The sequence below is a fragment of the Phyllobates terribilis genome, unplaced genomic scaffold (genome assembly GCF_046119375.1).
Source record: "Phyllobates terribilis strain yellow unplaced genomic scaffold, ASM4611937v1 Scaffold_69__1_contigs__length_7402412, whole genome shotgun sequence".
NCBI classification, from domain to species: domain Eukaryota; kingdom Metazoa; phylum Chordata; class Amphibia; order Anura; family Dendrobatidae; genus Phyllobates; species Phyllobates terribilis.
Window position 1 is genome coordinate 4429508 of NW_027362829.1, and position 72089 is coordinate 4501596.

Genomic DNA, 72089 nt, shown 5'->3' on the forward strand with positions numbered 1-72089 from the left:
GCGGCCTCCCCTCTGGTTCCTCAGGAGGTATGAGAAACTCCTCAACGACTTATTAGGGAGTTAGGTCTGTGGTGGCGTTTCTAGTTGTGCAGCTAGGGCCTTTCTTGTCTGTACAGAGACTAGTTGGGCGTAGTTGCGGCATTTTCCCCTGTGTGGGTTCTCCGATGGTTATCAAAATGCGCTTTCTGGTTAAAACAATTCCCACAATCTGAACATGAAAAAGGCTTCGCCCCTGTTTGGGTTCTCTGGTGCTTATCAATATCAGATTTCTGGTTAAAACATTTTCCATATTCTGAACATGGAAAATTCTTCTCCCCTGTGTGAGTTCTCAGATGTTTGATAAGAGTTGATTTTGTCAGTAAAACATTTCCCACATTCTGAACATGAAAATGGCTTCTCTCCTGTGTGAGTTCTCAGATGTTTGATAAGAGTTGATTTTGTCTGTAAAACATTTCCCACATTCTGAACTATGTGTGAGTTTTGTGATGTTTGATAAGATTTGATTTTGCTGTAAAATATTTCCCACATTCTGAACATGAAAATGGCTTCTCTCCTGTGTGAGTTCTCAGATGTTTGATAAGAGTTGATTTTGTCTGTAAAACATTTCCCACATTCTGAACTATGTGTGAGTTTTGTGATGTTTGATAAGATTTGATTTTGCTGTAAAATATTTCCCACATTCTGAACATGAAAATGGCTTCTCTCCTGTGTGAGTTCTCTGATGGTTGATAAGAGTTGATTTCACTGCAAAACATTTTCCACATTCTGAACATGGAAAAGGCTTCTCCACTGTGTGAGTTGTCTGATGTTTGATAAGAGTAGATTTCTGGTTAAAACATTTTTCACATTCTGAACATGGAAAAGGCATTTCCCCTGTGTGAGTTGTCTGATGTTTGATAAGAGTAGATTTCTCTGTAAAACATTTCCCACATTCTGAACATGGAAAAGGCTTGTCCCCTGTGTGAGTTCTCTGATGTTGGAAAAGATTTGATTTCTTTGCAAAACATTTCCCACATTCTGAACATGAAAATGGCTTCTCTCCTGTGTGAGTTCTCTGATGGTTGATAAGAGTTGATTTCTCTGTAAAACATTTTCCACATTCTGAACATGGAAAAGGCTTGTCCCCTGTGTGAGTTGTCTGATGTTTGATAAGAGTAGATTTCTCTGTAAAACATTTCCCACATTCTGAACATGGAAAAGGCTTGCCCCCTGTGTGAGTTCTCTGATGTTTGATAAGATTTGATTTCACTGTAAAATATTTACCACATTCTGAACATGAAAATGGCTTCTCTCCTGTGTGAGTTCTCTGATGGTTGATAAGAGTTGATTTCTCTGTAAAACATTTTCCACATTCTGAACATGGAAAAGGCTTGTCTCCTGTATGAGTTCTCTGATGTTGGAAAAGATTTGATTTCTTTGCAAAACATTTCCCACATTCTGAACATGAAAATGGCTTCTCTCCTGTGTGAGTTCTCTGATGGTTGATAAGAGTTGATTTCTCTGTAAAACATTTTCCACATTCTGTACATGGAAAAGGCTTGTCCCCTGTATGGGTTCTCTGATGTTTGAAAAGATTTGATTTGTGGTTAAAACATTTCCCACAATCTGAACATGAAAAAGGCTTCTCCATTGTGTGAGTTCGCTGGTGCGCAACAAGACGTGATTTGTAGTTAAAACATTTCCCACAATCTGAACAGGAAAAAGGCTTCTCGCCTGTGTGGGTTCTCCAGTGGCTATCAAGATGCCCTCTCTGGTTAAAACACTTCCCACATTCTGAACATGAATAAGGCTTCTCACCTGTTTGAGTTCTCTGGTGCCTATCAAAATATGATTTATTGTTAAAACATTTCCCACATTCTGAACATGAATAAGGCTTCTCCCCTGTGTGAGTTCTCTGATGTTTGATAAGAGTTGATTTCTCTGAAAAACATTTCCTACATTCTGAACAGGAAAATGGCTTCTCCCCTGTGTGAGTTCTCTGGTGCCTAACAAGACTTGATTTCTGATTAAAACATCTCCCACACTTGGAGCAGGAAAATCTATTCTTCACTGTGTGAATTTTTTGATGTTTAAGAAAAGACTTTTTGAGAGGAAAACTATTTCTATATTCTGAACGTGAAAATGGCTTCTTTGCATTAGAAGCAGTTTGTTTTTTAATGCTTATTTTGTGACTTTGATTTTCCTTAGTAGTCGGTAATGAATCAGAAGACAGGACCTGTTTCAAAGGATCAGATGACAGATCTTTGCTGTGAAGGGATGATGGTATATCTGGAGTAATGGCATTCACTTCAATTATATCCTGTGGGATCTGAAAATTATCTGATTTGAAAATTGAAGATGTCAGCTGTCCCTCTGATCTCCTGGTACAGACATCTGCCAAGAATAAAATCAATTATTATTTTTTAATAAAAAATCCTTGAATTTTACATTTTTGAACATTTCTACTTAAACTGTCTGTAAAAAAGGCAAGTTATATAAAAAAAATTCACTTATTCACCAGGACAATGACTAATAGAAAACCTCATTGCATGAACCAGTGGAGCGTGGTGTTCAACTGTTTATTCATTCTGCCTCCCAAATATGGAGTAAAAGGAGCAGGCTCTGTCAAACCACTAAGATTAGGGTGCCTGGGACCTGTAGTACCATCCAGTCTGGCAGTATGGGTGTGTCTGCTGTCCAGCTGGAGTAATCTGCTCCCTGCTTCAGCAATTTGGAGAGCACCGCACCCTACTAAAGCTGGAAGCATATTGCCGGAAGCGGCCAGATCCAGCCTTGTTCTCCTCTGGTTCAGTCCTCTGTGCTCAGCTCCCGGCTTGTGTATTTGTTTCCTGTTGTGACCTCGACCCGTTTACTCTGCCCTCCTGGTTCTGACTCGGCTACCTGACTATTCTTCTTCCCATGTCACTCCACCGAATAGCAGGTAACACCGTGGCCAAAGCCTAGGGGTCTCTATGTAGGTTCAGATCTATGTAGAGGGTTAAAGGGTGATGAGCAAAGTAATTTGTGAAATCTATAAACAGGGTAGATAGTGACAAGCCTGTTCGTAGTAGCCATCTTTTAAGCTTCCAGATAACCAAGACCAGCTCCCCCAATACATTGTGTCTGCAAACTATTCCAGTAAAATCTGCATTCCTAATAGCTAAATGTCGCTCCTTCCCTTCTTAGCCTGCCATGTGCCCAGACAGTAGGGTACAACCGTATATAGGGGATTGTCAGATTCAAGAGAAGTTGGAAAATAATTTGTAAGGTCCATTTGTTTCCTATTATCATTTGTGAAGAATTCCAAAGTTATCACCACATAAAGTGACACACGTCAGATTTAAAAAATGAGGCCTGATTAGAAACATAATACTGGCTGCAGGAAGGGGTTAAATCAGAGGATTACTGAAGTCAAAAACTGTGACTATAGACAATAAAACATCGACTGAAATGATCAAACTCAACAGTCTTCATCAGAGAAAAATGGGTAACTAGTGGTGAAACCTCTCTGGGGTAATTAGAATATGGGGCTCGGTGGCTCTTGGCAATCTAAACTATCGTAAGGGACAATATTTTCTGTCAGATGAGTTTCAAGAAGAAATATTAGACATTTAAAGTGAACTCTTTTATAATAGTGCAGAGATGAGGCGTCTTAAATTTAGATCTCGGACATTTGGAAGAGGCAATGGAGACCTTTTTGAAAGACTACCAGGGAGTTACAGAGTCACATAAGTGAGGCAGGCCGATCCCACCACAATCACACTATCATACAGAATGAACTTGTAAAAAAAATGAAAGAATATATAAACACTAGATGGTGGCCCGATTCTAATGCATCAGGTATTCTAGAATATGTATGCGGCTGACCGGGCGCGACTAATCAGCGAAGCAGTATTTAAATGGGTTGTGCACTACTTTAAATTAACCTCACAATGTATCCCCCGGGGCCCCTAATGAATTTTGTAATTACGTCATGTTGTCAATACTGCTTGTGACAACATCGCTGACCACGCACAGCCAGGACGTAATTCCTCCGGCTGCAGCCGGCTCTTGCTTCCGCTTACATCACGACTATTTGCGGCTGCAGCCAGGGGTCTCCTGTTCCGTGTACCACAGTGAATGACGGGCTGTGGGCGGGGTTATCCCCCATCGTGTCACACCCAGCATTCACCGCGCGCTTTGTCAATGAATGCGTGTGCGGTGAATGCCGGGTGTGATGGGATGGGGGATAACCCCGCCCACAGCCCATCACTCACCGTGGAACGCGAAACAGGAGACCCCTTGGCTGCAGCCGCAAATAGTCTTGACATAAGCGGAAGCAAGAGCCAGCTGCAGCCGGGGGTCACATGCAGCCTGTGCGCGGTGACCCGAGTATAAGCCGAGACCCCGAATTTTACAACAAAAAACTGGGAAAATGTATTGACTTGAGTATAAGCCTAGGGTGGGAAATGCAGCAGCTACTGATAAATTTCCATATCCTGGTATGCCTGACGGTGGCGTACTTATTTTAAATCCGGAGCCAATTGGCCGGAGAGCGTGTTTAAATTTGCCGCCAAAATCCCTGATTGGTTGCGGCGGCACCAATCAGCAGAGCGTTGCTTAAATTTTGCGCCAATATAGCTGATTTGTCAAGGACGCGACTAATCAGCAGAGCCGTGTTTAAATTTTGCGCCAATATTGCTGATTGGTCGCAGCCGGCGACCACGACCAATCAGCGATCCGTGTTAGTGAGGACCGGGGAGCGGCGCTGCCTGTGCAGGTACTTCCACTGCAAGCCGGTCATCTCCCGGCTGCATCGCCGCTGACCTCCAAGCAGCTACCGTCGGGAGATCAGCGGCTAGGGCCGCGACCAATCACAGAAGTGGGGTTTTAAATTTCGCGCCAATATCACTGATTGGTCGCGGCGGCCAATCAGCAGAGCGGTGTTGAAATTTGGCACCAATATCGCTGATGGGTCGCGGCTGCGAACAATCAGCGAACCATGTTAGTGAGGGCTGGCGAGCAGCGCTGGCTGTGCGGGTACTTCCGCTGCGAGCAGCCAGATGACCGGCTAGCGCTGGTCATCTCCCGGCTTCATCGCTGCTGACCTCTATGCGGCTACCGTCGGGAGATCAGCGGCTAGGGCCGCTGATCTACCGACGGTAAGTGTGAAGGGAGGACCGGGGAGCGAGGCCACCAGCCGGGGTACTTCTACACTGTCATTTGGCTTTGTAGTTTACAGATCTGGGCAAGTAATGGTCAGCGCCTCCTAATCCCAGGGGGGAGGTGGATCCTCCAGGTTGTAAATTCTATAGAAAAGGTCTTTCACAATTACACAAAGTAATTTGAACATTTTCGCATGGAGGAGAATGTTGTGGTCTAGCGGCAAAATGGTGATCACACGATTGTGATATGGCCGGACTACACCACCGATAAAGCAGCCACAGACGGTGACTGAGAAGAATCTGTGACTTCTCTGCATTTAGAGGTCACTACTCACCTGCGTAGTCATATGTAGGAATCTCCTCTTTACACCGCTCATCACCCCTCACATATGCCTCTATAGTATTAATATGGGTCAGATCTTCACCCTAAAACAAATATGATAAAAGTCAAAGACAGATGGAGAAGTCACATCTATGATCAGCTCTAATCCTGCCATCTCCACCGCTCTCATTACACAAGTATAAAACATAATAATGGTGGATAAAACAAGACTGAGCACAAGACCTTTACAGCCGTCTACACATCATAGGGGAGATCTCATGACACCTTCTCTCCATCTACCTGATGATCCTGAGGAACATTGGGATCTTCTTGTTTACAGTTCTGTGGAAGAAGAGGACGGGGACATCTCTCTGGTGTTGTCCTCTTACTGGAGAGATCTGGAGGAAACACATACAGGGACTGAATTCATTCTTTACATACAGATAATTATAGGTCGTGTGTATTTAGTCCTGTCTATTACCTGGTGATGTGAGGGGCTGGTGAACCTCCATCATGATGTCCCTGTACAGATCTTTGCGTCCTTCTAAATACTCCCACTCCTTCATGGAGAAATAGATGGCGACATCCTGACACCTTATAGGAACCTGACACATACAATGATACCGTCATCTCCCCGATCCCTTCATAGCGTTACTGTATAATGTCCCAGAATTCCCAGCAATATCACCTCTCCAGTCAGCAGCTCAATCATCTTGTAGGTGAGTTCTAGGATCTTCTGGTCATTGATGTCCTCATATATCAGGGGGTGAGGTGGAGGCCTCGTGATTAATCTCTGGTTATGGAGAGACACATTAATAAATCTCACTAGAGACATTTCCAGAGTCCTCACCTCTCAAGTTCTGTCCATCTGTTATTCCCATAGATAAGAATGATGTAATGTGATGTCATCAGAATCTCTCACCTCTCCAGTAAGCCGGAAGAGGATCTCTAGGGCGAGGTGTAATATCCTCTCCGCCATCTTGTCCATCATTTTCCTGGATAAATCACGATCTTCACTGAGAGGATCCGGTATTTTAGAGATCTGAATAAGAAAAAGATAAGCTGATGGAACATCATAAAAATCCTATGTAATAATACAATTACTGGAGATAATAAGGGGAAACATATGAGGAGATTTATTATTTTCCAGTATTTAGTTTTTTCTTTACATCTAGTAATAAAACCTATATATTTTAGGCCACAGACAACAAGCAGTTTCTTCCTCGGAGTCTGCAGCTGAACACGTTTCTCATAGACTCATCTTTCATAATGCTAATTCTCGTCTCATTTTCCGACACTGGAATCGGCATTAGTAATACTGCAGGAGATATTCATTACACGTGACATGAGAAATAACTACTTCATGATGAGGCAACATCTTCTACTACGGCTCTAAAACCATATTTGGCCACAGTCCGTCACTGACTACATCTCCACCGGCCGTCTATATGAATGTTTCCCGTCTTCCCCGAACTGTAATCTTCTATCAAGTTACAGCTCATGTCTGATTCACACACAGAAGTTTGAGGATTTTATAAAAGCTGTTTTGTTTGCACAAACACCGCAGACAGAAATGATTTGATACTAAAGTCTACATGTATAGTGTATTATGGGGTTTATTTCTGGCCTTAGGCTTTCCTATATTACAAGAAAACCCCCAGAAAAAGAGCTGATATTAAAATGTTTCAAAAGAAAATTGTCAGCAACAATTCTTGTAAAAAGAAAAAACATGCAAAAAGCACAAGACACATTTTGTCATTTTTTAACAAGTTAAACATTTGTTATTTTTTCTATATGAACTCTTTTGGGCACCAGAACATAGATGTACACCGCAGGGATGGCACAGGTGCGGCTGCAATAAAATCCCTGGCAGTTTAACCACTTGCTCGTGCAAAAAGCAAACTTGGCATCTAAGAAGGTGTGACAGAGTTCAGCTCAATGCCCCTTCTCCCCCCAAGTACTCGATAGTATGGGGCTGACTTGTTCCTACAATAATTAAATGCCTAATAATGGTGGCTGGACATGCAATGTACAAAAGTCTATTAGGCCGGGCCAGAGGCAGCGTTCCAAACGTTACCTTTTAACTCCTCCATAAATATTAGACTAAAGTTGCATGGAAGCACTGATTTTGGTCGACTATATAATGTATTTGGGGGCCTCCCTACAGATGCAGTCAGTCAAACAAATCACAGGAAAGCTGGAATATTTATGTATGGGGGAGTCTGGAGAGATAGCCGTCTGCCAAATGACAGTTCAGCCAACACTTATCTCATGTGTATGGGGCCATTAGTATTACACTGACAGGCAGTGATAATAGACGGCACTACAGTAGTACAGTGCATCACCTGAGCAATCAGAGGCTTCTGTTTACAAAAAAGGTTTAAAAAAAATCTTTAAAGTGAAAATATCACAGTTTTAGCAAAAATAAATATTTGTCACTATAGGGAAAACATGCATATAATGGTAAAATGGAGAGGGAGGTCAGCTCACTGTTTATTCAATGCACCTTGTCTGAAGATCACCGCATGGAGCCGACCTGGTCAGGGATTGTGAAGACCCGGGGTCTTCCGTGGGTGTAACGTTACTCAAACAACACAGGGTGAGGGTAAAACAGCATGGCAATACTTTATTGAACCACAAAGTGGACAATAAAGACACAGAATAGTCCCAGCAAATACCCAAGATGGTACAACACAGTCTCACCCTTCATTCTCCACCCACCTGGGACAGAAAAGCTGCGACTTTGGAGACTTCCAGGGCCGACTACCTCCACCAGTGGCCCCCCACTTCTGGCGGGCCCCCACAGAGAGAAGGTAGCGGCAAGCTTAGGAAGCCAACAGTCCATTGAGGTACAAGACCAGGAGACCCGATGGTCCCCATCCTGGCCTCTCCGAGAGTTTTCATGGGGCCAGGCGACCGGTGGGTCCCTCCTAGCAACCCCAAAACAACATATCCATGAGGCCAAGTGACTTTTTCATCCTCTCCTGGACTCCCCAAAAGTATCCATGGTCTCTCTGATGGTTAAAGGAGCAGATCTGAATCTTTCCAGTCAGGGCCAATACCCTTAGACTAGAATCATGTAGAATACAAATCTGTGTCTCTTTAGATGCCATGCAATCCATCTACTTTCCTGATGGATGTCTCCCATTCTCCTTCCAAAGTCCTTCTGATGTTCCTTGATTCTCTGTCCCAAGTCTCATTCTGTCTACAGCACTACAGACATCTTTGTTTATATTAACATCTGTGTGAGGTCATCGGGCCCAGGTAAAAGAGGTACAGGTGCAGGGATCACCTATCATTGTTTGACCTAATCTATTTACATAGTTGGTATCACAGGGGCTGTTGTAACTAAACTTTCAGCTGACTTAGTACAATTTGTCATTAGCATAGTAAACATAATTGTTTCCAAACGAATAGAATTCAGCATTCAGGGTTATACAAATACTATGACCTTTTTGATCAGCAAGAGAAATACAAATACATTTGTAAGTCAACACAACACAATAGTGTATTTCTCTTGACTTAAAAAATCTAATCATCTGGCTTATTAAGATTTTACTCTGTATCGTCACAGGGAAATTTCAAGTATAGAAAGGAGGAGAGATGGATTCTCCAGCATTTTCTATATTGTTAAAACCTCACATTTATTGTAAATTCATAAAAACTGTTGTGATGGCATACCACCAAGTGCCCACATACCCAACCAATGCTTATTCATGATTTGCAACATGTGAGTCTCTGTGATACTTTTATACAGGGTCGGTCTGGGCTGGCGGGATACCGGGAATTTTCCCGGTGGGCCAAGCCCCCAGCTGCAGAGGAGAGGGGGAGAAGAGAACAAAAAAAAAATCCTGCGGTTTTAAGGGGCACGGGCCCTTTAAAAGCGCAGGCACAGTGTATGCAGGGACGCGCGCACGCAGCGTTCATTACCCGAACCACCGCGGAGCACGTCCCAGTGAAGCAGCTGAAGCTGCGTGTCTCCCTTCGCTGGCCAGCGTATGACGTCATCGTCATGCGCCTGCTGTGAAGGAGCCGCGCAACTCAGGAGAAGGAGGACACCGCACGGGAGCGCAGGAAGGTAAGAGGTGTGTGTGTGTAATGGTCTGGACCCACTGGCTGGACACACAAGGCGGGGGCCGGCTGGACACACAAGGCGGGGGCCAGCTGGACACACAAGGCGGGGGCCAGCTGGGCACACAAGGCGGGGGCCAGCTGGGCACACAAGGCGGGGGCCAGGTGGACACACAAGGCGGGGGCCAGGTGGACACACAAGGCGGGGGCCAGGTGGACACACAAGGGGGGGCCCAGCTGGACAGACACACAAGGGGGTAGCCTGGCTGGACACAAAAGGGGGATCCTGGCTGGACACACAAGGGGCAACCCTGGCTGGACACACAAGGGGGTAGGCTGGCTGGACACACAAGGGGGGAGCCGACTGGACACAAAAGGGGGGGTCCTGGATGGACACACTAGGGGGGAACCCTGGCTGGACACACAAGGGGGGGCCCAGCTGGACACACAAGGGGGGAGCCGACTGGACACACAAGGGGGGAGCCGACTGGACACACAAGGGGGGGCCCTGGCTGTACACACAAGGGGGAACCCTGGCTGGACACACAAGGGGGGCCTAGCTGGACACACAAGGGGGGACCCAGCTGGACACACAAGGGAGGGCCCAGCTGGACACACAAGAGGGGGCCCAGCTGGACAGACACACAAGGGGGTAGCCTGGCTGGACACACAAGGGGGTAGCCGACTGGACACACAAGGGGGGAACCCTGGCTGGACACACAAGGGGGGAACCCTGGCTGGACACACAAGGGGGGAACCCTGGCTGGACACACAAGGGGGGAACCCTGGCTGGACACACAAGGGGGGGCCCTGGCTGGACACACAAGGGGGGGCCCTGGCTGGACACACAAGGGGGGGCAAGCTGGACACACAAGGGGGGAGCCCTGGCTGGATACGCAAGGGGGTCCCTAGATGGACACGCAAGGGGGGCCGGTTGGACACACAAAGGGGGGGGCCCTGGCTGGACACACAAGGGGGGGGAGCCCTGGCTGGACACACAAGGAGGGAGAGCCCTGGCTGGACACACCACACAAGGGGGAGCCCTGGATGGACACACAAGGGGGGGGCCCTGGCTGGATACACAAGGGGGAACCCTGGCTGGATACACAAGGGGGAACCCTGGCTGGACCCAGGCAAAGGGGGGTAGGCAGGATGGGTATATGGGGGGGCAGGCTGGACACACCACACAAGGGGGAGCCCTGGATGGACACACAAGGGGGGGCCCTGGCTGGATACACAAGGGGGAACCCTGGCTGGACCCAGGCAAAGGGGGGTAGGCAGGATGGGTATATGGGGGGGCAGGCTGGACACATGGAGGCCAGGATGGATATATGGGGGGCAGGATGGATATATGGGGGGCAGGATGGATATATGGGGGGGGTAGGCTGGACATTTGGAGGCCAGGATGGATATATGGGGGGGCAGGCTGGACTCATGGAGGCCAGGATGGATATATGGGGGGGGAAAGGAAGGATGGACTCATGGAGGCCAGGATGGATATATGGGGGGCAGGCTGAACACATGGAGGCCAGGATGGATATATGGGGGGGGGACAGGCTGGACACATGGGGCGCTAGGATGGATATGTGGGGGGGCGGGCTCGATACACATGGGCTAGCATAAATATATGGAGGGGCACGCTGGATATATAGGGGGTGTCAGGATGGATATATGCAGGGGGTAAGGGCAGTATGGATATATGAGGGGGGAGGCTGGACACATGGAGGCCAGGATGGATATGTAGAGGGCAGGCTGAACACATGGAGGATATATGGGGGGGGATATATGGGGGCGCAGGCTGGAAACATGGAGGCAAGGATGGATATGTGGGGGGGGCAGACTGGCCACATGGGGGGGCTAGGATGGGTATATGGGAGGGGGCAGGCTCGATACACGTGTGCTAGGATAAATATATGGAGGGGTCACACTAAACAAATGGGGGCCAGAAGGGACATATGGGGGTGCCTGGCTAGACAAGGGACTTAATTACTGTTTGGGGGCCAGATTGAGGAACATACTTTATTAGTTTATGGTGACCAGTGGGGAACATTATTACTTTAGATTCCAATTATTATTATTACATTATTACTTCTGTAATATAATTTACTTTTTAGGAAATGGTTTTCCATGGGATGGGACAAAAGAGGGGTCCTGTTACTGTGCAGGACGGCACTATGTTGCTTTTTTTCTTCAACTGGTGTAGTGTAGAAGTCGGGGGGGGGGGGGGGGAGTGGGAATATTCTCTAGAAGAGATCAGTTATTGATAACTGTGTGTTATTTTCTGCAGAGACGATTCCTGGCTGGAAGAAGTGATGGCTGTCTGTGCCAGATGAAGAAGAAAAGCGAAGATGAAGGACTTCACCTAGAGACATCACTGGTGAGTCAGTGTATTGCATGTACACTTACACTGCACACGTGGTCAAAATTGTTGGTACCCCTCGTTTAATGAAAGAAAAACCCACAATGGTCACAGAAATAACTTGAATCTGATAAATTACAATTTTTTGAAAATGAACAAATGAAAGTCAGACATTGCTTTTCTGCTTCCACAGAAATTAAAAAAAAATTAAACTCATGAAATCGGCCTGGACAGAAATGATGGTTCTTCTTAACTTAATATTTTGTTGAACAACCTTTTGAGGCAATCACTGCAATCAAACCATTCCTGTAACTGTCAATGAGAATTCTACACCTCTCGACAGCTATTTTGGCCCACTCCTCATGAGCAAACTGCTCCAGTTGTCTTGTGTGTGAAGGTTGCCTTCTCCAGACGGCATGTTTCAGCTCTTTCCAAAGATGCTCAATAGGATTTAGGTCAGGGCTCATAGAAGCCACTTCAGAATAGTCTAATGTTTTCCTCTTAGCCATTCTTGGGTGTTTTTAGCTGTGTGTTTTGGGTCATTATCCTGTTGCAAGACCCATGACCTGCGACTGAGACCAAGCTTTCTGACACTGGGCAGCACATTTCTCTCTAGAATCCCTTAAAAGTCTTGAGATTTCATTGTACCCTGCAGATTCAAGACACCCTGTACAGATGCAGCAAAGCAGCCCCAGAACATAACAGCCTCCCCCATGTTTCACAGTAGGGACAGTGTTCTTTTCTTGATATGCTTCATTTTTCCGTCTGTGAACATAGAGCTGATGTGCCTTGCCAAAAACTTCCATTTTTGTCTCATCTGTCCATAGTACATTCTCCCAGAAGCTTTGTGGCTTGTCAACATGTAGTTTGGCAAATTCCAGTCTGGCTTTTTTATTATTTTTTTTTTCAACAATGGAGTTCTCCTTGGTAGTCTTCCATGAAGTTCACTTTGGATCAAACAACGGTGGATAGTACGATCTGACACTGATGTTCCTTGAGCTTGAAGTTCACCTTTAATCTCTTTAGAAGTTTTCCTGGACTCTTTTGTTACCATTCATATTATCCGTCTCTTTGATTTGTCATCAATTTTCCTCCTGCTTCCACGTCCAGGGAGGTTGGCTACAGTCCCGTGGATCTTAAATTTCTGAATAATATGTGCACCTGTAGTCACAGGAACATCAAGCTGCTTGGAGATGGTCTTATAACCTTTACCTTTTAACATGCTTTTCTATAATTTTCTTTCTAATCTCCTGAAACAACTCTTTCCTTTGCTTCCTCTGGTCCATGTTGAGCGTGGTACACACCATGTCACCAAACAACACAGTGAGTATCTGTAGCCCTATATACAGGCCCACTGACTGATTACAAGATTGTAGACACATGTGATGCTAATTAGTGGACACAACTTGATTTAACAGGTCCCTTTTGTTACATTATTTTCAAGGGTACCATCATTTCTGTCCAGGCCTATTTCATGAGATTAATTTTTTTTTTAAATTCAGTGGAAGCAGAAAAGCAATGTCTGACTTTCATTTGTTCATTTTCATAGATTTTTAATTTATTATTACTTTTGTCAGATTCAAGTTATTTCTGTGACCATTGTGGGTTTTTCTTTCATTAAACGAGGGGTACCAACAATTCTGACCACGTGTGTATATAGTATATACAGAACTCCTGTGTATGTCACTGGTGATCACTGTATTACGTAAACACTATATACAGAGCTTCTGTGTATAATGTCACTGGTGACCACTGTATTACCTGTACACTATATATAGAGCTCCAGTGTATAATGTCACTGGTGATCACTGTATTACCTGTACACTATACACTATATACAGAGCTCCTGTGTATAACATCACTGGTGACCACTGTATTACCTGTACACCATATACAGAGCTCCTGTGTATAATGTCACTGGTGACCACTGTATTACCTGTGCACTATATACAGAGCTCCTGTGTATAATGTCACTGGTGATCACTGTATTACCTGTACACTATACACTATGTACAGAGCTCCTGTGTATAATGTCACTGGTGACCACTGTATTACCTGTACACTATATACAGAGCTCCTGTGTATAATGTCACTGGTGACCACTGTATTACCTGTACACTATATACAGAGCTCCTATGTATAATGTCACTGGTGATCACTGTATTACCTGTACACTATACACTATGTACAAAGCTCCTGTGTATAATGTCACTGGTGACCACTGTGATACCTGTACACTATACACAGAGCTCCAGTGTATAATGTCACTGGTGATCACTGTATTACCTGTACACTGACACTATATACAGAGCTCCTGTGTATAATGTCACTGGTGAACCCTGTATTACCTGTACACTGACACTATATACTGAGCTCCAGTGTATAATGTCACTGGTGATCACTGTATTACCTGTACACTATATACAGAGCTCCTGTGTATAATGTCGCTGGTGGTAATAACAGTGTTGTTAGTATTGTGGTTTGCATTCATGATCAGTATTGTAGTATTTGGTCACTTTGGGGTGGTAATATGTGGTCTGGTCATGGTGTGGCCGTATTTGTTCCTTGCATGTGGTATTATTCGGTCACTATGTGGTGGTAATATGTGATCTAGTCATGGTGTGGCGATATTTGTCCCTTTTGTATGTGGTATTATTGGTGTTGATATAGTGGACTGTGTTGTGTATGGCGGTCATTTTGTTCTTGCTGATATTAACTAGGAAAAGATTTTTTTCCATTAGGCCACAGCCCCACCATTAGTATTTGGTTAGTATTTTTTCTCAGGAGTCGCTGCCAAAACCAGGAGTGGGTGATAAATGCAGAATTGGTGACTTGTTTCTATTCTACCTTTTCTCTGATTGTTCCTCACCTGGTTTTGGCTCCCATTCCTGAGAAAAAATACTGACCGAATACTGACCAAATACTGATAGTGGGGCCGTGACCTTAGAGATTAAATACTTGGACCAGAGCAGCAGATATGCACTTACAGGGGTTCTCTGGTGAAAACAAGTAATCACCTCTCCACAGGATCAGTGATGATATTGATTGGTGGGGGTCTGACTGCTGGCACACAATCGGCAGAATGTGAAGCTTTTCTCCCCATTAGACTGGAGCGGCATGTGAGATGCGACCACTGATCCATTCATTCCCTCAGTGACTGTGAGTGCTGCTCTTTTTTTGGAAGCCCCAAAGAGAATGAATGGAGCTGCGGTCAGACGTCCCACCTGCCGCAGCATTTTAAAATGGGGATAAGTGTCCTGTCAGGGATAAAGCTTCCCCATTCTTCCGATAGGTGCGTTTTCCAATGTTTGGACCCAAACGATCAATAAGTGATCACCGATCCTGTGGATCCCATGGATCAGTGATAACTTGTTTTAACCAAAGAACCCCTTTAATGCAAACTACCGTAATTATACATCCCAGTTAGTGTCGCACAGTAGATGTGCAGGAGCCGCCAGTCAATGCTCCACTATTACAGGGATAGCGGATAACAGATATTTGCATATGGCTGTAGGTGGTCAGTTCTCCCTGTGGGCCCCAGACACCCCAGTCCGACCCTGCTTTTATATCCTTCCATTTGGAACACCTGGGTGAGTGTAGATTGTAGACACAGTGGAGCCGTCACCACAGGGGGTCTTACAAGTAGTCTCAGATGAAGGCTTCTAGAATATTCTTCATTGCTTTAGCAAACAGTAAATGCTTAAGGAAAGGGGGTCATCATTTCTGAGCTGGGAGGGGGCTGACCCCAGAGAAGGAGGAGAGACATGTTTTAGTTTTGGGAGTTGGTGGAAGGATGTCAGAGGGTTAGGATTTGTGGCTGTGGACCTGGAGCTGATGGATGGATGGCTTACGGAGTGTTGAAGATCTGTTATCAACTAAAGTGGATAAACGTGCTTCAGTTGTGGATATGTCATTTGGATTTAACCTCTATTGAAGGACTGCTGCTACTGGATATCTGTGCTTTCATCTGTTGTCTGGAGGATCATGGACTGTGGCTACAGACTATACTGGCTGGAGATACGAAATCTGTGGGCCAACCAAAAGTTGGGAGAAAGTGGGCATCACCTGATACAAAGCCAGGGGAACTACTGATCCCAGGTTGAGAACTTAAGGACTGAGAGAACTGTATTTTGGGCCATTTACCTGGAATAGCTGCATTACCATGGCTGTGATTAATAAAATATTGTTGCATCGTTAACCTGCCTAGGTGATTACTTACAACCCACAACCTCAGGTCTCTACAATACACAAATACAACTCATGCATGAGACATTCAATAAAATCACTGGAAATCAAAGACAAATACAATTAATTGCACTGTAATATTAATCCTGTCTGATGTTCATTCCCTGTGGGGCTCTAGTGTGTAATTTAAATATCCAATATGACTTTCTATTTAAGATTTTTCTTTTCATATCTCCACCTCTTAATGGTTTATAAGACTTTTCTATTCCTAAAACCTAAGGAATATGATGTCCCCTTTATGTTTTTGTGAAAAGCATCTTGAAACCACAGACAGGTTTAATGCTGTGGGATTGATTGCGTCAGATAAATGTCTTCTAATACATGTTTATAGCGGATCTGACGTCCATCCCACATATTGTAGTTAACTCTCTATACATTCTATTAAATAGATGACCCCTATAGTGTTACAAATGATGAAATTGTGTATTGCAAATTGTTGTCCCGTTAGTTTTTTGTTCAAATGTGCCGGTTTTATTAACATAGTTGCATGCTTTACAGGGTGTATGTCCACATTTAAAAAAAACCTTAGGCTGTGTGCCCACTATGCGTTTTTCAAGCGTTTTTGATGAGGATTTTCCGCAGCGTAAACGCTTGCAAAACTCTTGGTAATCCGTGCCCCATGATCCCCACTGAAAATCTGCATGTTCTGTTCCCATGCTGCGGAATTTTGAGGAAAATCCTTGAGGAAAAATCCGCAGCATGTCCATTATTTGTGCGTTTCTGCTTGCGGATTTGAGGTCCCAATGCACTTGAAAAACGCAAGTCAAATCTGCATGTAAAAATGCTGCAAAAACGTGTGTAAAATCCGCAAGCGTTTTTGACTGCCAAGACCATGCAGAAAAGCTGCAGAAATTTTCTGCTTCATTTCTGCATCATGGGCACATACCCTTTGGCTATGTGCCCACGATGCAGAAATGTTCCGGATTTTTCCGGAGCGTTTCTGCATCTCCCTGGCAGAAAAAACGCATGCGGATTGTACATGCGTTTTTCCTGCCAGGGACAAGCGGATGTGAAGCGGTCTAAACATGCATTTCCGCATGCGCGTTGACAAGCACTTTGGAAAGTGCTTGACAACTTGGTCACACTATATAAATCCATGCAACCGGCATGGTTTGATATAGTGTGACCGTAAAAGAATGGTAAAAAATAAATATTATACTTACCTTCTGATGGCCCCCGGTGTCCTTATTCAATCCGTCTTGGCTTGCCGGCAGCTCGCGGTGGACTAAAAGGACCTGCCATAACGTCATTTAGTCATGTGATGGGTCACGCGGCCGCCGACGTCAGCGGTCGCGTGACCCGTCACATGACTAAATGACGTCATGGCAGGTCCTTTTTAGACCATCGCGAGCTGCCGGCAAGCCAGGTCGGATTGCTATGGAGACCGGGGGCCATCAGAAGTTAAGTATAATGTATATTTTTTATTTATTCTTTTTTTTACAGGTACTATGGTAGTCGTGTCCGGAGGAGAGTCTCCTCTTCTCCAAACCCGGGTACCATCCGCACATTGAACCGCATGGTATCCGCATCTGCAGATGCAGTGATGCGGATGTCATGCGGTCCAATGCACAGCACATGCGGATTATCTTTGGGGAACATGGCAGATCTTCTACCAAGCGTTTTTTAAGCGATTCTGCAGCGGAATTGCTTAAAAAACGCATAGTGGGCACACAGCCTTATAGGATAAACAAGTCACATTGCGTTTGATATTTGTTTCTTGAAAAAAAACTCGGTGAAAGTTTTCCGCCAAGTGTAGAAGACTTTTGGGATACTAAACTCAAACAAAATATGCAAAAGAATTTACAAAGTCTGGAGGATGCTATCTCAGACATCAAAAAAACTAAGTTTGAAATAGATATCAAAGACTATGAGTCAAATTCAATTTACACATGGAAATGAAACAGACCAAGAGCTGTTTTGAAATACAGATCACACAATAAATTCAAAGGAAATAGAGGAGAGCGGAGGTCAGCTTCACAAATCCTAATGTGTCCATGGGTTCCTCTAATTATAATTCTCTGAGGACTTATCTGATGCATCAGTGGGATCAACTAAAGACAGATGGAACAAAAATAAATTCTCAAGTACTCCCCACAATCCAGCACAAAACAACGGACGGGCAGAAAGATCAAACGTGCCCGGACATGTGCGTTCCATGCCGGAGTGCATCACGGTCTCCTATATGCGAATGCGCATGTCCGGAAGCATGCATTCCACGCCGGAGCGCATAATGGTTTTCGATGGCATATCACAAACATGGAAAAATCCTATCCTATCTCTGAGATGATCATCATGGGAGACTAAAAACAAGTATTGCACATCCTCCCATCATGCAATAGGCATGTAGATCTACTTTATCACTACAAAAAATATGGGATGATGGCCCACAGTATACTCCTAAATGGTCATATTTGACCTCTATTGCACAATTAGAGATACACAAGGATCACCACACTTGTTAATTATGAAATAGTATAAGTGGAATATAATTGATAAGTAATAAATCTGATATAGAAGCTCAGACAGAATATGTAAACCCCATTCACAGGGAACTGAGTAGCAATGGGTATAGTATACAATCTAAAAATATAATCCAGAATGGGACTGTATTCACACTAAACAGGTATAGGAAATTTGCTCATTGAGTCCCTTAGGGGCTTGTGAATCCAGCCTTAAAATCCACTTACTTTCCTTTTTGAGGATACATCTATTGTGATCACCTCCTCTCACATTGGGTTTAACCATCTCAATGATACAAAAGGAGATGTCTCAGGTTTCACCACAATATACACTGTTCTTGTATCTCACTAATGGGATCTACCGACCATGGCGTATATCGCCCAAATGTTCCCCTACTCTCCTCCTAGACTCCCTCTTGATCTTGTCTACATATTCTAGGGGGCGGGTGCATGTGGCCATATATACACTAGTCCTGAGGTTTTACAGTTGGAATAATCCCACTGGAAACATTTTTTAACCATGGAGCTACTTGAGGAAGATTTACATGGTCTCATCCAATTACATGTACAACATTCTCCAGATCTAAAGAAACCACAGATTCTTCTATCTAGCCAAGTCCTCTTGGTTGCAGGTGCAGTAGAAACTATGCACTAAATGGTCCCCAATTGACCGACCCTTTCTGAAAGTTATTGTGGGAGTAGAACCCACAGCACCCCTCAAGTCCGAGTCGACCACAAGTATATCCTAGTGTTTTCTGAGGATATGAAAGATAGTCACTCTGATTGTCGTAAGTTTTTCTTATTCGTGTTGTCTTATCTTCTTCTTGGTCTCTTGGATTGGTATGGAGGAGTGTCTCTCTCTCTCCCATTTTTCTGCAAACGATGATGCGGAATCCAAAATGTACCACGAGTACCCTTCATCCCTTAATCTGGTGTTCAGGTCTATTGCCTGTATATTAAAATCTGTGACATTTGAGCAGTACCTTCTCAACCGTAAAAATTGGCCTTTGGGTTTTCCTCTTTTTATGGGGATGGGGGTGGTGGTTATCCCACTTCAATAGTTTATTAGTGCTTGAAGGTTTATGGTAGATGAGTGTCCCTAGGGTCCCATTACAATCTTTCTTGATCAGTACATACAGGAAATGCAAGTGGTAATAATTGGTGCTGGTCTGCTCCTTTAAATAAAATGTACTTTTCAGGTTATATCCTCAGTACCCTCACTTATCTTCCCTTCTTTTGAGGCCCACACAGTCAGACTCTACTGGCCCTTCTCCTAGGGAGTGGCGGTTGTGTATCGCCCTCCGGGCCCCTCCCGTCAGTTTGTAGATCACTTTGACACTTGGCTTCCAAACTTTCTATCCTATGACATCCCCATCCTCATCATGGGAGACTTTAACATCCCAATTGGCGATTCCCTCTCCCCATCAGCCGCTCATCTTTTATCGCTAACTTCCTCCTTCGGCCTTTCACAGCTTACTAATTCTCCTGCACATGAAGATGGAAATACTCTTTGACCTGATCTTCACCTGGCTCTGTTCAATACATAACATTACTAACTCTCCTCTTCCCCTCTCTGATCACAACCCTCTTTCATTCTCTGTCAAGAACTGTCACCCTGCTAAAGACACCCCCACTTTCCACACTTATAGAAATATACATGCCATTAACACCCAGAAATTTATGAAAATGTTGCAATCATCTTTGGCCTCAATCTCCTCCTTCTTATGCCCTGACTCTGCACTGAAGCATTATAACGAAACATTGCAATGCGCCCTGGATGAAGGCGCACCTTCTACACAGAGAACAACTCGGCATAGATGGCGACAACCCTGGAACACGCTGCAAACACGTTTTATCCAGCGGTGCTCCAGGTGGGCCGAACGGCTGTGGACAAAATCTAATCTGGCCGAAGATTTCCTCCATTATTAATTTACGCTTAAAACCTATAACTCTGCTCTTCACTTCTCCAAACAAACCTACTTTAACAACCTCATCATCTCATGTTCCAATAATCCTAAACACCTGTTTGACACTTTTCACTCTCTTCTTAATCAAACAGCACAGGCCCCAACCACCGACCTCAGCACTGACGATCTGGCCAATTATTTCAAAGAAAAAATTGACCATATCCGACAGGAAATTTTCTCTCTATCCCCAAATGTTATGCATGCTCCTCCCTCCCACACTGCATCTTGCTCATTTTCTGACTTCAAGCCAGTCACGGAAGAAGTGACAAGGCTCCTACCTTCCTCTCGCCCTACCACCTGCACCAGTGACCCTATTACCTCACATCTCCTTAAGTCCCTTTCTCCAGCTGTCACCACTCAACTAACTAAAATATTCAAGTTCTACCTCTCATCTTGTATTTTTCTCTTCTTTTTTAAACACGCAAGCATACATCCATTACGTAAAAAACCATCCCTCGACCAGAACTGTGCCACTAACTACAGACCTGTTTCCAATCTTCCCTTTATCTCTAAACTCCTGGAAGGACTGGTCCACTCCTGTCTAAAATGCCATCTCTCAGATAACTCCCTTCTTGACCCTTTACAATCCGGTTTCCGCTCTTTACATTCTACTGAAACTGCACTCACTAAAGTCTCTAATGATCTACTAACAGCCTAATCTAATGGTCACTACTCCCTGCTGATTCTCCTGGATCTCTCTGCAGCATTCGACACTGTGGATCAACCTCTCTGACCGCTCCTTCACTGTGTCTTTTGCTGGCTCCCCTTCTTCTCCCCTTCCCCTTATTGTCGGGGTTCCTCAAGGATCAGTCCTAGACGCCCTTCTTTTCTCCTTATATACCACTCCTATTGGACAAACAATCAGCAGATTCGGTTTTTAGTACCATCTCTATGCTGATGACACCCAATTATACACCTCTTCTCTGGACATCACTCCTGCATTATTACAAAATACCAGTGATTGTCTTTCCGCTGTCTCTAACACTATGTCCTCCCTCTATCTAAAATTGAATCTGTCAAAAACTGAACTACTCGTATTTCCTCCCTCCATTAACCTACCTGTGCCCGATATTGCCATCTCCGTTTGTGGCTCCACCATTACTCCCCAGCAACAAGCCCACTGTCTTGGGGTCATACTCAATTCAGATCTTTCCTTCACTCCTCACATCAAATCACTCGCTCGCTCGTGTCATCTACACCTCAAAAACATCTCTAGAATCAGAAATTTTCTTACCTTTGACTCGGTAAAAACTCTTACTGTAGCTTTTATTCATTCTAGTCTGGAGTATTGCAACTCTTTACTTATCGGTCTCCCTCTTTCTACACTTTCCCCTCTCCAAACCATCCTGAACGCAGCAGTCAGGGTCATATTCCTCACCAACCAACACAACGATGCCTCTTCCCTGTGCCAGTCATTGCACTGATTGCCCATCCAATACAGAGTTCAATATAAACTTATTGCTCTTACCCACAAAGCTCTCCACGATTCAGCACCACTCTACAACTCCTCCCTCATCTCAGTCTACCACCCTACCCGTGCCCTCCGTTCTGCTAATGACTTAAAACTAAAATCCTCCATAATCCGAACCTCTCCCTCCCGTCTCTCACATGCTGCACCAATTCTTTGGAATGCACTACCCAGGACAATTTGATTACTTCCCAATACCCACAGTTTTAAGCATGCCCTAAAAACCCATTTCTTTAGACTGGCTATCACCTCAACACACTTATCTAACTGTCCCAGTTTGGCCCATATTAAAATTTTCTTCAAAATCCTGCTCATACCATCCATGCACTGATTAGCCTCTGTCTTTACTGTACACATACTGGCTGGCGACCAGTTCATGTAGTGTTATGTACTTACCCTATTTAGTATATTAAGGCTGTATTATACAATATATGTACATTTTACCTTTTGTGTCTCCCCTATTTCCTTATAGACTGTAAGCTTGTGAGCAGGGCCCTCACTCCTTTTAATATCTGAGTTATGCTTATTCTGGAAAGTCTGTATTGTCTGTATAAGTCCCCCCTAAAATTGTAAAGTGCTGTGGAATATGTTGGCGCTATAAAAATAAAAATTATTATTAGAATTAAATTCAGATGTAAATCTCAGGCCCACTCTATTGATGTTCAGTTCCCCAACAAATTAAAAAGATTGTTCACTCGTCTCTGTCCAGGTAATAAAAATGTAGTCAATATATTTGTACCATAACCCAATATATGGATGCCATCACTTATGATCATCCCTGAATATTGTGGATTCCTCCCACCAGTCCAGGGATAGGTTAGCATATAAGGGGGCACAGGGGCTCCCCATCGCAGTACCCCTGAGCTCGGGTAAGTACTTCCTGTCAAAAAGAAAGAAGTTATGAGTAAGAGTGAATTTTAGAAGATCCTCCATGAAGTCATTATGTCTGCTACACTCTACTGATCTCGATTTCTATAAACATCTTACTCCTCTGATACCATCCTCATGCGGTATATTACTGTACAAAGCCTCGATATCTAGTAATGCCTGCTCCCCTACATGAATGTACATATGATCGAGGGTCTATATGTAGGGGAGCAGGCAGAGGGAAAACCAATCCCAGAGGGATTATTCCAACTGTAAAACCTCAGGTGGTACTGGGGGAACATTATACTGTGGGGGGAGGGGGCATCATACACACTGCATAAGGGGCATAATGGGGGCATTACACTGTGTGGGGGCATCATACATCCTGCATAAGGAGCATAATGGGGGCATTACACTGTGTGGGGGCATCATACATACTGCATAATGGGGGCATTACACTGTGTGGGGGCATCATACATACTGCATAAGGGGCATTACACTGTGTGGGGGCATCATACATCCTGCATAAGGGGCATAATGGGGCATTACACTGTGTGGGGGCATCATACATACTGCATATGGGGCATAATGGGGGCATTACAGTGTGTGGGGGCATCATACATCCAGCATATGAGGCATAATTGAGGCATTACACTGTGTGGGGGCATCATACTTCCTGCATAAGGGGCATAATGGGGGCATTACACTGTGTGGGGGCATCATACATACTGCTTAAGGGGCATAATGGGGGCATTACACTGTGTGGGGGGCATCATACATCCTGCATAAGGGGCATAATGGGGGCATTACACTGTGTGGGGGGCATCATACATCCTGCATAAGGGGCATAATGGGGGCATTACACTGTGTGGGGGCATCATACATCCTGCATAAGGGGCATAATGGGGGCATTACACTGTGTGGGGGCATCATACATCCTGCATAAGGGGCATAAAGGGGGCATTACAGTGTGTGGGGAGTCATACATCCTGCATAAGGGGCATAATGGGGGCATTACAGTGTGTGGGGCATCATACATCCCACATAAGGGCATAATGAGGGCATCATACATACTGCATAAGGGACATAATGGGGGCATTACACTGTGTGGGGGCATCATACATACTGCATAAGGGGCATAATGGGGGCATTACACTGTGGGGGGGATCATAAATCCGGCATAATGGGGGCATTACACTGTGTGGGTGGCATCATACATCCTGCATAAGGGGCATAATGGGGGGCATTACACTGTGTGGGGACATCATACATACTGCATAAGGGGCATAATGGGGGCATTACACTGTGTGGGGGGCATCATACATCCTGCATAAGGGGCATAATGGGGGCATTACACTGTGTGGGGGGCATCATACATCCTGCATAAGGGGCATAATGGGGGGCATTACACTGCGTGGGGGCATCATACATACTGCATAAGGGGCATAATGGGGGCATTACACTGTGTGGGGGGCATCATACATCCTGCATAAGGGGCATAATGGGGGGCATTACACTGTGTGGGGGCATCATACATACTGCATAAGGGGCATAATGGGGGCATTACACTGTGGGGGGGATCATAAATCCAGCATAAGGGGCATAATGGGGGCATTACACTGTGTGGGTGGCATCATACATCCTGCATAAGGGGCATAATGGGGGGCATTACACTGTGTGGGGACATCATACATACTGCATAAGGGGCATAATGGGGGCATTACACTGTGTGTGGGCATCATACATACTGCATAAGGGGCATTACACTGTGTGGGGGGCATCATACATCCTGCATAAGGGGCATAATGGGGGGCATTACACTGCGTGGGGGCATCATACATACTGCATAAGGGGCATAATGGGGGCATTACACTGTGTGGGGGGCATCATACATCCTGCATAAGGGGCATAATGGGGGGCATTACACTGTGTGGGGGCATCATACATACTGCATAAGGGGCATAATGGGGGCATTACACTGTGTGGGGGCATCATACATCCTGCATAAGGGGCATAATGGAGGCATTACACTGTGTGGGGGCATCATACATCCTGCATAAGGGGCATAATGGGGGCATTACACTGTGTGGGGGCATCATACATTCTGCATAAGGGGCATAATGGGGGCATTACAGTGTGTGGGGGGCATCATACATACTACATAAGGAGCATAATGGGGACATTACACTGTGTGGGGGGCATCATACATACTGCATAATGGGGGCATTACACTGTGGGGCCAGTAAAGGGGTCCTGTACTATGAGAACAATATGTTTCCTCCCTTCCTGTCTCCACAGTTGGGTCGTATGTATCTATTACAGGAAACACAAGACCCCAAAAGAGTCTCGGTGCTGAAGGGATTAATGCCCCCTGCGCCCAGTAATGGGGGTCTCCACATACCTCCACCTGCAGAGCCGCCACCACATATATGGCTGCTCTGTGCGCACAGGAGCTGTGATGAGGTCACAGGAGGGGAGGAGTCAGGGGTCACATGATCAGGGGCCTCAGTGGATGCAGGACTCTGCTGTGCTGGTTGTCATGGTGCTGGATGAGCTGAAGTTTATGTGTGGGGTCAGGAGGGGTTTACAGTGTGGATGTAGCAGAGCCGCGTGTGTACGAGGTGTACGGAGCAGAGCCGCGTGTGTACGAGGTGTATGGAGCGGAGCCGCGTGTGTACGAGGTGTACGGAGCAGAGCCGCGTGTGTACGAGGTGTACGGAGCAGAGCCGCGTGTGTACGAGGTGTACGGAGCGGAGCCGCGTGTGTACGAGGTGTACGGAGCAGAGCCACGTGTGTACGAGGTGTACGGAGCGGAGCCGCGTGTGTACGAGGTGTACGGAGCAGAGCCACGTGTGTACGAGGTGTACGGAGCAGAGCCGCGTGTGTACGAGGTGTACGGAGCGGAGCCGCGTGTGTACGAGGTGTACGGAGCAGAGCCGCGTGTGTACGAGGTGTACGGAGCAGAGCCGCGTGTGTACGAGGTGTACGGAGCAGAGCCGCGTGTGTACGAGGTGTACGGAGCAGAGCCGCGTGTGTACGAGGTGTACGGAGCGGAGCCGCGTGTGTACGAGGTGTACGGAGCAGAGCCACGTGTGTACGAGGTGTACGGAGCGGAGCCGCGTGTGTACGAGGTGTACGGAGCGGAGCCGCGTGTGTACGAGGTGTACGGAGCAGAGCCACGTGTGTACGAGGTGTACGGAGCGGAGCCGTCTGTGTACGAGGTGTACGGATCGGAGCCGCGTGTGTACGAGGTGTACGGGGCAGAGCCGCGTGTGTACGAGGTGTACGGAGCGGAGCCGCGTGTGTACGAGGTGTACGGAGCGGAGCCGCGTGTGTACGAGGTGTACGGAGCGGAGCCGCGTGTGTACGAGGTGTACGGAGCGGAGCCGCGTGTGTACGAGGTGTACGGAGCGGAGCCGCGTGTGTACGAGGTGTACGGAGCGGAGCCGCGTGTGTACGAGGTGTACGGAGCAGAGCCGCATGTGTACGAGGTGTACGGAGCAGAGCCGCGCGTGTACGAGGTGTACGGAGCAGAGCCGCGCGTGTACGAGGTGTACGGAGCAGAGCCGCGCGTGTACGAGGTGTACGGAGCAGAGCCGCGCGTGTACGAGGTGTACGGAGCAGAGCCGCGCGTGTATGAGGTGTACGGAGCGGAGCCGCATGTGTACGAGGTGTACGGAGCAGAGCCGCGTGTGTACAAGGTGTGCGGAGCAGGGCCGCGTGTGTACGAGGTGTACGGAGCGGAGCCGCGTGTGTACAAGGTGTACGGAGCAGAGCCGCGCGTGTACGAGGTGAGCGGAACGGAGCCGCGTGTGTACGAGGTGTACGGAGCAGAGCCGCGCATGTACGAGGTGTACGGAGCAGAGCCGCGCGTGTACGAGGTGTACGGAGCGGAGCCGCGTGTGTACGAGGTGTACGGAGCGGAGCCGCGCGTGTACGAGGTGAGCGGAACGGAGCCGCGTGTGTACGAGGTGTACGGAGCGGAGCCGCGTGTGTACGAGGTGTACGGAGCAGAGCCGCGTGTGTACGAGGTGTACGGAGCAGAGCCGCGTGTGTACGAGGTGTACGGATCGAAGCCGCGTGTGTACGAGGTGTACGGATCGAAGCCGCGTGTGTACGAGGTGTACGGAGCAGAGCCGCGTGTACGAGGTGTACGGAGCAGAGCCGCGTGTGTACGAGGTGTACGGAGCGGAGCCGCGTGTGTACGAGGTGTACAGAGCAGAACCGCGTGTGTACGAGGTGTACGGAGCAGAGCCGCGCGTGTACGAGGTGAGCGGAACGGAGCCGCGTGTGTACGAGGTGTACGGAGCAGAGTCGCGTGTGTACGAGGTGTACGGAGCGGAGCTGCATGTGTACGAGGTGTACGGAGCGGAGCCGGGCGTGTACGAGATGCACGGAGCGGAGCCGCACGTGTACGAGGCGTACGGAGCGGAGCCGGGCGTGTACGAGGTGTGCGGAGCGGAGCCGTGTGTGTACGAGGCGTACGGAGCGGAGCCGGGCGTGTACGAGGCGTACGGAGCGGAGCCGGGCGTGTACGAGGCGTGCGGAGCCGTGTGTGTACGAGGCGTACGGAGCGGTGCCGCGCGTGTACGAGGTGTACGGAGCGGAGCCGGGTGTGTACGAGGCGTACGGAGCGGAGCCACAAGTGTACGGAGCGGAGCCGCGTGTACGAGGCGTGCGGAGCCGGGCGTGCATGAGGCGTGCGGAGCGGAGCCGGGCGTGCATGAGGCGTGCGGAGCGGATGCTGCCCCTCTCCAGGAGCGATCACAGCAGCACGGCATGAGACTTTCTTGTACTACACACACTGTCCTGACAGAACACAGCTCGTCAGGACATAGCCCCGACCTCCAGCGACAGCCGGACAGTCCCATTGGATCGGGGACGGTTGGGGGGTTTCTGTATATAAGTTGTGTGTGATAATTGTAGAATTATTAATGTCTTAGCATAAAAGGATGTACCTGGGTGTTTGTGCCGGGGTCCACATGCATGGAGGGGGTTGAGGCGGTGCTGGCTGTATTATGCAGACGGCATCTGCCTGTAACAGTAGTAACCAGAAACTACTAGAAACTCTGCACCAGAATGAAGCAAATCCTTATTCTGGGACCTTCGCCTTGTACGTAACACCCCCGGATCCGGTACAAGCCGGGCCGATGTTCTCATTTATGTCATTTTCTGCTTAAGGTTCTGTGGTTTTCTGGCCAACTATAAAAAAGAAAAAGCGTAAAACAATATTTGTTTCTGCTGCATTGACATAAGTACAATCTTTCATTATATATAAATCTATTACACGTCGGGTCAATGCTGTAAAGGACAGTAAAGTGCCAGGGTTGTGGTTGTGGTTTTTGGGTCACTCTACTTCCCTCCCAAAAATGCAATCAGAAACTTGTAACTACTGATCTCTCCACAAGAAGAAGCCGACAACTCCATCAATGGGATCATTTTATAAAATTAGGTCTTCGCAAGATGAAAATGGTCTCACAAACCACATTTTTTTTAAATGTTCATAAAAAAACCCCAAACAAACAAAAATAATAACCTTACTTTGATTTTTTCCCCATTTTTCAATACTTTATGTGCTAAATTGAATGTTGTCATTCCAAAGAACAACTAGTCCCACAAAACACAAGCCCTCCGTCTATGTGAATGAAAAAACAAAGTTATATTTTTTGGGAAAAAGGGGAGGAAAAAAACAAAAAATTGGTCTTGTCAGAATAATGTAATTGCTATATATATATTTTTTTCAAATTGAATAATTTTACCCAAAAATTGTGATCTCTTATAATATTATCATTCTTCTTGCGAGATTAATCATTAGTCTGTAAATAAATCCAAACATCTGGAAGATGTAGAACAATATATCTGTGATTCTTTTCTGCCAGGATAAGCGCCTCCTTTCTGTCCTTTCTGTGATGGAGAAAACGCTTGAAAGATTCAGAAAGTCCGATGAGTTTTTGGAGCTTATTGTAAAGGGCCTTAATGACGACCTGGGAAAGAAACCACCAGAAACAAAGGATCCAACCAGGTAAGTTCTAATGATCCCATCTGATAAAATGATCAGCTTTATTTCCATGGGATTGTTCTGTAGAAGAGATGGGACCTGCAGCATTTTGATCCTGAACGTCACTATGTATAGATGTAGCAAAGCTTAATGTCACAATTCACACACCGCAGTGATAAACTGTCTCAGAAGGTTAGCTCTCATAACAGAATTAACATCACTTATAGTGGAACTAAACTTACAATTTATTTTCAGAATTGTGAAAATTCTGGCACTTTGCAAAGCACTTCATTAGTTTCTTTGGCGTCATATCCATAAAATGATCATATTAAAGTGGCCTCCAGACCCTGCTTTTCCCCAGTGCAGGAGCGTTGCTGGGGTCCTAAGAGATCAGGGACCCCAGCCCCAAAGTACATGTTTCCCCATATAACCTCCCTGTCACTTAAAAGAGGATTTATACATATATAATTACAGTATACCACTGTTACTAATCTAAAATACACTATACAAAGACCAATATTCCCAAAATTACTACTATACAAGGCCAAAATGATCCTGCTACACAATGTCCTCTACCATCACCACCACACAGTGAGTCCATATATGAAAGAAAACCCCGCAGGGTGAAAGACCATCAAAGGAGTCCAGGGAGTATAAAATCTATCATATCTATTCAGCAATAGAACAATAGGATGATGGGGGAAGGGACACAACACATATGTGATTGTTAGACATGTAAGCAAAAAAAGCAAGGCACGCAAGGAAGGGGCCATTCCAGGTATAATGGCTGTCTATAGTATCATCATGGGTGTACTAAAATATCCCAAAATAGACACCGCATATATTCCACTGGGGGCAACAGTCATCATATGCAGGTGCATCTCACTAAATTAGAATATCATCAAAAAGTTAATTTATTTGAGTTCTTCAATACAAAAAGTGAAACTCATATATTATATAGAGTCATTACAGACAGAGAGATCTATTTCAAGTGTTTATTTCTGTTAATGTTGACGATTATGGCTTACAGCCAATGAAAACACAAAAGTCATTATCTCAGTAAATTAGAATAATTAACAAAAAACACCTGCAATTGCTTCCTAAGTGTTTAAAAATATCCCATAGTCTGTTTCAGTAGGCTCCACAATCATGGGGAAGACTGCTGACTTGACAAATGCCAAGAAGGCAGTCATTGACACCATCCACAAGGTCCCAGAGTTCCAATTTTCCTTTGGAAATCAAGGTCCCAGAGTCTGGAGGAAGAGTGGAGAAGCCACAATCCAAGCTGCTTGAGGTCTAGGGTGAAGTTTCCACAATCAGTGATGGCTTGGAGAGCCATGTCATCTGCTGGTGTAGGTCCACTGTGTTTTATCAAGACCAAAGTCAGCGCAGCCGTCTACCAGGACATTAGAGCACTTCATGCTTCCCTCTGCCGACAAGCTTTTTGGAGATGGAAATTTCATTCTCCAGCAGGACTTGGCCCCTGTCCACACTGCCAAAAGTACCAATACCTGGTTTACAAACAACAGTATCCCTCTGCTTAATTGGTCAGCAAACTCACATGACCTTGACCCCATAGAGAATCTATTATAGAGAATCTATGGGGTATTGTCAAGAGGAAGATAAGAGACACCAAACCCAACAAAGCAGACGAGCTGAAGGCTGCTATCACAGCCACCTGGGCTTCCATAACACCTCAGCAGTGCCACAGGCTGATCGCCTCCATGCCACGCCGCATTGATGCAGAAATTGATGCAAAAGGAGACCTGAGTCAGCATGGGTTTGTAACTAACAAGTCATGTCAGACTAACTTAATTTCCTTCTATGACAGAATCACTGACTGGGTGGATCAGGGAAATGCTGTAGATATAGTATATCTTGACTTCAGCAAAGCATTTGACAAAGTATCTCACACCATCCTTATTGAAAAAATGACCAAGTATGCAATGGACCAGGCAACTGTTAGGTGGATTCATAACTGGCTTAGTGATCGGACTCAAAGGGTGGTTGTAAATGGCTTCACATCCAGCTGGATGAATGTCTCAAGTGGGGTACCACAGGGCTCCGTCCTGGGACCTGTATTGTTCAACATCTTTATCAATGATTTAGATGAAGGAATTGAGGGTAAACTGATTAAATTTGCTGATGACACAAAGCTAGGAGGGATAGCTAATACTAGAGAAGAGAGAGAGAGGATTCAAAAAGACCTAAATAAACTGGAGCAGTGGGCAGCAACCAACAGAATGGTTTTTAACAGGGAAAAATGCAAAGTACTACATCTGGGCAATAAAAATGAAAAAAGCATATACAGAATGGGAGGAATAGAGCTAAGCAACAGTACATGTGAAAAAGACTTAGGTATACTAATAGATCATAGACTGAACATGAGTCAACAGTGTGATGCAGCAGCAAAAAAGGCAAATACAATTCTGGGATGTATTAACAGAAGCATACAGTCTAGATCACGTGAAGTCATTATCGGTCTTTACTCCTCTTTGGTCAGACCTCATATGGAATACTGTGTACAGTTTTGGGCACCACATTTTAAAAAAGACATAGACAAACTGGAGCAAGTTCAGAGAAGAGCGACCAGAATGGTGACTGGTCTGCAAACCATGTCCTATGAGGAACGGTTGCAGGATTTGGGAATGTTTAGCTTGCAAAAAAGAAGACTGAGAGGAGACTTAATAGCTGTCTACAAATATGTCAAGGGCTGTCACATTGTAGAAGGATCATCTTTATTCTCATTTGCACAAGGAAAGACTAGAAGCAATGGGATGAAACTAAATGGGAGGAGACACAGATTAGATATTAGAAAAAACTTTTTGACAGTTAGGGTGATTAATGAGTGGAACAGGCTGCCACGAGAGGTGGTGAGTTCCCCTTCAATGGACGTCTTCAAACAGAGGCTGGACAGACATCTGTCTGAGATGATCTAGTGAATCCTGCTTTGAGCAGGGGGTTGGACCAGATGACCCAGGAGGTCCCTTCCAACTCTACCATTCTATGATTCTATGATTCTATGACCAAGTACTGAGTGCATTTACTGAACATACATTTCAGTAGGCCAACATTTCGGTTTTTAAAAACATTTTTCAAGCTGATGTTATAAAGTATTTTAATTTACTGAGATAATGACTTTTGTGATTTCATTGGCTGTAAGCCATAATCAGTGGCGTACCGCCAATGGTGGCAGGCCACACCACTGCTATGGGGCCTGTGAGCCTCGGGGAACGAGGAGGATAGGTGAGTATTGGGAGGGTGGGAGGTTGCGGCGGCGGAGGAGTGGGCACACGCAGTAGCGGCTGCTGTAGCTACCACGTGTGTCCGCTGCTAAAGGGACATGAATATTCCCTCTTCTTCACTTCCATGGGCGAGGAGAAGAGGGAATATTCATTCTCTTTAGTAGCGGGCACGGAGGAGCGCTGAGCCGTGGCTCCTGCTTACAGTGCCCGCTACTAAGAGAATGCATATTGATGCTTGTCAACGCTCATAGTCCCGGCGTGGAGAGGAGTGAATATGCCGGCAGCAGTAGCAGCACACCTCGGCAACTGAGAGCGCGCGCTGCTCAGATACCAACATGAGCTGCTGGCAGACAGAACACAGCAGCTCTGGAGCACAGGTGAGGAAGGAAGGTGAGTATAAGTGTTTATTTTTTGTGTGTGCAGTGATGGGGCCACACATACCAGGATTGGGGGGTGAGGAGGACATACATACCAGGATTGGGGGATGAGGGGGCCATGCATACCAGGATTGGGGGATGAGGGGGCCACACATACCAGGATTGGGGGGTGAGGAGGCCATACATACCAGGATTGGGGAGTGAGGGGGCCATGCATACCAGGATTGGGGGGTGAGGAGGCCATAAATATCAGGATTGGGGGTGAGGGGGCCACACATACCAGGATTGGGGGATGAGGGGGCCATGCATACCAGGATTGGGGGATGAGAAGGCCACACATACCAGGATTGGAGGATGAGGAGGCCACACATACCAGGATAGGGGGATTAGGAGGCCACACATACCAGGATTGGGGGATGAGGAGGCCACACATACCAGGATTGGGGGATGAGGAGGCCACAGATACCAAGATTGGGGGATGAGGAGGCCATACATACTAGGATTGGGGGATGAGGAGGCCACACATACCAGGATTGAGGGATGAGGAGGCCACACATACCAGGATTGGGGGATGAGGGGGCCACGCATACCAGGATTGGGGGATGAGGGGGGCACGCATACCAGGATTGGGGGATGAGGGGTGCCATGCATACCAGGATTGGGGATGAGGGGGGCCATATATACCAGGAATGGGGGATGAAGAGGCCATGCATCCTAGAATTAGGGTACGAAGAGGCCATTCATACCAGGATTGGGGGGATGAGGAGACCATTCATATTAGGATTGGGGTATGAGGAGACCATGCATACCAGGATTAGGGGATGAGGAGGGGCCATGCATGCCAGGATTGGGGGATGAGGGGTGCTATGCATACCAGGATTGGTGGATGAGGGGTGGCCATGCATACCAGGATTGGGGGATGAGGGGGCCACGCATACCAGGATTGGGGGATGAAGGGGGCCACTCATACCAGGATTGGGGGATGAGGGGTACCATGCATTCCAGGATTGGGGATGAGGGGGGCCATATATAACAGGAATGGGGGATGAAGAGGCCATGCATACCTGGATTGGGGGATGAAGAGGCCATACATACCAGGATTGGGGGATGAGGGGTGCCATATGTACCAGGATTGGGGGATGAGGGGTGCCATACATACCAGGTTTGGTGATGAGGGAGCCATACATACCAGGATGGTGAAATTTTCCAGTAGCTGCTGAATTTCCCACCCTAGGCTTATACTCAACTCAATACGTTTTCTCAGTTTTTTGTGGTAAAATTAGGGCCCTCAGCTTATACTCAGGTCGTCTTATTTAAAACATACGGTATTTTAAAATCAGTGAGTACGTGGTGCCCATAATACTGCAGGACTGTGTGGTGCATTATACTATATGGGGGCTGCATTTTACCCTTTGGGGTGTGAAATATACTGTATGGAGGACTATGGGGAGTGCATTAAATTCTATTGAGGACCATGGGAAGTTCATTATACTATATGGAGGATTATAGGGGGTGCATTATACTATATGGAGGATTTTGGAGGGTGCATTATACTATATGGAGGATTATGGGTGGCATATTATACTATATGGAAGTCTATGTGGGGCCATTATGATATTTTGAGGGCTATGTGGGGGGCCGTTATACTGTATGAAAGCAATTATACGGTGTGAAGGTTTGTGTGGGGTCCATCATACTGTTTGGAGGGCTAGTGTGGGCCATTATACTGTATGTAGGCCCATTATACTGTATGGAGGGCTGTGTGGGAGTCACAGTTGGGGGATCATACAGTGTTAGGGTCACCATACTTTGCCTTGGGAGTTGAAGTGGGGTACAATAAGGTCATTATACTGTTCATGTAGAGGCTAATGTGGAGGAATGCACCATGGGGGTATCATACTGTGTTTGGGGGGCACTTTTATTGGCATCATACTTCATGGGGGCAATGAAAGAGGGATCTAGGACTTCAGTAGGAGGAAAATTAGAAAAACAAAGTAAAGGCTGGAAAGTTGTGAGATCGGCTCTTCTGTGACACAGATAAATATTTCTTTATTTTTTTGGTGGGGGGGTCCAATTAGAGCTTCTGCTATGGGGCCGCATGATTTCTATGTGCGCCCCTAGCCATAATCATCAACATTAACAGAAATAAACACTTGAAATAGATCACTTTGATTGTAATGACTTTATATAATATATGAGTTTCATTTTCAGCTTTGAAGAACTAAAATAAGTAAACTTTTGATGATATTCTAATTTAGTGAGATGCACCTGCATATATAAGGGGTGTGGGTGCCATCATACTATAAGGGGCTATGGGAGTCATCATGCTATATATAAGGGGCAGTGGGGCCATCATATTATATAAAATGGGGAGTGGGTGCCAGAATACAGTTTATAAGGGGCCGTGGGGCCATCATACAGTATAAAGGGAGCTGTAGGGGCCATAATATAGTGTACAAGTGGGTGTGGGGGCCATCATACAGTATATATTGGGCTGCGGGGGCCATCATACAGTACTGTATATATGGGGCTGTGAGGGCCATTATACAGGATATAGGGAGTTGTAGGGACCATCATGCCAGTTATAAGGAGTTGTAGAGACCATCATACAGTGCATAGGGAGCTGTGGGGACCATCAGACAATGCATAGGGAGCTGTGGAGACCATCATACAGTGCATAGGGAGCTGTGGAGACCATCATACAGTGTGTAGGGAGCTGTGGGGCCCATCATACAGGGCATAGGGAGCTGTGGAGACCATCATACAGTGTGTAGGGAGCTGTGGAGACCATCAGACAATGCATAGGGAGCTGTGGAGACCATCAGACAATGCATAGGGAGCTGTGGGGACCATCAGACAATGCATAGGGAGCTGTGGGGACCATTATGCAGTGCATAGGGAGCTGTGGGGACCATCAGACAATGCATAGGGAGCTGTGGAGATCATCATACAGTGCATAGGGAGCTGTGGGTTCCATCATACAGAGCGTAGATAGCTGTGGGGACCATTATGCAGTACATAGGGAGATGTGGAGACCATCATACAGGGCATAGGGAGATGTGGGGACCATCATACAGGGCACAGGGAGCTGTGGGGACCATTATGCAGTGCGTAGGGAGCTGTGGGGACCATTATGCAGTGCATAGGGAGGTGTGGGGACCATTATGCAGTGCATAGGGAATTGTGGGGACCATCATACAGAGCGTAGGGAGCTGTGGGGACTATCATACAGTACATAAGGAGCTGTGGGGACCATCATACAGTGTATGAGGAGCCGTGGGGACCATCATACAGTGTATAAGGAGCTGTGGGGACCATCATGCAGTGTATAAGGAGCTGCGGGGACCATCATTCAGTGGGTAGAGAGCTGTGGGGACCATCAGACAATGCATAAGGAGCTGTGGGGACCATCATACAGTGCATAGGGAGATGTGGGGACCATCATACAGTGCATAGGGAGATGTGGGGACCATCATACAGTGTATAGGGAGCTGTGGGGACCATTATGCAGTGTATAGGGAGCTGTGGAGACCATTATGCAGTGCATAGGGAGCTGCGGGGACCTTCATACAGTATATAAGGAGCCGTGGGGACCATCATACAGTGCCTAAGGAGCTGTGGGGACCATCATACAGTGCATAGGGAGTTGTGGGGACCATCATACAGGGCATAGGGAGCTATGTGGACCTTTATGCAGTGCATAGGGAGCTGTGGGGACCATCATACCAAGCATAGGGAGCTGCGGGGACCATCATACAGTAGATAAGAAGCCATGGGGACCATCATACATTGTATAAGGAGCCATGGGGACCATCATACATTGTATAGGGAGCTGTGGGGACCATCATGCAGTGTATAGGGAGCTGTGGGGACCATCATTCAGTGCATAAGGAGCTGCGGGGACCATTATACAGTGCGTAGAGAGCTATGAGGACCATCATACAATGCATAGGGAGCTGTGGAGACCATCATACAATGCATAGGGAGCTGTGAAGACTATCATACAGTGCATAGGGCACTGTGGGGGCCATCATGCACAGCGTAGGGAGCTGTGGGGACCCTCAAACAGTATCTAAGGAGCTGTTGGGACCATCATACAGTGTGTAGGGAGCTGTGGGGACCATCATACAGTGCATAGTGAGCTGTGGGGACCATCATACAGAGCGTAGATAGCTGTGGGGACCATCATACAGTGCATAGGGAGCTGTGGGTTCCTCGTACAGGGCATAGGGAGATTTGGGGAGCATCATACAGAGCATAGAGAGCTGTAGGGACCATTATGCAATGCATAGGGAGCTGTGGGGACCATCATACAGTGCATGGGGAAGCTGTGGGGATCATCATACAGTGTCTAGGGAGCTGTGGGGACCCTCATACAGTATCTAAGGAGCTGTGGTGACAATCATACAGTGTGTAGGAAGCTGTGGGGACCATCATATAGTGTCTAGGGAGCTGTGGGGACCATCATACAGTATCTAAGGAGCTGTGGGGACCATCGTACAGTATTTAAGGAGCTGTGGGGACCATCATACAGTGTGTAGGGAGTTATGGGGACCATTATACAGTGTATAGGGAGCTGTGGGGACCATCATACAGAGCGTAGGGAGCTGTGGGGACCATGATACCAGTGCACATGGAGCTGTTGGTACCATCATACAGTGCATAGGGAGCTGTGGGTACCATCATACAGTGCATAGGGAGCTGTGGGGACCATCATACAGTGCATAGGGAGCTGTAGGGACCATCATAAAGAGCCTATGGAGCTGTGGGGACCATGATACAGTGCATATGGAACTGTGGGTACCATCATACAGGGCATAGGGAGCTGTGGGGACCATTATGCAGTGCATACGGAGCTGTGGGGACCATCATACAGTGTATAACGAGCTGTGGGGACCATCATATAGTGTATATGGAGCCGTGGGGGCCATCATACAGTGTATAAGGAGCTACGGGGACCATCATACAGTGCGTAGAGAGCTGTGGGGACCATCAGACAATGCATAGGGAGCTGTGGAGACCATCATACAGTGCCTAAGGAGCTGTGGGGACCATCATACAGTGCATAGGGAGATGTGGGGACCATCATACAGTGCATAGGGAGCTGTGGGGACCATTATGCAGTATATAGGGAGCTGTGGAGACCATTATGCAGTGTATAGGGAGCTGCGGGGACCTTCATACAGTACATAAGGAGCCGTGGGGACCATCATACAGTGTATAGGGAGCTGTGGAGACCATTATGCAGTGCATAGGAAGCTGTGGGGACCATTATGCAGAGCATAGGGAGCTGTGGGGACCATCAGACAATGCATAAGGAAATGTAGGGACCATCATACAGGTCATAGGGAGCTGTGGGGACCATTATGCAGTGCATAGGGAGCTGTAGGGACCATTATGCAGTGCATAGGGAGCTGTGGGGACCATTATGCAGTGCATAGGGAGCTGTGGGGACCATCAGACAATGCATAGGGAAATATGGGGACCATCATACAGTACATAAGGAGCTGTGGGGACCATCATACAGTGTATAAGGAGCCGTGGGGACCATCATACAGTGTATAAGGAGCCGTGGGGACCATCATACAGTGCATTAGGAGCTGCAGGGACCATCATACAGTGCGTAGAGAGCTGTGGGGACCATCAGACAATGCATAGGGAGCTGTGGAGACCATCATACAGTGCATAGGGAGATGTGGGAACCATCATACAGTGCATAGGAAGCTGTGGGGACCATTATGCAGTGTATAGGGAGCTGGTGAGACCATTATGCAGTGTATAGGGAGCTGCGGGGACCTTCATACAGTACATAAGGAGCCGTGGAGACCATCATACAGTGTATAGGGAGCTGTGGAGACCATCATACAGTACATAAGGAGCTGTGGGGACCATCATACAGTGCCTAGGGAGCTGTGGGGACCATCAGACAATGCATAGGGAAATGTGGGGACCATCATACAGGTCATAGGGAGCTGTGGGGACCATTATGCAGTGCATAGGGAGCTGTGGGGACCATTATGCAGTGCATAGGGAGCTGTGGGGACCATTATGCAGTGCATAGGGAGCTGTGTGGACCATCAGACAATGCATAGGGAAATGTGGGGACCATCATACAGTACATAAGGAGCTGTGGGGACCATCATACAGTGTATAAGGAGCCGTGGGGACCATCATACAGTGTTTAAGGAGCCGTGGGGACCATCATACAGTGCATAAGGAGCTGCAGGGACCATCATACAGTGCGTAGAGAGCTGTGGGGACCATCAGACAATGCATAGGGAGCTGTGGAGACCATCATACAGTGCCTAAGAAGCTGTGGGGACTATCATACAGTGCATAGGGAGATGTGGGGACCATTATGCAGTGCGTAGTGAGCTGTGGGGACCATTATGCAGTGCATAGGGAGCTGTGGGGACCATTATGCAGTGCATAGGGAGCTGTGGGGACCATCATACAGAGCGTAGGGAGCTGTGGGGACTATCATACAGTACATAAGGAGCTGTAGGGACCATCATACCGTGTATAAGCAGCCGTGGGGACCATCATACAGTGTATAAGGAGCCGTGGGGACCATCATACAGTGCATAAGGAGCTGCAGGGACCATCATACAGTGCGTAGAGAGCTGTGGGGACCATCAGACAGTGCATAGGGAGCTGTGAAGACCATCATACAGTGCATAGGGCACTGTGGGGACCATCATGCGGAGCGTAGGGAGCTGTGGGGACCATCATACAGAGCATAGGGAGCTGTGGGGACCATCATACAGTGTCTTGGGAGCTGTGGGGACCCTCATACAGTATCTAAGGAGCTGTGGGGACCATCATACAGTGTGTAGGGAGCTGTGGGGACCATCATACAGTGTATAGGGAAGTATGAGGACCATCATACAGTATTTAAGGAGCTGTGGGGACCATCATACAGTGCATAGTGAGCTGTGGGGACCATCATACAGAGCGTAGATAGCTGTGGGGACCATCATACAGTGCATAGGGAGCTGTGGGTTCCATCATGCAGAGCGTAGATAGCTGTGGGGACCATCATACAGTGCTTAGGGAGCTGTGGGTTCCTCGTACAGGGCATAGGGAGATGTGGGGACCATCATACAGAGCATAGAGAGCTGTAGGGACCATTATGCAATGCATAGGGAGCTGTGGGGACCATCATACAGTGCATGGGGAAGCTGTGGGGATCATCATACAGTGTCTAGGGAGCTGTGGGGACCCTCATACAGTATCTAAGGAGCTGTGGTGACAATCACACAGTGTGTAGGAAGCTGTGGGGACCATCATATAGTGTCTAGGGAGCTGTGGGGACCATCGTACAGTATCTAAGAAGCTGTGGGGACCATCATACAGTGTGTAGGGAGTTATGGGGACCATTATACAGTGTATAGGGAGCTGTGGGGACCATCATACAGAGCGTAGGGAGCTGTGGGGACCATGATACCAGTGCATATGGAGCTGTTGGTACCATCATACAGTGCATAGGGAGCTGTGGGGACCATCATACAGTGCATAGGGAGCTGTAGGGACCATCATAAACAGCCTAGGGAGCTGTGGGGACCATGATACAGTGCATATGGAACTGTGGGTACCATCATACAGGGCATAGGGAGCTGTGGGGACCATTATGCAGTGCATACGGAGCTGTGGGGACCATCATACAGTGTATAACGAGCCGTGGGGACCATCATATAGTGTATAAAGAGCCGTGGGGACCATCATACAGTGTATAAGGAGCTGCGGGGACCATCATACAGTGCGTAGAGAGCTGTGGGGACCATCAAACAATGCATAGGGAGCTGTGAAGACCATCATACAGTGCCTAAGGAGCTGTGGGGACCATCATACAGTGCATAGGGAGATGTGGGGACCATCATACAGTGCATAGGGAGCTGTGGGAACCATTATGCAGTGTATAGGGAGCTGTGGAGACCATTATGCAGTGTATAGGGAGCTGCGGGGACCTTCATACAGTACATAAGGAGCCGTGGGGACCATCATATAGTGTATAGGGAGATGTGGAGACCATTATGCAGTGCATAGGAAGCTGTGGGGACCATTATGCAGTGCATAGGGAGCTGTGGGGACCATCAGACAATGCATAGGGAAATGTAGGGACCATCATACAGGTCATAGGGAGCTGTGGGGACCATTATGCAGTGCATAGGGAGCTGTGGAGACCATCATACAGTGCATAGGGAGATGTGGCGACCATCATACAGTGCATAAGAAGCTGTGGGGACCATTATGCAGTGTATAGGGAGCTGCGGGGACCTTCATACAGTACATAAGGAGCCGTGGGGACCATCATACAATGCATAGGGAGCTGTGGAGACCATCATACAATGCATAGGGAGCTGTGAAGACCATCATACAGTGCATAGGGCACTGTGGGGACCATCATACAGTGCATAGGGAGCTGTGGGGACCATTATGCAGTGTATAGGGAGCTGTGGAGACCATTATGCAGTGCATAGGGAGCTGCGGGGACCTTCATACAGTATATAAGGAGCCGTGGGGACCATCATACAGTTTATAGGGAGCTGTGGAGACCATTATGCAGTGTATAGGGAGCTGTGGGGACCATTATGCAGTGCGTAGGGAGCTGTGGGGACCATTATGCAGTGCATAGGGAGTTGTGGGGACCATCAGACAATGCATTGGGAGCTGTGGAGACCATCATACAGTGCCTAAGGAGCTGTGGGGACCATCATACAGTGCATAGGGAGTTGTGGGGACCATCATACAGGGCATAGGGAGCTGTGTGGACCTTTATGCAGTGCATAGGGAGCTGTGGGGACCATCATACCAAGCATAGGGAGCTGCGGGGACCATCATACATTGTATAAGGAGCCATGGGGACCATCATACAGTGTATAGGGAGCTGTGGGGACCATCATGCAGTGTATAGGGAGCTGTGGGGACCATCATTCAGTGCATAAGGAGCTGCGGGGACCATCATACAGTGCGTAGAGAGCTATGAGGACCATCATACAATGCATAGGGAGCTGTGGAGACCATCATACAATGCATAGGGAGCTGTGAAGACTATCATACAGTGCATAGGGCACTGTGGGGGCCATCATGCACAGCGTAGGGAGCTGTGGGGACCATCATGCAGAGCATAGGGAGCTGTGTGGACCATCATACGGAGCATAGGGAGCTGTGGGGACCATCATACAGTGTCTAGGGAGCTGTGGGGACCCTCATACAGTATCTAAGGAGCTGTTGGGACCATCATACAGTGTGTAGGGAGCTGTGGGGACCATCATACAGTGTATAGGGAAGTATGAGGACCATCATACAGTATTTAAGGAGCTGTGGGGACCATCATACAGTGCATAGTGAGCTGTGGGGACCATCATACAGAGCGTAGATAGCTGTGGGGACCATCATACAGTGCATAGGGAGCTGTGGGTTCCTCGTACAGGGCATAGGGAGATGTGGGGAGCATCATACAGAGCATAGAGAGCTGTAGGGACCATTATGCAATGCATAGGGAGCTGTGGGGACCATCATACAGTGCATGGAAAAACTGTGGGGATCATCATACAGTGTCTAGGGAGCTGTGGGGACCCTCATACAGTATCTAAGGAGCTGTGGTGACAATCATACAGTGTGTAGGAAGCTGTGGGGACCATCATATAGTGTCTAGGGAGCTGTGGGGACCATCGTACAGTATCTAAGGAGCTGTGGGGACCATCGTACAGTATCTAAGGAGCTGTGGGGACCATCATACAGTGTGTAGGGAGTTATGGGGACCATTATACAGTGTATAGGGAGCTGTGGGGACCATCATACAGAGTGTAGGGAGCTGTGGGGACCATGATACCAGTGCACATGGAGCTGTTGGTACCATCATACAGTGCATAGGGAGCTGTGGGTACCATCATACAGTGCATAGGGAGCTGTGGGGACCATCATACAGTGCATAAGGAGCTGTAGGGACCATCATAAAGAGCCTATGGAGCTGTGGGGACCATGATACAGTGCATATGGAACTGTGGGTACCATCATACAGGGCATAGGGAGCTGTGGGGACCATTATGCAGTGCATACGGAGCTGTGGGGACCATCATACAGTGTATAACGAGCTGTGGGGACCATCATATAGTGTATATGGAGCCGTGGGGGCCATCATACAGTGTATAAGGAGCTACGGGGACCATCATACAGTGCGTAGAGAGCTGTGGGGACCATCAGACAATGCATAGGGAGCTGTGGAGACCATCATACAGTGCCTAAGGAGCTGTGGGGACCATCATACAGTGCATAGGGAGATGTGGGGACCATCATACAGTGCATAGGGAGCTGTGGGGACCATTATGCAGTATATAGGGAGCTGTGGAGACCATTATGCAGTGTATAGGGAGCTGCGGGGACCTTCATACAGTACATAAGGAGCCGTGGGGACCATCATACAGTGTATAGGGAGCTGTGGAGACCATTATGCAGAGCATAGGGAGCTGTGGGGACCATCAGACAATGCATAAGGAAATGTAGGGACCATCATACAGGTCATAGGGAGCTGTGGGGACCATTATGCAGTGCATAGGGAGCTGTGGGGACCATCAGACAATGCATAGGGAAATATGGGGACCATCATACAGTACATAAGGAGCTGTGGGGACCATCATACAGTGTATAAGGAGCCGTGGGGACCATCATACAGTGTATAAGGAGCCGTGGGGACCATCATACAGTGCATTAGGAGCTGCAGGGACCATCATACAGTGCGTAGAGAGCTGTGGGGACCATCAGACAATGCATAGGGAGCTGTGGAGACCATCATACAGTGCATAGGGAGATGTGGGAACCATCATACAGTGCATAGGAAGCTGTGGGGACCATTATGCAGTGTATAGGGAGCTGGTGAGACCATTATGCAGTGTATAGGGAGCTGCGGGGACCTTCATACAGTACATAAGGAGCCGTAGGGACCATCATACAGTGTATAGGGAGCTGTGGAGACCATCATACAGTACATAAGGAGCTGTGGGGACCATCATACAGTGCCTAGGGAGCTGTGGGGACCATCAGACAATGCATAGGGAAATGTGGGGACCATAATACAGGTCATAGGGAGCTGTGGGGACCATTATGCAGTGCATAGGGAGCTGTGGGGACCATTATGCAGTGCATAGGGAGCTGTGGGGACCATTATGCAGTGCATAGGGAGCTGTGTGGACCATCAGACAATGCATAGGGAAATGTGGGGACCATCATACAGTACATAAGGAGCTGTGGGGACCATCATACAGTGTATAAGGAGCCGTGGGGACCATCATACAGTGTTTAAGGAGCCGTGGGGACCATTATACAGTGCATAAGGAGCTGCAGGGACCATCATACAGTGCGTAGAGAGCTGTGGGGACCATCAGACAATGCATAGGGAGCTGTGGAGACCATCATACAGTGCCTAAGAAGCTGTGGGGACTATCATACAGTGCATAGGGAGATGTGGGGACCATCATACAGGGCATAGGGAGCTGTGGGGACCATTATGCAGTGCGTAGTGAGCTGTGGGGACCATTATGCAGTGCATAGGGAGCTGTGGGGACCATTATGCAGTGCATAGGGAGCTGTGGGGACCATCATACAGAGCGTAGGGAGCTGTGGGGACTATCATACAATACATAAGGAGCTGTAGGGACCATCATACCGTGTATAAGCAACCGTGGGGACCATCATACAGTGTATAAGGAGCCGTGGGGACCATCATACAGTGCATAAGGAGCTGCAGGGACCATCATACAGTGCGTAGAGAGCTGTGGGGACCATCAGACAGTGCATAGGGAGCTGTGAAGACCATCATACAGTGCATAGGGCACTGTGGGGACCATCATGCGGAGCGTAGGGAGCTGTGGGGACCATCATACAGAGCATAGCGAGCTGTGGGGACCATCATACAGAGCATAGGGAGCTGTGGGGACCATCATACAGTGTCTTGGGAGCTGTGGGGACCCTCATACAGTATCTAAGGAGCTGTGGGGACCATCATACAGTGTGTAGGGAGCTGTGGGGACCATCATACAGTGTATAGGGAAGTATGAGGACCATCATACAGTATTTAAGGAGCTGTGGGGACCATCATACAGAGCATAGGGAGCTGTGGGGACCATCATACAGTGTCTTGGGAGCTGTGGGGACCCTCATACAGTATCTAAGGAGCTGTGGGGACCATCATACAGTGTGTAGGGAGCTGTGGGGACCATCATACAGTGTATAGGGAAGTATGAGGACCATCATACAGTATTTAAGGAGCTGTGGGGACCATCATACAGTGCATAGTGAGCTGTGGGGACCATCATACAGAGCGTAGATAGCTGTGGGGACCATCATACAGTGCATAGGGAGCTGTGGGTTCCATCATGCAGAGCGTAGATAGCTGTGGGGACCATCATACAGTGCTTAGGGAGCTGTGGGTTCCTCGTACAGGGCATAGGGAGATGTGGGGACCATCATACAGAGCATAGAGAGCTGTAGGGACCATTATGCAATGCATAGGGAGCTGTGGGGACCATCATACAGTGCATGGGGAAGCTGTGGGGATCATCATACAGTGTCTAGGGAGCTGTGGGGACCCTCATACAGTATCTAAGGAGCTGTGGTGACAATCACACAGTGTGTAGGAAGCTGTGGGGACCATCATATAGTGTCTAGGGAGCTGTGGGGACCATCGTACAGTATCTAAGAAGCTGTGGGGACCATCATACAGTGTGTAGGGAGTTATGGGGACCATTATACAGTGTATAGGGAGCTGTGGGGACCATCATACAGAGCGTAGGGAGCTGTGGGGACCATGATACCAGTGCATATGGAGCTGTTGGTACCATCATACAGTGCATAGGGAGCTGTGGGGACCATCATACAGTGCATAGGGAGCTGTAGGGACCATCATAAACAGCCTATGGAGCTGTGGGGACCATGATACAGTGCATATGGAACTGTGGGTACCATCATACAGGGCATAGGGAGCTGTGGGGACCATTATGCAGTGCATACGGAGCTGTGGGGACCATCATACAGTGTATAACGAGCTGTGGGGACCATCATATAGTGTATATGGAGCCGTGGGGGCCATCATACAGTGTATAAGGAGCTACGGGGACCATCATACAGTGCGTAGAGAGCTGTGGGGACCATCAGACAATGCATAGGGAGCTGTGGAGACCATCATACAGTGCCTAAGGAGCTGTGGGGACCATCATACAGTGCATAGGGAGATGTGGGGACCATCATACAGTGCATAGGGAGCTGTGGGGACCATTATGCAGTATATAGGGAGCTGTGGAGACCATTATGCAGTGTATAGGGAGCTGCGGGGACCTTCATACAGTACATAAGGAGCCGTGGGGACCATCATACAGTGTATAGGGAGCTGTGGAGACCATTATGCAGAGCATAGGGAGCTGTGGGGACCATCAGACAATGCATAAGGAAATGTAGGGACCATCATACAGGTCATAGGGAGCTGTGGGGACCATTATGCAGTGCATAGGGAGCTGTGGGGACCATCAGACAATGCATAGGGAAATATGGGGACCATCATACAGTACATAAGGAGCTGTGGGGACCATCATACAGTGTATAAGGAGCCGTGGGGACCATCATACAGTGTATAAGGAGCCGTGGGGACCATCATACAGTGCATTAGGAGCTGCAGGGACCATCATACAGTGCGTAGAGAGCTGTGGGGACCATCAGACAATGCATAGGGAGCTGTGGAGACCATCATACAGTGCATAGGGAGATGTGGGAACCATCATACAGTGCATAGGAAGCTGTGGGGACCATTATGCAGTGTATAGGGAGCTGGTGAGACCATTATGCAGTGTATAGGGAGCTGCGGGGACCTTCATACAGTACATAAGGAGCCGTGGGGACCATCATACAGTGTATAGGGAGCTGTGGAGACCATCATACAGTACATAAGGAGCTGTGGGGACCATCATACAGTGCCTAGGGAGCTGTGGGGACCATCAGACAATGCATAGGGAAATGTGGGGACCATAATACAGGTCATAGGGAGCTGTGGGGACCATTATGCAGTGCATAGGGAGCTGTGGGGACCATTATGCCGTGCATAGGGAGCTGTGGGGACCATTATGCAGTGCATAGGGAGCTGTGTGGACCATCAGACAATGCATAGGGAAATGTGGGGACCATCATACAGTACATAAGGAGCTGTGGGGACCATCATACAGTGTATAAGGAGCCGTGGGGACCATCATACAGTGTTTAAGGAGCCGTGGGGACCATTATACAGTGCATAAGGAGCTGCAGGGACCATCATACAGTGCGTAGAGAGCTGTGGGGACCATCAGACAATGCATAGGGAGCTGTGGAGACCATCATACAGTGCCTAAGAAGCTGTGGGGACTATCATACAGTGCATAGGGAGATGTGGGGACCATCATACAGGGCATAGGGAGCTGTGGGGACCATTATGCAGTGCGTAGTGAGCTGTGGGGACCATTATGCAGTGCATAGGGAGCTGTGGGGACCATTATGCAGTGCATAGGGAGCTGTGGGGACCATCATACAGAGCGTAGGGAGCTGTGGGGACTATCATACAATACATAAGGAGCTGTAGGGACCATCATACCGTGTATAAGCAGCCGTGGGGACCATCATACAGTGTATAAGGAGCCGTGGGGACCATCATACAGTGCATAAGGAGCTGCAGGGACCATCATACAGTGCGTAGAGAGCTGTGGGGACCATCAGACAGTGCATAGGGAGCTGTGAAGACCATCATACAGTGCATAGGGCACTGTGGGGACCATCATGCGGAGCGTAGGGAGCTGTGGGGACCATCATACAGAGCATAGCGAGCTGTGGGGACCATCATACAGAGCATAGGGAGCTGTGGGGACCATCATACAGTGTCTTGGGAGCTGTGGGGACCCTCATACAGTATCTAAGGAGCTGTGGGGACCATCATACAGTGTGTAGGGAGCTGTGGGGACCATCATACAGTGTATAGGGAAGTATGAGGACCATCATACAGTATTTAAGGAGCTGTGGGGACCATCATACAGAGCATAGGGAGCTGTGGGGACCATCATACAGTGTCTTGGGAGCTGTGGGGACCCTCATACAGTATCTAAGGAGCTGTGGGGACCATCATACAGTGTGTAGGGAGCTGTGGGGACCATCATACAGTGTATAGGGAAGTATGAGGACCATCATACAGTATTTAAGGAGCTGTGGGGACCATCATACAGTGCATAGTGAGCTGTGGGGACCATCATACAGAGCGTAGATAGCTGTGGGGACCATCATACAGTGCATAGGGAGCTGTGGGTTCCATCATGCAGAGCGTAGATAGCTGTGGGGACCATCATACAGTGCTTAGGGAGCTGTGGGTTCCTCGTACAGGGCATAGGGAGATGTGGGGACCATCATACAGAGCATAGAGAGCTGTAGGGACCATTATGCAATGCATAGGGAGCTGTGGGGACCATCATACAGTGCATGGGGAAGCTGTGGGGATCATCATACAGTGTCTAGGGAGCTGTGGGGACCCTCATACAGTATCTAAGGAGCTGTGGTGACAATCACACAGTGTGTAGGAAGCTGTGGGGACCATCATATAGTGTCTAGGGAGCTGTGGGGACCATCGTACAGTATCTAAGAAGCTGTGGGGACCATCATACAGTGTGTAGGGAGTTATGGGGACCATTATACAGTGTATAGGGAGCTGTGGGGACCATCATACAGAGCGTAGGGAGCTGTGGGGACCATGATACCAGTGCATATGGAGCTGTTGGTACCATCATACAGTGCATAGGGAGCTGTGGGGACCATCATACAGTGCATAGGGAGCTGTAGGGACCATCATAAACAGCCTAGGGAGCTGTGGGGACCATGATACAGTGCATATGGAACTGTGGGTACCATCATACAGGGCATAGGGAGCTGTGGGGACCATTATGCAGTGCATACGGAGCTGTGGGGACCATCATACAGTGTATAACGAGCCGTGGGGACCATCATATAGTGTATAAAGAGCCGTGGGGACCATCATACAGTGTATAAGGAGCTGCGGGGACCATCATACAGTGCGTAGAGAGCTGTGGGGACCATCAAACAATGCATAGGGAGCTGTGAAGACCATCATACAGTGCCTAAGGAGCTGTGGGGACCATCATACAGTGCATAGGGAGATGTGGGGACCATCATACAGTGCATAGGGAGCTGTGGGAACCATTATGCAGTGTATAGGGAGCTGTGGAGACCATTATGCAGTGTATAGGGAGCTGCGGGGACCTTCATACAGTACATAAGGAGCCGTGGGGACCATCATATAGTGTATAGGGAGATGTGGAGACCATTATGCAGTGCATAGGAAGCTGTGGGGACCATTATGCAGTGCATAGGGAGCTGTGGGGACCATCAGACAATGCATAGGGAAATGTAGGGACCATCATACAGGTCATAGGGAGCTGTGGGGACCATTATGCAGTGCATAGGGAGCTGTGGAGACCATCATACAGTGCATAGGGAGATGTGGCGACCATCATACAGTGCATAAGAAGCTGTGGGGACCATTATGCAGTGTATAGGGAGCTGCGGGGACCTTCATACAGTATATAAGGAGCCGTGGGGACCATCATACAATGCATAGGAAGCTGTGGAGACCATCATACAATGCATAGGGAGCTGTGAAGACCATCATACAGTGCATAGGGCACTGTGGGGACCATCATGCAGAGCGTAGGGAGCTGTGGGGACCATCATACAGAGCATAGCGAGCTGTGGGGACCATCATACAGAGCATAGGGAGCTGTGGGGACCATCATACAGTGTCTAGGGAGCTGTGGGGACCCTCATACAGTATCTAAGGAGCTGTGGGGACCATCATACAGTGTGTAGGGAGCTGTGGGGACCATCATACAGTGTGTAGGGAGCTGTGGGGACCATCATACAGTGTATAGGGAAGTATGAGGACCATCATACGGTATCTAAGGAGCTGTGGGGACCATCATACAGAGCGTAGATAGCTGTGGGGACCATCATACAGTGCATAGGGAGCTGTGGGTTCCATCATGCAGAGCGTAGATAGCTGTGGGGACCATCATACAGTGCATAGGGAGCTGTGGGTTCCATCATGCAGAGCGTAGATAGCTGTGGGGACCATCATACAGTGCATACGGAGCTGTGGGGAAAATCATACAGTGTGTAGTGAGCTGTGGGACTATCATACAATATACAGGGTGCTATGGGGGCACTCAGGACATTATTTCTTTTAAATGGGTGCATCATCAGAAATTTCTTCTTTCACCACCCCGAAATCATCGTCCATAGACTTGAAGAAGAACTTTGTAGTTGAGTGTAGTTTGATTGTGGCTTTAAGGGGGCATTATTACTTAAAGGGGATACTCAACGGTATTTGTTGTTTGGAGGGAACACTTCAGATATTGAAACTTTCATAAGAGCATATCTGGCATTATTACTTGCTAGGTAGCACAGTGGGGTCTTTACTACTTTCTATGGGACGCTATTATTTTTATAGGTCCCCTCTATCTGGCACACAGTCTTTGTAGCATTAATTGGTGGAGGGTAATCATAGTAATAACATAATTTTTGAAGTATTGAGGTTCCTATTCCACGTCGGAGGAGCAAGCAGCATGGGGAGGTTGTGCAGGGTGGGAATAGATGGGGACGGTGCTGGAAATGTGAGAAGTCAGATGGTCTTTGTACAGGGTGTTTTTTATGTAGAGGCAATGGTCATATCATAATACTATGTACTCACTGTGTAGTGTTGATGGTAGAGGGCATTGTGTAGCGGGATTATTATTGCCTTGTATAGAAGTAATTTTGGGAATATTGGTCTTTCAGTTGTGTATTTTAGGTTAGCAACAATGGTGTACTGTAATTATATATGTATAGGTCCTCTTTTAAGTGGCAGGGAGGTTGTATGGGGAAACACCTAGTTTGGGGCTTTGGCCCCTGATCTTTTAGGACCCCAGCAACGTCCCGGCATACAAGGGATATCGGGGGGCACAAAGTGTTCTGGAGGTTTCCTTTACAGTATGAAGCATTTTCCACACAGTATCCTTCCTCTGTAATATACTCCAGGACTGGTGAGGCGCACTGTCGCTCCCTATTTCACCATAACTCGGCCTCGGCACTGCAGTGCTGATCAGCAGGTCTCCTTACTTGTTCTTCGGTTTCGCGCACTATGTCTTCCACTACTGGCGCCCTTGAACCCTTGCACTCGTGACTCCCACTACTACATCATATTCAGTGCTGCTTTGGGGTCCGTAACTCGGCCTCCAATCCAAGGACCCTTCTCTGTAAGGCCACTCTGTCTCATCGGTCCAAAAAAGTCGGGCGCACTTCATGGCCGCCTCATATAGAATGAATGGAGCAGCATTTTAGCATGCGTACCACTGTTCCAATCTAAAGGGGATGAAGGTTCCTGTAGATTGGAGCTTGTTTTCATTGGACAACCCCTTTAATTTTTCACACACTGTTTCTGCATTTCATTCTATTTTTTGGTAAGTATTCGGTGACCTGGTGTAATTTGTGATGTGTTGTTGTTCACCTGAGGTTGTATTGACCTCATTTTATAACTTCTAAGGACCAGACTTTTTTTTAATATATCCTGAATAGAACACAATAGAATTGTATGGAAAACATTATTGTGTTCTTCACAATTCAAGGCGACGTGTCCTTATGAGATCTTTTTCTTGAAGGTATATGGCCCTCAGGTTCTTTATCACCATGCAATCTGAAGAGCCAACTTAGACTAAGAGTGGCCACCACTGGGCATACACCATGGTGCAGCAAGGGCTAGCAATCTGTCCTTCCAATTGTGTGGGTACTTATTGCTTAGGGAATGTCAGTCCAATTCTTCTTTTTAAGAGGGTTCACTGTCTGTGCATCTCTGTGCCCGAAGAATATTAACCTGGTGTTACTGTATTACTGCTGTTCCAAGTGGCAAGCACATGGTTCTCTTAGAGACAGTGCCCTTGTTTAAACCCAAGTAGACTTGAATTGAAAAGGCCACTGGTCTGGACCAGGACTCTGGTTGTGGACGGTGATGGCGGCATGCACGGTTTCTATGTACGTGTCTGTGTGTAGTCAGAAAAGCATTTCAGTGGTGGCCTAATAACTGCAAGGACCGACTGAGGTGTTGGACAAAGGTAAACGAGTGGCTGCAGAGCGGTTGGTAAATGTGGCCACTTCATGGGAATATTGGCCACTGATGACTGAGGCCTCCCTCCTGGTTTGGTCCTGGAGCCCCCTGGCCACTTGTTGGACATCTTTCCTGTTTTTTACTGTTACACAAGACCCTGTGTCTCCTGTATTCTGCGGCTGCGTCCCGTTCTTCAGTCTTCTTTCTGTAGCATGGTGTGTACGACGTCCTGGATGCAATGTTACTGCTCCATCACAGACTGAACCCAAGAACAATTGTCATGGAATTTGGTACCAGAGTTCTCTCTGTGTATGGAGCCCCCATATTTTGTGATTACTCTTATCATTCTCACTGTGTAAGGTGAAATCCAGGAAAAAAAACACACAAAACAATATATATATATAATTAATTATTTTATTGAAATAGCAATAAGCAACATTGTAATGAAAATATTACTGGTCCTTTAAGAAATTAAACTATGGTCACAGTCACTCTCAGATTGGCCCTGGTGGAGACCACAAAACGAGCTGCGGTCATTGGGGACCACCTGAGAGTCATTGGGACCCAAAGATCCAGAAGAAGGCAAAGAAACCCCCCAAAAGAATTCTGATTCAGGGGGGAAAAAAATTCCTTCCTGACCCCATTTCTGGCGATTGGATATTTCCCTGGATCTGGTGTTTCCTGCTGCATATTGCTGTATATAACATAGGCTTCCGTCATGTGAACAATGGCCAAATAGCTGTTGGCTGAGAACTCGTCCTGTATGATAAAATCTGCGATGGAGGTTCCTAATACGGCTTCCAACGAAGATGTGAAATCATCCAAATGTGTATAAGAACTAGCGAGTGATAAAGGAGACAATGGCTGGTAGGTAATAAGTCATTACCTGTCTGCCAATATCTTCTTCTGGAAGACTTCAAGATATCATGTATTACATATTACATATTATTCTGAAAGAGCACCATGTAATACCACATGTGTCCTGTAGAGGACACTACGTCCAGCAAAACACAGCTGATTGCTGAGGGTGTCACTGCCAGACCCCCGACTATCAACTGATCGCCTGCAATTCAGGGGACAGGAGCTGTTCACACTTGGCATATTTTGTGATTCATGAGGGGAGGACAGTAGCCGGATATAGACTTTTTCTATAAAGTCAGATTAAAGGGGTTTTCAGGAATGTTTTTATGTAATATATAGGAGGTTCCCAGTGGTAGAGAAAACACACAGAGCTTTACTTTCTCCTGCTGCTCCAGCTCTGGATCTTCAGCGCTTCCTGTGGTCTATTGTGACAGGCTGCAGGGGTGATGGCTCAACTTCATCACACATCATTGCTGCAGCCAATCACTGAGCTTAGAAGCTCTGTCAGCATGGCCCACTGAGCCAAGTGATTGGCTGCAGAGCTGCAGTCATGATGTCACCCTTGAAGCCAGTGACTAAAGATCAGCGGCAGCGGTGAAGTGCTGGAGCTGGAGCAGGAGGTAGTAAAGCTTCATCTCTTCTACTTAAGTGACGATTTATAGGATTTATATTTAAGTGATGAAAAATAATTTGCTTGTGTCGCCACTTTCCGAGATCCGAAAGCCGCGGCGTTTTCATGTTTCGGGAATGGGGCTGCGTGAGGGCTGGTTTTTTGCACCACAAACTGATGGTTATATTGATATCATTTTGGGGTATATACAATGTTTTGATTGTCTGTTATTATTTATTTTTTTCTTGTTGCAACGACTGAAAATCTGTAATTCTGGCATTTTATGTAATGATCTAGTTACGCCGTTTACTAAATGGATTAATTTATTTTATATTTTGATGGATCTGACTTTTACAAACGCAGCGATACCAAATATGTGTATTTTTTAAAATGTTTTATAATTCTTAATTTTTAATGGGGGGAAAACTGGGATGATTTGAACTTTTATACTTTTTTCATTTTTTTTTTACTTTTCACTGTATTTGTTCGTCTCTTTAGGGGGCTTGAACCTGCAATCATCTGATTGCTTGTGCTATATACAGCATTGCTATACATAGCAGAGATCACGGTCTCCTATGAACACTAGCAACAGGCTGGCTGTCACAGGAATACAGTGATGACAGACACAGGGATCTTCAGTGATCAAGTCACGGGTGCGCCAATGAAGAGATGGAATGGTGCACCCCCTGCTGGCGCACATTAAATGCCGCTGTCACAAACTGATAGCAAGATTTAATAGGCTAACTGTCGTGGGCAGAGCTCCGCTCAACCTGCGACTGTTAGAGGCATATGATTGCTGAATAACACAGTCATCATCTGCCAAGAAAGATGCAGACTCGGCGTGTGAGCCTGCAAGAAATGCGGGGAGCAGAATTATGACGGATATAGTCCTTCATAAGTTAAGATGTATTTCTTAGTTAAAGAGTGACCGTCATTAACTGTATTTTCTAGACTATATGACGCACTTTTTAACAACAAAAAATCTTGCTCAGTATTGTGTGCGTCCTATAGACCAGAAGCAGCGTCCTATCAAGTATGCTTATCATGTGTCTGGCACCTGCCGGAGCAGATTTCAGCTGATCGTGGGGGTGCCAGGTGTCAGACCCTCCGATCTCATACTGATCAGCTATCTTACAGATAGGTCATCAATTCTTAAGTCCCAAATAACCCTTTAAGGGGAATGGGAATGAAATCACCACCAAGGCGCCAACAGAATAATAAATATGTCCTTGTATAAACTGTTGGTTCATTATAAGCTCATTTTCTACACAATGCAGAAATGAATGATTTATACAGTGGCATCTTTATAAACTCATTACACAGTGGTATTTCACAATGGTGGTGGTTTAGGGGCCTGAAATGAAGTGATGGGTTACCTTTAATACATACATGAACATTCACACACATACACACTCACCTCAACACACACATACATACACACACAGACACAAATACACACTCACCTCTATACACATACAATAAACACACGTGCACACCCCCCTTCAGTGCTGCAGTGCTCGGTACACAAACACACAGACCGTTAGTCCAGGGACACACAAACCATCACACAGCCACCCCTTTATTGAAGGGGTCACAGAGACACACCCCTTCATTTCTGGGGTCACAGACACACATCCCTTTGGTGCTGAGGTCATATAAACAGACACAGACACACACCTTCAGTGCTGGAGCCACACACACAGCCCTTCAGTGCTGCATTTCAGGGGACATATACACATGTGCCAAACACACGTGCACACACCCCTTCAGTGCTGCAGTGTTGAGAACACAAACACACACCCCATTAGTGCAGGGACACACAAACCATCACACAACCACCCCTTTATTGATGGGGCCATAGAGACACAGCCCTTCATTGCTGGGGTCACAGACACACATCCCTTTGGTGCTGAGGTCACACAGACACAGACACACACCTTCAGTGCTGGGGCCACAAACACAGCCCTTCAGTGCTGCATTTCAGGGGACATGTACACGTGTGCCAAACACACGAGCACAAACCCCTTCACTGCTGCAGTGTTGAGGACACAAACACACACCCCATTAGTGCAGGGACACGCAAACCATCACACATCCACCCCTTTATTGATGGGGTCACATAGACGCCCCTTAATTTCTGGGGTCACAGACACACATCCCTTTGGTGCTGAGGTCACACAAACAGACACAGACACACACCTTCAGTGCTGGAGCCACACACACAGCCCTTCAGTGCTGCATTTCAGGGGACATGTATACGTCTGCGAAACACACGTGCACACACCCCTTCAGTGTTGCAGTGATGAGGAAACAAGCACACACCCCATTAGTGCAGGGACATGCAGACCATTACACAGCCTCCCCGTTATTGATGGGGCCATAGAGACACACATCTTTATTGCTGGGGTCACAGACACACATCCCTTTGGTGCTGAGGTCACACAAACAGACACAGACACACACGTTCAGTGCTGGGGCCACACACACAGCTCTTCAGTGCTGCATTTCATGGGACATGTACACTTGTGCCAAACACACGTGCACACACCCCTTCAGTGCTGCAGTGTTGAGGACACAAACACCCACCCCATTAGTGCAGGGACACACAAACCATCACACAACCACCCCTTTATTGATGGGGCCATAGAGACACACCGCTTTATTGCTGGGGTCACAGATACACATCCCTTTGGTGCTGAGGTCACACAAACAGACAGAGACACACACCTTCAGTGCTGGGGCCACACACACAGCCCTTCAGTGCTGCATTTCAGGGGACATGTACACATGTGCCAAACACACGTGCACACACCCCTTCAGTGCTGCAGTGTTGAGGACACAAACACACACCCCATTAGTGCAGGGACACACAAACCATCACACATCCACCCCTTTATTGATGGGGTCACAGAGACACCCCTTCATTTCTGGGATCACAGACACACATCCCTTTTATGCTGAGGTCACACAAACAGACACACACTTTCAGTGCTGGGGCCACACACACAGCCCTTCAGTGCTGCATTTCTGGAGACATGTACGTGTGTGCCAAACACACGTTCACACACCCCTTCAGTGCTGCAGTGTTGAGGACACAAACACACACCCCATTAGTGCAGGGACACACAAACCATCACACAGCCACCCCTTTATTGATGGGGTCATAGAGACACAGCCCTTCATTGCTGGGGTCACAGACACACATCCCTTTGGTGCTGAGGTCACACAAACAGACACAGACACACACCTTCAGTGCTGGGGCCACACACACAGCCCTTCAGTGCTGCATTTCAGGGGACATGTACACGTGTGCCAAACACACGTTCACACACCCCTTCTGTGCTGCAGTGTTGAGGACACAAACACACACCCCATTAGTGCAGGGACACGCAAACCATCACACATCCACCCCTTTATTGATGGGGTCACAGACACACCCCTTCATTTCTGGGATCACAGACACACATCCCTTTGGTGCTGAGGTCACACAAACAGACACAGACACACTTTCAGTGCTGGGGCCACACAGCCTTTCAGTGCTGCATTTCAGGGGACATCTACACATATGCCAAACACATGTGAACACACCCCTTCAGTGCTGCAGTGTTGAGGACACAAACACACACCCCATTAGTGCAGGGACACACAAACCATCACACTTCCACCCCTTTATTGATGGGGTCACGGAGACACCCCTTCATTTCTGGGATCACAGACACACATCCCTTTGGTGCTGAGGTCACACAAACAGACACAGACACACACTTTCAGTGCTGGGGCCACACACACAGCCCTTCAGTGCTGCATTTCTGGAGACATGTACATGTGTGCCAAACACACGTTCACACACCCCTTCAGTGCTGCAGTGTTGAGGACACAAACACACACACCATTAGTGCAGGGACACACAAACCATCACACAGCCACCCCTTTATTGATGGGGCCATAGAGACACAGCCCTTCATTGCTGGCGTCACAGACACACATCCCTTTGGTGCTGAGGTCACACAAACAGACACAGACACACACCTTCAGTGCTGGAGCCACACACACAGCCCTTCAATGCTGCATTTCTGGAGACATGTACACGTGTGCCAAACACATGTGCACACACCCCTTCAGTGCTGCAGTGTTGAGGAAACAAGCACACACCCCATTAGTGCAGGGACACGCAAACCACCACACAGCCACCCCGTTATTGATGGGGTCACAGACACACACATCTTCAGTGCTGGGCTTACAGGCACACATCCCTTTGGTGCTGAGGTCACACAAACAGACACAGACACACACCTTCAGTGCTGGGGCCACACACACAGCCCTTCAGTGCTGCATTTCAGGGAACATGTACACGTGTGCCAAACACACGTGCACACACCCCTTCAGTGATGCAGTGTTGAGGACAAAAACACACACCCCATTAGTACAGGGACACGCAAACCATCACACATCCACCCCTTTATTGATGGGGTCACAGAGACACCCCTTCATTTCTGGGGTCACAGACACACATCCCTTTGGTGCTGAGGTCACACAAACAGACACAGACACACACTTTCAGTGCTGGGGCTACACACACAGCCCTTCAGTGCTGCATTTCTGGAGACAGGTACATGTGTGCCAAACACACGTGCACACACCCCTTCAGTGCTGCAGTGTTGAGGACACAAACACTTCACCCACCTGGGACAGAACAGCTGCGACTTTGGAAGTCTTCCAGGGCAGACTACCTCCACCAGTGGCCCCCTGCTTCTGGCGGGCCCCCACAGAGAGAAGGTAGCGACAAGCTTAAGAAGCCAACAGTCCATCGAGGTACAAGACCAGGAGACCCGATGGTCCCATCCTGGCCTCTCCGAGAGTTTTCATGGGGCCAGGTGACCAGTGGGTCACTCCTGGCAACTCCAAATGTCTCCATGGGTTCTAGGCAACTGGTGGGTCCCTCCTAGCAACCCCAAAACAACCTATACATGGGGCCAAGTGACTTTTTCGTCCTCTCCTGGACTCCCCAAAAGTAGCGATGGTCTCTCTGAGGGTTAATGGAGCAGATCTGAATCTTTCTAGTCAGGGCCGATACCCTTAGACTAGAATCATGTAGAATACAAATCTGTGTCTCTTTAGATGACATGCAATCCATCTACTTTCCTGAAGGATGTCTCCCATTCTCCTTCCAAAGTCCTTCTGATGTTCCTTGATTCTCTGTCCCAAGTCTCATTCTGTCTACAGCACTACAGACATCCCTGTTTATATTTACATCTGTGTGAGGTCATCAGGCCCAGGTAAAAGAGGTTAAGGTGCAGGGATCACCTATCATTGTTTGAGCTAATCTATTTACATAGTTGGTATCACAGAGGCTGTTGTAAAATAACTTTCAGGAAACTTAGTACAATTTGTCATTAGCATAGTAAACATGATTGTTTCCAAACGAATAGAATTCAGCATTCAGGGTTATACAAATACTATGACCTTATTGATCAGCAAGAGAAATACAAATACATTTGTAAGTCAACACAACACGATAGTGTATTTCTCTTGACTTAAGAAATCTAATCGCCTGGCTCAGATTTTACTCTGTATCGTCACAGGGACATTTCAAGGTTCAAGTAGAGAAAGGAGGAGAGATGGATTCTCCAGCATTGTCTATATTGTTAAAACCTCACATTTATTGTGAATTCATAAAACCTGTTGTGATGGCATACCAAGTGCCGACCAAACCAATGCTTATTCCTGATTTGTAACATGTGAGTCTCTGTGATACTTTTATATCCTTCCCTTTGGAATGCCTGGGTGTCCATTGATTACGGAGCACTTCTCAGACAATTTAACCCTGTATTGTATGGAAAAAAAAAGATAATACACAAATACAACTCATGCATGAGACATTCAATAAAATCACTGGAAATCAAAAACAAATACAATTAATTGTACTGTAATATTAATCCTGTCTGATGTTGATTCCCTGTGGGGCTCTAGTTTGTAAATTAAATATCCAATATGACTTTCTATTTAAGATTTTCTTTTCATATCTCCACCTCTTAATGGTTTATAAGACTTTTCTATTCCTAAAACCTAAGGAATATGATGTCCCCTTTATGTTTTTGTGAAAAGCATCTTGAAACCACAGACAGGTTTAATGCTGTGGGATTGATTGCGTCAGATAAATGTCTTCTAATACAGGTTTATAGCGGATCTGACGTCCATCCCACATATTGTAGTTTACTCTCTATACACTCTATTAAATATATGACCCCTATAGTGGTAGAACTGATGAAATTGTGTATTGCAAATTGCTGTCCTGTTAGGTTTTCTTCAAATGTGTCGGTTTTAGTAACATAGTTGCATGTTTTACAGGATGTATGTCCACATGTAAAAAAAACCCTTATAGGATAATCAAGTCACATTGCGTTTGATATTTGTTTCTTGAAAAAAACTAGGTGAAAGTTTTCCGCCTTTTTGGATACAAAACGCAAACAAAATATGCAGAAGAATTTACAAAGTCTGGAGGATGGATCTCAGACATCAAAAAAACTAAGTTTGAAAGAGATATCAAAGACTACGAGTCAAATTCAATTTACACATGGAAATGAAACAAACCCACAGCTACTGTTCTGAAATACAGGTCACACAATAAATTCAAAGGAAATAGAGGAGAGTTGAGGTCAGCTTCACAAATCCTAATGTGTCCATGGGCTCCTCTAATTATAATTCTCTGAGGACTTATCTGATGCATCAGTGGGATCAACTAAAGACAGATGGAACAAAAATAAATTCTCAAGTACTCCCCACAATTCAGCACAAAACAACAGGCTGGAAGAAAGCTCAAATGTGCCCGGACATGTGCGTTCCATGCCGGAGTGCATCACGGTCTCCTGTCTGCGAGTGCGCATGTCCGGAAGCATGCGTTCCACGCATATGGTATTGGATTGCATCCCACCAATATAGAAAAGTCCTATCTCTGAGATCAGCATCATGGGAGACTAAAAACAACTATTGCACATCCTCCCATCATGCAATAGGCATGTAGATCTACTTTATCACTTCATAAGATATGGGATGATGGCCCACAGTATATTCCTAAATGGTCAAATTTGACCTCTATTGCACAATTAGAGATACACAAGGATCACCACACTTGTTAATTATGAAATAGTATAAGTGGAATATAATTGATAATAATTCTGATATAGAAGCTCAGACACAATATGTGAACCCCATTCACAGGGAACTTACTAGCAATGGGTAGAGTTTACAATCCAAAATTATAATCCAGAATGGGATTGTATTCACACTAAACAGGTATAGGAAATTTGCTCATTGAGTCCATTAGGGGCTAGTGAATCCAAAAAATCCGCTCACTTTCTTTTTTGAGGATATATCTATTGTGATCACCTCCTCTCACATTGGGTTTAACCACCACAATGAAACAAAAGGAGATGTCTCCGGTTTCACCTCAATGTACACTGTTCATGTGTCTCACTAATGGAGTCTCCCGACCATGGCGTATATTGCCCAAATGCTCCCCTACTCTCATCCTAGACACCCTCTTGATCTTGTCTACATATTCTAGGGGGCGGGTGCATGTGGCCATATATACACTAGTCCTGAGGTTTTACAGTTGGAATAATCCCACTGGAAAAAGAATTTAACCATGGAGGAACTTGAGAAAGATTTACATGGTCTCATCCAATTACATGTACAACATTCTCCAGATGTAAAGAAACCACAGATTCTTCTATCTAGCCAAGTCCCCTTGGATGCAAGTTTTTTATAGAAACTATGCACTAAATGGTCTCTAACTGACCAACCCTTTCTGAAAGTTATTGTGAGAGTAGATCCCACAGCACCCTCAGGTCCGGGTCGACCACAAGTATATCCCAGTGTTTTCTGAGGATATGAAAGATACAGTCACTCTGATTGTCGTAAGTTTTTCTTACTCGTGTTGTTCAATCTTCTTCTTGGTCTCTTGGATTGGTATGGAGGAGTGTCTCTTTCTCCCATTTTTCTGCAAACGATGATGCGGAATCCAAAATGTACCAAGAGTACCCTTTTTCCCTGAATCTGATGTTCAGGTCTATTGCCTGTATATTAAAATCTGTGACATTTGAGCAGTATCTTCTCAACCGTAAAAATTGGCCCTTGGGTTTTCCTCTTTTTATGGGGATGGGGTGGTGGTTATCCCACTTCAATAGTTTATTAGTGCTTGAAGGTTTATGGTAGATGAGAGTCCCAAGGGTCCCATTCCAATCTTTCTTGATCAGTACATACAGCAAAGGCAACTGGTAATAATTGGTGTTGGTCTGCTCCTTTAAATAAAATGTACTTTTCAGGTTATCCCCCCAGTACCCTCACTTATCTTCCCTTCTTTTGAGACCCACTCAGTCAGACTCTACCGACCCTTCTCCCTGCGAGTGGCGGTTGTGTATCGCCCTTCGGGCCCCTCCCGTCACTTTCTGGACCACTTTGCCACTTGGCTTCCAAACTTTCTATCCTATGACATCCCCACACTAATCATGGGAGACTTTAACATCCCAATTGGCGATTCCCTCTCCCCATCTGCCGCTCATCTTTTATCGCTAACTTCCTCCTTCGGTCTTTCACAGCTTACTAATTCTACTACACATTAAGATGGAAATACTCTTGACCTGATCTTCGCCTGGCTCTGTTTAATACATGACTTTACTAACTCTCCTCTTTCGCTCTCTGATCACCACCTTCTTTCATTCTCTGTCAAGAACTGTCACCCTGCTAAAGACACCCCCACTTTCCACACTTATAGAAATATACATGCCATTAACACCCAGAAATTTATGAAAACGTTGCAATCATCATTGGCCCCAATCTTCTTCTCATGCCCAGACTCTGCACTGAAGCATTATAACGAAACATTGCAATGCGCCCTGGATGAAGGCGCACCTCCTACACAGAGAACAACTTGGCACAGATGGCGACAACCCTGGAACACGCTGCGAACACGTTTTCTCCAGTGGTACTCCAGGGGTGCCGAACAGCTGTGGACAAAATCTAATCTGGCCGAAGATTTCCTCCATTATAAATTTATGCTTAAAACCTATAACTCCTTCACCTCTCCAAACAAACTTACTTTAACAACCTCATCATCTCATGGTCCAATAACCCTAAGTACATGTTTGCCACTTTTCACTCTCTCCTTAATTAAACAGCACAGGCCCCGACCACCGACCCCAGCGATGACGATCTGGCCAATTATTTCAAAGAAAAAATGGACCATATCCGACAAGAAATTTTCTCCCAATCCCCAAATGTTAAGCATGCTCCTCCCTCCCACACTGCATCTTGCTCATTTTCTGACTTCGAACCAGTCACGGAAGAAGAAGTGACAAGGCTCCTTGCTTCCTCTCGCTCTACCACCTGCACTAGTGACCCTATTCTCTCACATCTCTTTCAGTCCCTTTCTCCAGCTGTCACCACTCACCTAACTAAAATATTCAACCTCTACCTCTCATCGGGTATTTTTCCCACCTCTTTTAAACACGCCAGCATACATCCATTACTTAAATAAACATTCCTCGACCAGAACTGTGCTGCTTACTACGGACCTGTTTCCAATCTTCCCTTTATCTCTAAACTCCTGGAAGGACTGGTCCACTCCTGTCTAATCCGCTATCTCTCAGATAACTCCCTTTTTGACCCTTTACAATCTGGTTTCCGCTCTTTACATTCTACTGAAACTGCACTCACTAAAGTTTCTAATGATCAACTAACAGCCAAATCTAATGGTCACTACTCCCTGCTGATTCTCCTGGATCTCTCTGCAGCATTCAACGCTGTGAATCTACCTCTCTGACCGCTCCTTCACTGTGTCTTTTGCTGGCACCTCTTCCTCTCCCCTTATTGTCGGGTTTCCTCAATGATCAGTCCCAGGCCCCCTTCTTTTCTCCTTATACACCGCTCCTATTGGACAAACAATCAGCAGATTCGGTTTTCAGTACCATCTCTATGCTGATGACACCCAATTATACACATCTTCTCCGGACATCACTCCTGCATTATTACAAAATACCAGTGATTGTCTTTCAGCTGTCTCTAACACTATGTCCTCCCTCTATCTAAAATTAAATCTGTCAAAAACTGAACTACACGTATTTCCTCCCTCAACTAACCTACCTATGCCTGATACTGCCATTTACGTTAATGGCTCCACCATTACTCGCCAGCAACATGCTGGCTGTCTTGGAGTCATACTTGATTCAGATCTTTCCTTCACTCCTCACATCAAATCACTTGCTCGCTCGTGTCTTCTATACCTCAAAAACATCTCTAGAATCAGAACTTTTCTTATCTTTGACTCTGTAAAAACTCTTACTGTAGCTCTTATTCATTCTCATCTGGACTATTGAAACTCTTTACTTATCGGTCTCCCTTTCTAAACTTTCCCCTTTCCAATCCGTCCTGAACGCAGCTGTCAGGGTCATATTCCTCACTAACCGATACACCGATGCCTCTTCCCTGTGCCAGTCATTTAACTGATGGCCCATCCAATACAGAGTTCAATATAAACTTATTGCTCTTACCCACAAAGCTATCCACGATTCAGCACCACTCTACAACTCCTCCCTCGTCTCAGTCTACCACCCTACCCGTGCCCTCCGTTCTGCTAATGACTTAAAACTAAAATCCTCCGTAAGCCGAACCTCCCACTCCCGTCTCCAAGATTTCTCGCATGCTGCACCAATTCTTTGGAATGCACTACCCAGGACAATTTGACTAATTCTCAATACCCACAGTTTTAAGCGTGCCCTAAAAACCCATTTCTTTAGACTAGCCTATCACCTCAACGCACTTATCTAACTGTCCCAGTTTGGCCCATATTAAAATTTTCTTCAAAATCATGCTCCTACCATCCATGCACTGAATAGCCTCTGTCTGTACTGTACACATACTGGCTGGCGATCAGTTCATGTAGTGTTATATACTTACCCTATTTAGTATACTAAGGCTGTATTATACAATATATGTACATTTTACCTTTTGTGTCTCCTCTATTTCCTTATAGACTGTAAGCTTGTGAGCAGGGCCCTCACTCCTTTTAATATCTGAGTTATGCTTATTCTGTAAAGTCTGTATGGTCTGTATAAGTCCCCCCTAAAATTGTAAAGTGCTGTGGAATATGTTGTCGCTCTAAAAATAAAAATTATTATTATAATTAAATTCAGATGTAAATCTCAGGCCCACTCTATTGAGTAAATATATCTGTACCATACCCCAATATATGGATGCCATCACTTATGATCATCCCTGAATATTGAGGATTCCTCCCACCAGTCCAGGGATAAGTTAGCATATGAGGGGGCACAGGGTCTCCCCATCGCAGTACCCCTGAGCTGGTGGAAATACTTCCTGTCAAAAAGAAAGAAGTTATGAGTAAGAGTGAATTTTAGAAGATCCTCCATGAAGTCATTATGTCTGCTACATTCTATTGATATCGATTTCAAGAAATGTCTTACTCCTCTGATACCATCCTCATGCAGTATATTACTGTACAAAGCCTCAATATCTAGTAAGGCCTGCACCCCTACATGCCTGTATACATGCTCGAGGGTATACATGTAGGGGAGCAGGCAGAGGGAAAAACATTCTCCAGAGGGATTATTCGAACTGTAAAACCTCAAGTGGTACTGGGGAACATTATACTGTGGGGGGCATCATACATACTGCATTAGGGGTATAATGGGGGCATAACACTGTGTGGGGGCATCATACATACTGCATAATGGGGGCATTACACTGTGGGGGCATCATACATCCTGCATAAAGGGCATAATGGGGGCATTACACTGTGTGGGGGGATCATACATACTGCATAAGGGGCATAATGGGGGCATTACACTGTTTAAGGGCATCATACTACTGTATAAGGGGCATAATGGGGGCATTACACTGTGTGGGGGGCATCATACATCCTGCATAAGGGGCATAAAGGGGGCATTACACTGTGTGGGGGGCATCATACATCCTGCATAAGGGGCATAATGGGGGCATTACACTATGTGGGGGCATCATACATCCAGCATAAGGGGCATAATGGGGGCATTACACTGTGGGGGGCATCATACATCCTGTATAAGGGGCATAATGGCATTACACTGTGTGGGGGCATCATACATCCTGCATAAGGGGCATAATGGGGGCATTACACTGTGTGGGGGCATCATACATCCTGCATAAGGGGCATAATGGGGGCATTACACTATGTGGGGGCATCATACATCCAGCATAAGGGGCATAATGGGGGCATTACACTGTGTGGGGGCATCATACATCCTGCATAAGGGGCATAATGGGGGCATTACACTGTGTGGGGGGATCATACATACTGCATAAGGGGCATAATGGGGGCATTACACTGTGGGGCCAGTAAAGGGGTCCTGTACTATGAGAACAATACGTTTCCTCCCTTCCTGTCTCCATAGTTGGGTCGTATGTATCTATTACAGGAAACAGACCAAAAACCTTATGATTCTTATAAAGGGGCAACACAAGACCCCAAAAGAGTCTCGGTGCTGAAGGGGTTAATGCCCCCTGCGCCCAATAATGGGGTCTCCACATACCTCCACCTGCAGAGCCGCCACCACATATATGGCTGCTCTGTGCGCACAGGAGCTGTGATGAGGTCACAGGAGGGGAGGAGTCAGGGGTCACATGATCAGGGGCCTCAGTGGATGCAGGACTCTGCTGTGCTGGTTGTCATGGTGCTGGATGAGCTGAAGTTTATGTGTGGGGTCAGGAGGGGTTTACAGTGTGGATGTAGCAGAGCCGCGCGTGTACGAGGGGTACGGAGCAGAGCCGCGCGTGTACGAGGTGTACGGAGCGGAGCCGCGCGTGTACGAGGTGTACGGAGCGGAGCCACGCGTGTACGAGGCGTACGGAGCGGAGCCGCGTGTGTACGAGGCGTACGGAGCTTAGCCGCGCGTGTACGAGGCGTACGGAGCGGAGCCGCGCGTGTACGAGGCGTACGGAGCGGAGCCGCGCGTGTACGAGGCGTACGGAGCGGAGCCGCGCGTGTACGAGGCGTACGGAGCGGAGCCGCGCGTGTACGAGGCGTACGGAGCGGAGCCGCGCGTGTACGAGGCGTACGGAGCGGTGCCGCGCGTGTGCGAGGCGTACGGAGCGGAGCCGCGCGTGTGCGAGGCGTACGGAGCGGAGCCGCGCGTGTGCGAGGCGTACGGAGCGGAGCCGCTCGTGTACGAGGCGTACGGAGCGGAGCCGCTCGTGTACGAGGCGTACGGAGCGGAGCCGCTCGTGTACGAGGCGTACGGAGCGGAGCCGCTCGTGTACGAGGCGTACGGTGCGGAGCCGAGCGTGTACGAGGCGTACGGATCGGAGCCGCGCGTGTGCGAGGCGTACGGAGCGGAGCCGGGCGTGTACGAGGCGTGCGGAGCGGAGCCGGGCGTGTACGAGGCGTGCGGAGCGGAGCCGCGCGTGTACGAGGCGTACGGAGCGGAGCCGGGCGTGTACGAGGCGTGCTGAGCGGAGCCGGGCGTGTACGAGGCGTACGGAGCGGATGCTGCCCCTCTCCAGGAGCGATCACAGCAGCATGCTCGGCATGAGACGTTCTTGTACTACACAGACTGTCTGTCTTGTCAGAACACAGCTCGTCAGGACGTAGCCCCGACCTCCAGCGACAGCCGGACAGTCCCATTGGATCGGGGACGGTTGGGAGGTTTCTGTATATAAGTTGTGTGTGATAATTGTAGAATTATTAATGTCTCAGCATTAAAGGATGGACCTGAGTGTTTGTGCCGGGGTCCACATGCATGGAGGGGGTTGAGGCGGTGCTGGCTGTATTATGCAGACGGCATCTGCCTGTAACAGTAGTAACCAGAAACTACTAGAAACTCTGCACCAGAATGAAGCAAATCCTTATTCTGGGACCTTCGCCTTGTGCGTAACACCCCCGGATCCGGTACAAGCCGGGCCGATGTTCTCATTCATGTCATTTTCTGCTTAAGGTTCTGCGGTTTTCTGGCCAACTATAAAAAAGAAAAAGCGTAAAACAATATTTGTTTCTGCTGCATTGACATAAGTACAATCTTTCATTATATATAAATCTATTACACGTCGGGACAATGCTGTAAAGGACAGTAAAGTGCCAGGGTTGTGGTTGTGGTTTTTGGGTCTCTCTACTTCCCTCCCAAAAATGCAATCAGAAACTTGTAACTACTGATCTCTCCACAAGAAAAAGCCGACAACTCCATCAATGGGATCATTTTATATAATTAGGTCTTCGCAAGATGAAAATGGTCTCACAAACCACATTTTTTTTTAAATGTTCATGAAAAAACCCCAAACAAACAAAAATAATAACCTTACTTTGATTTTTTTTCCCCATTTTTCAATACTTTATGTGCTAAATTGAATGTTGTCATTCCAAACAACAACTAGTCCCACAAAACACAAGCCCTCCGTCTATGTGAATGAAAAAACAAAGTTATATTTTTTGGGAAAAAGGGGAGGAAAAAAACAAAAAATTGGTCTTGTCAGAATAATGTAATTGCTATATATATATATTTTTTTTAAATTGAATAATTTTACCCCAAAATTGTGATCTCTGATAATATTATCATTCTTCATGTGAGATTAATCATTAGTCTGTAAATAAATCCAAACATCTGGAAGATGTAGAACAATATATCTGTGATCCTCTTCTGCCGGGATAAGCGCCTCCTTTCTGTCCTTTCTGTGATGGAGAAAACGCTTGAAAGATTCAGAAAGTCCGATGAGTTTTTGGAGCTTATTGTAAAGGGCCTTAATGACGACCTGGGAAAGAAACCACCAGAAACAAAGGATCCAACCAGGTAGGTTCTAATGATCCCGTCTGATAAAATGATCAGCTTTATTTCCATGGGATTGTTCTGTAGAAGAGATGGAACCTGCAGCATTTTGATCCTGAACTTCACTATGTATCGATGTAGCAAAGCTTAATGTGACAATTCACACAGCGCAGTGATAAACTGTCCCAACTAGAGGGACGGCCCTTTTAGACTTAATATTAACTAACAGGCCAGACAGAATAACTGAGGTGCAGGTCGGGGGGCACCTGGGAAATAGTGACCACAACATTATACAATTCCACATGTGCTTCAGTAGGGTGCCCAGCAAGGGAGTCACAAAAACACTGAACTTCAGGAGGGCAACGTTTGATCAGCTAAGAGATGCCCTTCACCTTATAGACTGGGATAGTATCTTTAGTAATAGGAGCACGGATAGAAAATGGGAAATTTTCAAAACAGTCCTACATGGTCAATGTAGAAGGTACATACCTTATGGGAATAAAAGGGCTAGGAATAGGAGGAAGCCAATGTGGCTAAATAAGGAAGTCAAGAGAGCAATGAAAAACAAAAAAAGGGCTTTCGGTAAACTTAAACAAGAAGGCAGCGAGGAAGCGCTAATATCTTATAGGGAAAAAAACAAAATCTGTAAGAAACAAATAAGAATAGCAAAAGAGGAGACAGAGAGACTAATTGCCAAGGAAAGTAAAACGAATCCCAAACTGTTCTTTAACTATATAAACAGTAAAAGGATTAAAACTGATGGAGTTGGCCCATTGAAAAATAACCTGGGTAAAATCATAGAGGGCGATGAGGGTAAAGCAAACCTACTCAATAGCTTCTTCTCCACTGTTTTCACAAAAGAAAACAATTTATCGGAGGAAATGCAGAGTGATAAAGTAAACCCTCCGCTAAATATCACCCACCTAACCCAGGAGGAAGTTCAGAAACGCCTAAATAATATCAAAATAGACAAGTCACCAGGCCCAGATGGCATACACCCCCGGGTACTAAAAGAATTAAGTAATGTGATAGACAGACCGCTGTATCTTATATTCAAGCACTCTTTATGGACAGGGACTGTCCCACTAGACTGGCGCCAAGCAAATGTGGTACCAATATTCAAAAAGGGGTCTAAAAGTGACACTGGGAACTATAGACCAGTCAGCTTAACGTCTGTTGTGGGTAAATTGTTTGAAGGATTTCTTAGAGATGCTATTGTAGAATATCTTAATGATAATAACTGTCTAACTCCATATCAACATGGATTCATGAGGGATCGCTCCTGCCAAACAAACCTGATCGCCTTCTACGAGGAGGTGAGCTCACAGCTGGACCGGGGAGAGCCAGTGGATGTTGTATACCTTGACTTCTCCAAAGCGTTTGATACCGTGCCACACAAACGGTTGGTATATAAAATGAGAATGCTTGGTCTGGGGGATAATGTGTGCAAGTGGGTAAATAGCTGGCTGAGTGATAGAAAGCAGAGGGTGGTTATCAATGGAGTAAGCTCAGGGTGTGTCAGGGTTACTAGCGGGGTGCCTCAAGGGTCTGTCTTGGGCCCTATATTATTTAATATATTTATTAATGATCTAGTGGAAGGGTTGCATAGTAAAATAGCAATATTTGCAGATGATACTAAACTTTGTAAAGTAGTTAATACAGATGAGGATAGGGCACAGCTACAGGAGGATTTAGATAAATTGGGGAGTTGGGCCAAAAAATGGCAAATGGGGTTCAATGCCGATAAATGTAAGGTCATGCACATGGGAAAGAAAAACAGCAGTCACCCATACATATTAAATGGAAAACCGTTGGGGAAATCTGACATGGAGAAGGACCTGGGCGTCTTGGTTAATAGCAAATTAAATTGGAGTGCCCAGTGTCAGGCAGCAGCTGCGAAGGCAAATAGAGTCATGGCATGCATCAGAAGAGGAATAGGGGCATATGATGAGAACATTGTTCTTCCTCTGTATAAAGCGCTGGTAAGGCCGCACTTAGAATATTGTGCACAGTTCTGGGCTCCGGTGCTCAGGAAAGACATATTGGAGCTAGAGAGGGTACAAAGGAGGGCGACTAAGGTAATAAAGGGAATGGAGGGACTAGAATACCCAGAGAGGTTGTCAAAATTAGGCCTATTTACATTGGAAAAGAGAAGGCTTAGGGGAGACCTCATAAACATGTATAAATACATCAGGGGGCAGTACAGAGATCTCTCCCATGACCTGTTTATACCAAGGATGGTGACAAAGACGAGGGGGCACACTATGCGTCTGGAGGAAAGGAGGTTCCTGCACCAGCATAGAAGGGGATTCTTTACGGTCAGAGCCGTGAGACTCTGGAACTCTCTGGGAGAGGAAGTGCTGATGTCCAACTCACTTAAAGAGTTCAAGAGAGGCCTGGACGCCTTTCTTGAGAACAATAAAATTACATCTTATGCTTAGTTAATTAATCCAGGGATTTAATCTGACTGCCAGATTGGTGTCGGGAAGTGAATTTTTCCTCAATGATGTAAATTGGCCTATACCGCATGTTTTTTTGTTGCCTTTCCCTGGATCAATGCTGCGGAATAGCTGCAGTGCACAAGAAATAGGCTGAACTGGATGGACGCTTGTCTTTTTTCGGCCTTATAAACTATGTAAGGTTAGCTCTCATAACATATTTCAGTTCTTCAATACAAAAAGTGAAACTCATATATTATATAGAGTCATTACACACAGAGAGATCTATTTCAAGTGTTTATTTCTGTTTATGTTGATGATTATGGCTTACAGCCAATGAAAACACTAAAGTCATTATCTCAGTAAATTAGAATAATTAATAAAAAACACCTGCAACGGCTTCCTAAGTGTTTAAAAATGTCCCATAGTCTGTTTCAGTAGGCTCCACAATCATGGGGAAGACTTCAGACTTGACAAATGCCAAGAAGGCAGTGATTGACACCATCCACAAGGTCCCAGAGTTCCAATTTTCCTTTGGAAATCAAGGTCCCTGTAGCATCGGCGTCTCTGCACCTTGCTAGGCAGAGACGCCGTCCCTCTCACCTTCCCACTCCTGGCGCGGCGTCCTCCAGCGCTTCTCCCCCCGCTGCTGCCGGCGCGCGCTCCTTCCCCGGCAATGTGCTTAGGGTCCGTGCTCTCCCCCTCTCTTAAAGAGACCGCGCGCGTCGTCCTAAGGAGTCCCTGGCCTATTGCCGGAGGACCTCCCATATATAAGGCACTTCCTTCAAAATGGAGGTGCCCGAGCAAAGTTGTTGCACAGTTTCTGATCTCTGCTTCAGCCCTCAGGTCCAACTGCTAGCCTGACTCCTCGTCCTCCCTGCCAGCCTGTTATCTGCCCTTTATCTGCCGAGCCTACCAGCCTGCTCACCTGGAGCGCTCAAGGTCGTCCCCAGAGTAGCACCTGGTCCCTCAGCCCGGATCCTCCCTGGTCTCGGTGTCGTTAGCTGCTGTCCGACCAGGGTCGGTTCGGGTTGATACTTAGTCACACCCCTCTGGGTCCCTCCTTGCACCTCGGCACACAGGTTCCACCACCCGGACCCGTAACAGTCCCAGAGTCTGGAAGAATAGTGAAGAGGCACAGAATCCAAGCTGCTTGAGGTCTAGTGTGAAGTTTCCACAATCAGTGATGGTTTGGGGAGCCATGTCATCTGCTGGTGTAGGTCCACTGTGTTTTATCAACACCAAAGTCAGCGCGGCCGTCTACCAGGAAATTTTAGAGCAGTTCAAGCTTCCCTCTGCTGACAAGCTTTTAGGAGATGGAAATGTCATTCTCCAGCAGGACTTGGCACCTGTCCACACTGCAAAAAGTACCAATACCTGGTTTAAAAACAACAGTATCACTGTGCTTGATTGGCAGCAAACTCACATGATCTTAACCCCATAGAGAATCTATTATAGAGAATCGATGGGGAAGATAAGAGACACCAAACCAACAAAGCAGACGAGCTGAAGGCTGCTATCAAAGCCACCTGGGCTTCCATAACATCTCAGCAGTGCTACAGGCTGATCACCTCCATGCCACATTGCCGCATTGATGCAGAAATTGATGCAACAGGAGCCCTGACCAAGTATTGAGGGCATTTACTGAACATACATTTCAGTAGGACAACATTTCAGATTTTAAAAACATTTTTCAAGCTGATGTTATAAAGTATTTTA

At 47.0% G+C, this 72089-nt stretch overlaps 1 protein-coding gene across 1 annotated transcript; it reads right to left on the reverse strand.

Annotated features, from left to right (window-relative positions):
- Positions 1-619: 619 nt before the first annotated feature.
- LOC141194363 (uncharacterized) lies at positions 620-25371 on the reverse strand. Its single transcript, XM_073662274.1, has 7 exons — positions 25283-25371; positions 6368-6487; positions 6134-6238; positions 5927-6050; positions 5746-5843; positions 5459-5549; positions 620-2373 (listed from the first exon to the last, which is right to left on the reverse strand). The coding sequence occupies exons 2-7, from the start codon at positions 6434-6436 to the stop codon at positions 620-622; spliced, it is 2241 nt and encodes a 746-aa protein (XP_073518375.1). The 5' UTR covers positions 6437-6487; positions 25283-25371.
- Between the last annotated feature and the right edge of the window lie 46718 nt (positions 25372-72089).

Excerpts from the sequence above, each read along its gene's own strand:
- LOC141194363 (XM_073662274.1), bottom strand. The coding sequence starts at position 6,436 with ATGATGGACAAGATGGCGGAGAGGATATTACACCTCGCCCTAGAGATC. Across the intron at positions 5,550-5,745 it reads ATGTTCCTCAGGATCATCAG|GGTGAAGATCTGACCCATAT; the intron begins GTAGATGGAGAG and ends TATTTGTTTTAG. Across the intron at positions 2,374-5,458 it reads TCCTACATATGACTACGCAG|ATGTCTGTACCAGGAGATCA; the intron begins GTGAGTAGTGAC and ends TATTCTTGGCAG.